We start from the raw sequence: 70,690 nt of genomic DNA, 5'->3' as shown, positions 1-70,690 counted from the left end.
CGGGCATCGGGCGTCCGGTAACATTGTTGCCAGGGGAAAACCAATTCCATGTCGGGCGAGGGTGTGGCGGTGCGCGTCCTATCACCCGGTCATGCACCCGGACCAACTTTGATCACATTTAATTGGTGGTACCCGCGTTTAAATGGCGAACACATTGACACCGCACTCGGTGCAGCCATTTTGATTGACATTGAATGTCGGTGAAAGAGTCGCGGTCTAATGAAGGTTAATGGCGTTGAAAGGGGGGAGAGTGTAGAGATGATCCGATTCCGACCTAATCCTGCTTAATGTAGGTCACCTGTTGAAATGCTTTTTCGGGAAAAGGACCAAAAACAGCTTTTCTGATCACAGTTCGCCACAGAGCAAGATGTGGGCTTAAGACTTTGAATTAAAGACTTACGAGTTGATTTGTAAATCAAGATGTGTTAAGCAGCTGTGTCGACGCATCTTCTATCTCAATTTTGTGGCTTGTAAATGATTGTTTTATTGTATGATTGTTTTATTTTATTGCGAAAGATTTACTTACTCAATAAAGATACTTCCAATGACCAACAATTAATTTCCTTTTATCCAAGAAATTTGAAGAGTCTACCGAAAAAAACTATTCTTTGCGTCGTTTTCGTGGTATGAAATAATGTGAATCAGTTCTCATTGCCCAAATTTCTATTCAAAATGATGCTACAGTCCCATACATTAAGTATGGGACTTGCGCCTGATAGCATGTACGAACAATTTGTAGGAATGGTTCTCGTCATCAACAAAAGTTAATTTATTTTTCCCCGAAGCCTTAATTGCGATGACAAGAAGTAAGATTGTTACACTTTCATCAAGCATACTGTCAATTAGCTTCAAACAGGTCTTTTCCACGAGCGATAAGTAGTAGCGCACGGTTTAGGGCGCTGCGTGCGACATTAAGCTATCACCACAATTTATGACCCTATAAAACCCTTCAACTCTTCCAACGAAGTCATCATAACTCAATCGAACAGCACTGGTTACTGTCAGTCCGCACCAACAATCCCACAAAAACCATGAAGTCCTTCGCTTGCCTTCTCGTCGTCAGTGCCCTGATCGCCTGCACTGTGGTAAGTGTTTGACTTCCGCGCAAAAGAAGCCTTCTGGTACTGATTAGGCCCGTTAATTCGCCCGTAGGCTCTGATCACCGATGAGCAGCGAGAAGCGGCCCGCCAGCTGGCTGGCCGCTGTATCCAGCAGACTGGCGCCTCCGAGGAGGAAGTGAACCGGCTCCGTTCGGGCGATACATCCGATGCCGATCGTAGCACGCGTTGCTTCGTGCAGTGCTTCTTCCAGGGTGCCGGATTCGTCGACAGCGATGGCAATGTGCAGGCGGACGAACTGACCGAGAAGCTGGCCGGCGAGTATGGACAGGAGAAGGCCGAAGAGATGGTCAGCCGGTGCCGCAACAATGCCGGTCCCGATGCCTGCGAACGTTCGTTCCGGTTGCTGCAGTGCTACATGGAGAACCGAGCTACTTTGATGTATTGATCCGTGTGTGTGTGTGTCGCTAAGATGATGCACTGACAGACGTCACCGTCGTTCCTCGTACTACCCACTCTCTAGGGCACCCTGTTCCTCTCCAATACAAATAAAAGTCGAAGAAGATCCCGAAAAAAAAATCCCAAAAAACGGTCTTCACCCAACTGGAGCAGACGAAACAAACGGTGAAAGTCTGAGAGTCGAAGAACCGCGAACGTGCGTCTGGGATGCTGGGCGCTGACGAAGGGGCTCAGTAGGTCCGAGCTTTGGATTCCCCGATTAAATTATGATTCCGAAATATAGTCTTCCGAATTTCATTCCCCTTTTTTTGCCACTCGCCTGGTCAGTTAGAGTTTGGCCATCGAAGGGTGAATATGGCGCGGTTCGTGACGCTTCTGCTCGTGGTGATCCTGATCGCTGGTCCAGCCCTGTTGCCCGGTTGTGTAAGTTTTGCTGGACGATGAAGCTGGCCGGAAGTCATCCCACAGATACAAACAGCTTCTGCTCTTCCTTTGCTCTCCCTTGGTGATAGCTCGGACAAGATGTGATCGGAGCTTATCTGAGGTGTCGCAATGAGTTCGATATTGAGGCGACCGTATTCGATGCGGTCCGGGCCGGTGACTTCTCCGTTCGCAGTCCACTGGTTGAGGTAAGATCAGGCGTGACGTCACCCCATAGGGGGTCGTGTCCATTTAACACTTCCTCCACTCCGTCGCTCTTCCCCCCTGCAGTGTTTCGGCGAATGTTTGGTGAAGCGGGCCGGCTTCATGAACGACGATTTCACCTTCAACCGGGACACGATCATGCGCTTCACCAATCGGTTCGTCTCGAAGGAAAGCTCGGAGGAGGTGTTTAACCGATGTACCGGGAACGTCATACCAACGTACTGTACTACCGCGTTCGAGGTATACCAGTGTATCTACGAGCACGTCAACCAGAAGTGGAACGAAGGCAAGTAAGCAACGCTCAAGGAAAGTGAAAGGACCGGTGGACGGGCGGATGGATGGACGCAGAGTGACGAGATCGATCGTCAGCACCAATGTCAGCACCATGTCAAAACATACTAATAAATCTATTTATTTGCTTCCCTCGAACTTGTCAACGAGTGTGTGCGTGTGTTTTCGGGCACACACCAGGCATCAGTGGGTCAAAGATTCGGTCCAGGGGTGCGATCGAATCGATCAGTTGGTTCGGGTTTCAGGTCAAACAAGCGATCGACGGGGACCGCCGCTGCGGAAAGTGCCGTTATCTTCCCCACATTTGCACCTCGCTCGTATAAGTGATCGCGAACGCTGGAAAGAAAGCACCACGAAGAGCGGTCAGTGAGCGAGCGAGCGAGAAACCGGTAATCTGGGTCAGAGTATACAACGTTCCGAACACCCGAATGTCGGATCTTCTTGGCCTTCTGAGACGCTTCTGGGACTCGTTTGGTAGTGTCTGCGGCTGTGGAGTGAGCACGCGATCGCCGGTGGGCAGCTCTTAGCTCTCTTCCTGCGGATGGTCTGGAGTGAAAGAAAGAAAGTATCGAGTGTGCGTGAAGCGAGCGAACGAGCGAGCGACCGACGACGAGCAACCTCAATCTCATGGCGAGACCGAAGATCTTCCCGGGAGGTCGCCAGTCTGGTTTGGACCACCGCTCGTTGGACACAAGTAAACAAGCGCACAAGCGTTGGTGACGTTGGCTGGAGAGGTCAATAGTGCATAGTTAACGGACGGACACATAAACAAGTGCGCACCTAGAATCTGGTTCTAGGTTTAATTGTTTTTATCGTTTTGGAAAAGTAAGTGACGATCGCCGGACACAGAATGGCACCACCTGACAGTTGGTGTTTGGTGACAGTGTTACTGGCGGCGTTTCTAATGCTACTGACGAGTAGTGGTTGTGTAAGTGACCGGTCAGTGGTCAGTGTACTAAATGCTTCTAACATGATTCTCCCTATAACGCTTTTCCAGAACGCTCAAGACTTCAAGGGTGCGATCGATCACTGTACGAAAGACTTCGACATCGACATGGACATCGTGATCTCGCTCAAGTATGGCGATTTTACCGAGCGAGACCCGCTGATAGAGGTGCGCAGTGTAGCTACTCCTTATCCTGGATGGTCTTATTAACCTAACCTTTCTATCTCCGGGTTTTATCCTTATCCCTGTCCAGTGCTTCACCGAGTGTTTGATGAAAAAGTCCGGCTTCATGTACGACGACTATACCTACAACAAAACGCTCATCATCGGTTTCGCGGGCCGCTACCTGGAACCGGACGGGGTATGGGTATCGATCATCATCGCGAGAGGGGCCCCCTTGTCATTACTGATCGTCTGACGTCTTCTCTCATCTTCCCAGGCCCAAACAGTCTACGACAACTGTATCGATCGGTTCGGGCAGACGGTGTGCGTGACGGGCTTCGAGATGTACCAGTGCATCCACGAGACGGCCGTATCCGAGTGGGTCTCGACGAACTTCTGAGACGCTGCGTATGTGCTGTGCTATTCTGTACCCCCACCACCACCTACCGCCCTCTCTCCCTTCCCCCATTCGATAGCTTTAAGTGCAACGTGAAACCAAAAACTGAATGACTTTTGACTATTTCAACGGATCGAATCGAGAGAGAAGAAGAAGAAAAAAACGAAGAGTGGAAATAAAATGCTCGCTAGGTTAATCACAACAACCCCCTTGGTGGCTCTTTTGGAGACGGTTCCGCATATAAACATTGGCGCTGGACGCAGCAGCGGGCAAAAAAAAAACAGAACCGCGACCGCATTCGAACGTCATCGATCCGCGACGGCCACCGTCAAGCACGCGGGCTCGTCGGAGGGCCCCTTCTCGGTCCGAATGTGGCCTGAAGGTCGTCTGAAGTGGGGTCGCACGCCGCTCAAACGCCGCCTCATCATCTGGCGCAGATGCGCAGATAGTAATTATTTGGCCATCATTGAAGCGCCCACCCCACCAAAGGTCTCTCGCAGCACCCGACGAGTGGTTCGGTGGACCGGGTATATAAAGCCGGTCGCTTCTGGCAGTCGATGATGTATTAGCGTTTTGGAAAAGTTCTCGTCAAGATGCATTCGCCGGTGCCGCTGCTGTTCTGTGTAATCGTTCTGCTCGCTACCGTAACGGTTGGCCAGGTAACTATTCGCGGATATTGAGTGTTCTGAGGTCCTAAGGGTGTACTAACGCGCCGCTATCGCTTTGTTATCGCAGCCGCTCAACGATGAGCAGATGAAGAAGGCGGAAGGGTTCGCGATGGGGTGTCTGGAGCAGTTTAAGACACTGAACAAGGAGCATCTGGCGCTGCTGCGTGATGGCGATTTCTCGAAGGTGGACGGTGAAACCAAGTGTTTCCTGCGGTGCTTCCTGCAGCAGGCCAAGTTCATGGGCGCCGACGGTAAGCTGGATGCGGATTACGTGATCGAGCGGCTCTCGGTGACGCAGGAGAAGGCGAAGGTCGAGGCGCTGGTGAAGAAGTGTGGCGTCGATCCGCATCCGACCGATAGCTGCGAGACCGCTTTCCGGGCCATCGAGTGTTACCATCGCGAGAAGGCATCGTTGCTGTGATCGGGGATCGCCAAAGGGCTTCCGTTTACGCGGCTGGAAAGTGATTTTTTTTTGCGCCACGGAACAACCAACCTAACGTGAGGAATATAGAATGCCACCCTCCTAAAATCCCCCACAAGCAATGGTGTAGCATTATTTCTCATAAATCCAAAACAGCTTCCCGGTTCCGGAAGGGACACCGGCACCGACACTGCTGCTAGGTGCTGCTCCCATTCCCGGTGAATCGCCCAAGGGTGAACGGGAAATTAGTATCTCATTTTTATTGCCAAAGACATTTCCGGCATCGCTGGCACAAGATGCGCTGGCGGATGCGCAATGCTAACTTCGCTGTCTTCAGAGGATTGAAGAAGCTGCAAAGCAATGAAGCAACGGGCACAAAACAATGGCTTTGTGTTTGTGTGTGAGTGGGACATGAATTTGCATCGGTTCGCTTGAAGCGCTGGGCAGGAAACCGGCCGGCAATGAGGGACGAGGCGAACAGCAGCCCCCCCTCGGGCCGCGATCAAAGGCGATGGAAAAGCTGCAAACGGAAAATGATGAACCGAGCATAACCGCAGGCACCCGGCACATTCCCGGCTTCCGCTAAAGCTGTGTGCAATCAGTGGCGGCCGATGTTGTTGATGGTCCAGCGGCAGACCAGCATCCCGTGGTAGGTCTCGATTTCTAGTGGTAGGAGGAAAGAAAAGAAAATGAGAACAAAACAGAGTTTCGCGGCACAAGGAAGTGGCTCGGTGGCCGTTAAGTAAGTTATCAATTACCGCAAAAGTGGTTCTGTGGAATTTCTCGTTCCCTGTGGAAACTGTCTTCACTGTCGTTTGCGGCATTTTTTCCTTGCATTTTCTTCGCTGACCACAGTGCAAAATATGTTTGTCATTTTACGGCCAGCGTGGGATGAGTTTTCTTTTTCTGCAAATCTCATTTCGACCATTTTCGCGCTCGGTCCCAAGGCCACGAGTTTCCAATCCGTGGCTGTGAACGGATCAGCCGTCGGGGGGAGCCGCCTACTTTGACTGATGCGTCGTAGCATCACTTAGATGGTGGTTGCTATACTCGTGTACCGATTAGGCACCTTAGGCACCGGTTAGGCGTAGGGTCCTTGACCTGCCAAACCTAAAGGCACCACAACGAGTGTTTTTCGGTGATCCTGCTGATTCTAGTTAATTGTTTTTTGACCAAAAAGGAACCGAAATCCGTCGTTCGTGGAAAATGCTTCCATCAGTACGGGGTCGTGTTTGTGGTTTTTCGGTAAGTGGTCGCGCTCGGGGGCCTTTCTGAGGATTTTGCTGCTTGTTAGGAGAAGTTTGCTGAAGTGTTTTGGGCCGCTAATCAAATTTGGCTCGCAAGATTATCTGGAAAATTCATCTTTCTCAGATTCATAGCCGAATGCGATGGTGTATGCTTCTGGTCAGTAAAATACCGAAGCACTCGACACCAGCAGGCTATTTTGAAAGCCAACCATGGAATGAACTTTTAATAGCTAATGTTGTTCCTTGTTTCTGGTTCACCCTTCATGCAATGAGAGGTCAGCATCCCTCTAGAAGTACAACGTTTATTCATACGCTGATAGCTAAGCAAATTTAGCTGCATAATGAGCATTAAATGGTATACTTTTCAGAAACTGAAGCTGAAATATACTATTCACCGAGTGGTTTTGACAGTTTATGGGCTATTTCTAAACGAAAAAATGAAATTAGAATACCAAGTAAGTAAAATTAGTAAAATAAAATTACCAGTCTATATAACAAACCAAAAATCTATAACGATTTCATAATGATTTTTACAGCTCAAAAATGCATAAAAAGAGTCTTCATCATAAAGTGAAATTCGAAGTAAAATGTACAAAAAGGTTAATTTCTTAAACAGCTAATCCACCGCACCATGTTCCTGTTGTAAATTAAAGCTGTCTTGGAGAACCTTTATCCGTGTAGTGTAGATGTTGATAGATCGATAAAAGTCTAGAACCCCAAAAAATAAGAGATGGGAAGATTGGTCTCAAAAGCGACAAGTTATAAATCAGAATGCCATCCACCGTGGCACAGCAATAATGACAACCGAAAAAAAGACCATCTAGGTAGAAATGGCATACAGGCACCATCTCAAGGCCGAGCTTCGAGATTAGCATTACCGGATAGTTTCCGAAGACGCCGGACAGCCAGATTGCTCCCGGGTGCTTGCCTACAAAACAAAACACCGTATCGTCACCGGAGACAAATTAAACGAAGAAAAAGCCTATCATGCGATAGGACGTCCATTATAGCTCGGTTGCAGACCGGAGACATCCATCCCCGAAGGAATACAACACCGACGCACACACACACACACAGCACGAATTCACCTTCCACCATGTCCACCATATTGCACCACCTCTTCCGAGTGATTCCTGCTTTACGCGCTTGTGCCTCTAATGGCCAGCCTAGCTGCTCTGCCTCGGTTGATGTGGCCGGGGCCTGGGAAAGTAATTTCACGGTCAACGGTTTTCTAATCTATTTACACATCTTGAGCGATGCCACAGTCTTCGGTTCTTTGTCTCCCGGAGACACAAGACACTATATGGGGACCCCCGTTTTCCGGAAGCTAGTTGCACGAGCATGGTCGACGACAGATTAGTGACCGTTAATCAACGTAGTTTTCCCTTGACTCAAAGGACCTGGACTGGCCCTGGAGCCGGGCCTGTGGGTCTTTTCGATTTGGTCCTCTGCTCAGGATTGAATCCTGGCCGGTCTTTGAGAAAATGCTGCCGCCATTTTATTCCATTTTGAATCATTTAGTAGAAGCTATAAAGCAGTTGATGATGGCTTTCGGTTTGTTCGTAATCTTGTTCAGAATGGAATCATCCAAACTTCTGTACACTCCGGCAAACAGGTACGACGGCAACGGTGGTGGCACGCGAATGCAAGCCTCGTTTAAAGATTTTTTTCTTTTCTGCAAAGTTTCTGCCACGACCACGGACAGACCACTCAGCGAATGCCACATCTTCGCCGGTAAATCCGTTTTGCAACAAATCCCTTGGCCGAGCAAATCAAGTAATCTCATTCCGGTGTCACTTCTGCTTCTGCTGCTTGCTGCACCATGTTCATGAAGGATTGTGCCCGCGAGCCAGAACGGTTTCGTCGGCAGATGATGGACTGATCATCAGGAGTGATTCTCGTTTCGGTTCAGTGTTGTACTGCGTTTCGATTGCACTCGTCGTCGTCGTCGTCGTCGTCGTCGTCGTGCATTGGGAGAAACCTGCCAGCAAGATGGAGCTAAGCGAGGTAGTTCTTTATTAAATTTTGATAAACCGATTCGCGCAGATCCTGGCGCCCAAGGAAACGGTGAGCACACATCGGTCGGAATGGGTGTGTCAGTGCTTCAAATCAGATTTGCAGGATTTGTGCGAATCTCAACTGCTCACTTTCGAGCTGGGAGCTAACGATGGCGGTTGCAAGGAGCTCTCCTTTTTCTCTTCTTTGATGAAACACGTTCGAAATTGTGTCAAATCGATACGTTCGCGTAGTGAAGGGAGTAGATTTTCTGATTGTGATTTGTAGGCTGATAATGTTTGGGATTGTCTAGGAAATCATTCTTGATGCTGTATGCATGCGGCAATGCGTGCATCATTGCTTTATTGATTCTGTTTTGTTCCAATAAATTGATTTTCACACGCATATTTTCCATTTAACAGATTAACTTCGACAAACACTTAGATTTTAGATAAATTGTCTTGTTCTGTTTATTCACACATTTGATCTCGGAAATAGTTTAAACACAATCGATGTATTCCATGCGTTTGCAAAAGCACAATAAAACCAATTCGTCATTCTTGATGTTTGTAATTAACCTTTTCATTCTATTCACTCCGATGGAAATCTCACACACAATAATGGTAAACAAATATTAACTCTTGCCATGAAGTTATTGGCTTGAACTGTTAGCTGAACCAAATTTAATTGGCATTACTACAATCCACATGCTTCCTGTCCCTTTACTATGTATGAGAAACATTGTAACTATCGTCTCTGTGAGAGAATTACTCCATCAATTCCCGTTGCATTACATTAGCAACCAATTTAACGTTGTGTGCAAAAGTTTGTGTCAGCTTCGGATGAAAACATCGGATAAGCTTCAGCGACGGTTTCCAGATACTTTGAGTTTAACAAAAACATTCCCCATGATTCGTGGTGTTGTGATTTTCGGGAAATGATACTGGATGGAACTTTTGCTCCGATAAGGCAATCCGGGAATTTGCTGTTATCTGGGTGCCGGTAGCCCCCTGGCGAAAGCTCTCAAACGTAGAAGCTTCATCCATGGGGAGTAAATATTTCATTTCGCCCTTTTCTTGCTCCATCGCATTAATAATTGTTGCGTTACTTAGGTGTACAACATCCACCGGGCTGTTCCACGCGTGTGTGTGTGTCTGCTCCTCCTATGGGACGCCCAAGTTGCGACGATAAATCATTCGAACGTGAGCTCCAGGATGTCCTTCGAATCCATTGTCTGCATTGTCGCTTGGGTGAGGGAAGGAATGTTTTGGATTCCCGGAATCCAGTACGACACCCGAAAAAGGTGGAACCATTCCAAGATGGAGGGGGAAATCAGAAGTAATCGTCAACCGCAACTCCTCTCCATGACTCTCTTCCGTTAGATCCGCTACGATTCTTTTGGACAAAATCCGGGCGAAGCGAAAACAAACGTCGACGGCGTTTGGTGTTTGGTGTTTTTGTGCCACGAGACTAAGCACCTGAAAGCGTTGCCTCCATTAGAACCGAAACGGGGAACGGGGAAACGAAGTCGTACCGTGGTTCCGGTACGCTTGTAAGCGGCTCCCGTGCACCAGACGACCACATCCGACCGACAGACCGACCGACAGCCCTATACCCAGGAGCTGTCATTTATCTTAAATTGTGCACAAAATTAGTTGCTCTTTCACTTTCGCCCCGTGGTACCCCGGAAGGAGGGTCGGTGGCGTGGCCGTAAGGATTGGAGTTATGTGAGTGCGTCGTGAGGGCTGCGAAAATAGAGCACAAGCACCGTGACGCGATGAAGGCGAAATCAATTTACTTTATGAACCACAACACAAACGCGAGCGAACGGTGTACGACCACGTCCACAAGGGGCCACGACGTCGTTCGAGATCAGCGAGTTCATTTGTCGTACTTTTCAATCACTTAACCGGCTGGAAGCAGGCTTGATGGATGAAACCTCTTCGTTCGAAACCGCGTACCGTACGCGTACGGATCAGTCAGCGCGTTGACGAAGTTCTCCCAGAAAACAGGCTCCGTTCAATTCATCTTCAAGCCTCGTGCCTCGTTTTGGTCGGAAAAATGGTGAAAGTTTTCCCTCGAGAACGAACACCGCGCGGGGGGTCGGATCGATCGATTGCGATTGATTGTTTCGCGTACCGCGTTCGAAGCAACTGCGCCACGTGTCTGGCCAGTTTTTTGGTATCCGCATGGTCAGTGAGGTGTTTTTTGGGTGGTTTTTCGGCTTCTACCCTGGTTCTCGGAATTACGGATCGTATCGCAAATGAAGTGCCAGTCTGGGGAACGGTTTGTTTGTTGAGTTGAGGACTTCTGCAAGAGAAGCATGATCCATGATTTATGTTTGGTCCTACGACGAGAACATCATTTAAACTACGTCAAATCTTGTTTCAAGTGAAGGGTTGATACTTATAAATGGCCACAACTAGGTCACCATGGTCCAGCTCACTTCAAATTGCTGAGGATACCTATATTAAACTCTTTAAAAGAGATTGTTGGCATAGACATAACTCTGGTGCTTCCAATTTGCTTCTTAAAACCCTTTCCTCCACTACATTTACATTCTCTCGATACAAAGCTCGCAAACTCGCTAATTGATTGCTCCTCGTAATCGTGATAATGAGTGTTTCTTAAAGTTCCACCCAAGGGTTCCACCGAAAGGAGCGGTTCCTCTTTAACAAAGCCCTTCCGTCGGCGAAAGTCAACGGCTACAAAGTCAATACTGAAGCGCTCCAGATTTCTGCCCCACAAAAGGCGAAGGTTCATTTTTCATCGCGTTTCGGGCTCTCGGGTTCGACGAAAACCTCTTCAATCCTTTCGCCGGTTTCGTCTCGAGAAGGGACATAGCGTTTCGCATAACTTTCCAGACTTCCCCGCTCCACCCGGTCTCGCCTTTTTTCGCGCTCTCGTCGCCCTGTGCGGGGTGTCTGATGGAGCGGCAATTACTATTCAAAGTTCCGCCTCATCACAGAACAACATTATGATTTGTAAATTTTCGCCCGCCAGACGCCGCCCTTCAAACTGAGGCTTTTTGGCCGTCGTTGACAGGGCCGGCGAGGCAAGAGGCTAAGGAGTTCTTTGGAAAGTATTTGTAGTACTGGAGCCAGGGTAAGTCCATCGCTGCGAGCTGTTTTTCGTCCCTAATGAACCAAACCCGTCTCGGAGTGGGGAGTTTTCGTGGAGCTCGTATCGGACTGGTGCGCCTTGAAGCTAGCTTTGGAAGCAGACGGCAGCGAAAGGGAAGCACAGAATACCGGAAGGATATGCCAAGTTAATTATCAGATGATAAATTAATGAAAATATACCAGCAATGGTTGGACGGTTTGGCGAATTCGGGGGGCAGTTGAAGTATGCTCTTTATGTAGATAGCATAGTTGTTTCTTCTCGCCTCGCTTCGGTGTGTTAATTATGCGTTGGAAGCGATGGACATGCTTTGATGGATGATGGAGTGCAAATAGCTTAGCAAATGACCCCGGACAGATGTTTATCAGCTGACGCAGTGGCGAGAGACAAAAACGAGAAGTAGTTTAAAGCTGGGAACGGTAAAGCTATCTCAAAGCAATCCTATGTTTACTCTGCATCGAATGGCTGTATCGGATTTTCAAAATTTCATTATGATTGTTATAATTTTGATACACAATTTAATTTTTTTTTAAAATAATGAAGCATGAAGCAGTTCTCATGTGAAACAGCAACAATTAGTCGCGTTGAAGCATCAAATTAAGTCACTTTGGTTAAGATTCCACGGCTAAATAATAAATTATGCCGCGTATCAAACACAACGCACATCCAAATGTGCGTCTTATCAACGAAAAGGTTATCACAGGTTCTTGCGAATCGTATGTGGCGTCTTCTGAATCCGTAATACTCCCGTCAGTCTCAGTTGACTTGAAAGCGCAATGGCGATAGGACGGTTCGTTCCGGTGGTTCCGTCGATAGGACTGTTCTCCTTTGTGATCGTAGTGTCAGTTTTTGGTGCTCAGTCGGAGGTAATACATTGTTAAGACAATTGCTGCAGTACTTGCAATGTTAATTCTTCTAATCGTTGCAGCCAAAGAACCCTGTGGAGGTACAAGCGTGTAGAGATGGCACTGGTACATGTGTGTCAGTGGATATGTGCAGTGTTCCCACTTTCCGGTTGCGTACAGACCGATGTCCACTGGATTTGGTGTGTTGCCCAATAGCAACAGTTAACATTCAAGATATTCAAATCGTGACTACAACGTGGAATTCCCGCACCACTACCGAGCGAACTGAGCATCCAGTAGAGGATATAGAAGATGTTACCTCGATGGCTAACATTGATGAGTTTATTAGTGCAAAAAGTAATCAACAGCAAACTACGACTGAAAATACGATTGCTATCTATCGTCCAGCAAGGTATAATCCTACAAATGATGATCACTTTAAGCCACAGAGCTCGAATAATCATAGCCCCACCGAAAATGTTCACGCCGCTGATAACACACCAACATGGTTAGCAACAATATTCCTGATCGATAGCCGTGGAAGCGATCAACACTGTTGCAATGGAGCTCTCATAAGTCGACGCGCCGTATTGACGGCAGCTAACTGTTGGGACAGATGTCAACACCTGGCTGGCCTTTGGAGAGTGAGAATAGGCGTCCTCTCTGTACAGCACGAAGAGTTTAATGTACGCAAGAATATTATGAGCATCACGAATAATGTTGCTATTCTGGAGCTGATGAGCAATAATGGTTCCACGATGCAACCAGTAGGCCTTCCAGAGCAGAATGATTCGTTCAACGATGGCGAGGTTCGTCTTCTACTCTTTCGCTGGGATCGCCATGGCAACCTTAAAACGACAGCATTAGAGAAAATCCAGCAAAGACCTTGTGAGCAGCAGATCCCGGATTTAAGAGGGAAAAATATGTATGAATGTTGGGTATATGATATAGCCAAGGACCATGACTCGTTGTGTATCTCTGGTAGCGCGGTTCTTGCAGAAGTGCATAATGAATTTAGAGAGTCTTATTACGTCCTGTATGGTTTGGTAACTCGTTGCTATAGTTACCAGCAGCCTTCTGATCCCCTGATCGTACTCACGAAGATGGCGTACTCTAGGGAATGGATTGATGAGAATGAAACAGCTTTACGAAGATACTTTAAGATGTTAAATTAAATTAATCTTACCATAAACTGTCTAAAAATTAAGTAAAAAGGATAATAATCGTTATAATCGTCTTTATAATCGTTATAATATTCTTTCTTCATCATTATAATCGTTATAATCTTGGCACATTTGTCGTTTGTTTTGTCGCAATCAAAGAACATCCTATGCAAACACCAGTTGCTGATTAGTGCGAACGCATATCATTATTGCACTGGTAATACTTGTAGGTATTAGATGCAACTGTAAACCGACCCACTGCTAACGACACTCTCTCTTAACACGTCAACCGGATTCAATGACAGACGCAATCACTAACAACACAACAGAAGTATTATTCCCCTTTTCTAACTCTAGAGCCAATAAACGTAAATCCAGCAAATTGGCAGGCTAAAAGCATACATTTCTAGCTTGATTGCGGGTTTAGATTTCTTGGAACGTTTGGACCAAAAGCCCTTCCCAAACACCTTTAACGTATCGAGCAACCTTCAGCTACGTCACCAGCAGAGAGTCCATCAGTTGATGGAAAGAGCGTAGCAGCGGCATTGTCACCCTTCTCCGAGCGCATCTCAGCATCTTGTATGTCGTCTGCAGACACCAATATGGCGTTCGCACCCCCTCGTATAAACGCATCAGCGTCTGGTGACGCACTAGGAATGTAAATCATCATCCATGTTTGAATCCGTGAGGATGTTCTACTCCTTCTTTAGCCTTCAATTGTCTGCCTAGAGAAATAGGAACTGGAGAGCATGTCGGTACTACCACCCCAGAGATGCAACCTTCTGGTACGTTACCCCTGTTTTGGTCAGGTTTTGGGTTTCGCTTTCGCCCATTCGGGACGTGCTCTGCAAAGCGTGCCCTCGACTCCATTTGGATGCTTATATGCAGCTGAATTGCGTACCAGCGAAGAGGTTGAACCCGGAACAGCCGATCTACTTGTAATACTTGCACACGAGAAACAAAAGTGCCACCGGCCGGAGTGGGGCTCCGGATTGGTGTTCCCCCTCACTGAGGGCTTCGTGTGCTTCGTTTTATATTCCCCATTCCTTTAAAGGTTTTAATGCTTCTCACCCTTGCATTCACCCCTCGGGGGGGTTTCGAGCCTGAAGTTGATTAAAGTATGCATCTTTGATGATATTTACCGAGGCTCTCTGGACGGGGACCACGGCGCAGGTATCGCGGCGCAACATCAGCCCTACCAGTAGGTAGGTTGTTGCAACAACTTCTCAGTGCTGCTTCCTTCCTTCCTTCCCGGTCTTTTTCATTATTTTCTTTCCATTACGGCCAAGGCCATCGAGCGATTTGTTTCGCCGAAACGTAAGGCTCCGCGTTACAAGGACGCGCGTTTCCTTTCGTACCTAATGGCCACTAGCAGTACCTTCGTCAGGTGACATTTTGATGATTATTTGCCAAACATTATGGACTATGGGGTATTCCCTGCAGCCGATGCTTCGACCGACTCCATGATGAACTCAACTCGCTCGCACCTCGTACGTGCCCTGCATGCTGAATACGCTCCTTAATCCCCTGGTTTTCGGCATCCGACCAGCCACACGTGCACGTGGCCTCCGACCGAAGGGTTGCAGCATGAAAAATGAAAATTGAAGTCTCACCGAACGGCGGGACACCGAAAAATGCTTCTCAATTCTATAGTACGGTGACAAACAATGTGTAGCCGCAACACCTGCACCCACTGTCGTTCCGGGGACAATCAGCTCGTCAAATATGCATCTCGGTAACCCCTTTCGCAGTTTCGCGGACGGATTCTTGTTTGCGCGAAGTGCTCTTGAAGGGCAACGAATCCGAGTGATGCACTCGACACCGAGGATCTCAACCGGAACCACGGAATACGCTCCACGATGGCAATTGAAAGCCGTGCCAGCGTACATCCACGCAACGCAGCACGCATAAGCGATTAGCTGAGCACAAAATGGAGTCCCGTTTTTGGCTCCTGCGGTCCTCTTTGATCTTGATCCAGCACACCACTTGCACAAACCCTTGCCAGCGCGTAATGAAAGGATTGAAAATCAAGTGGGAAATATAAAAATAGAATCACGAATCATGACAGGGACCGGGGTGAGACCGTGGTGGTCGTGTGTGGCGAGCTACGATTTACCAATTAGACGCGGGGTGAGCGGATGACGCTGCAGAGCGTCTATCTCATGGGGCGTCAAATCCTTCCTTAACCGAAGCTACCACCTAGCATGAATGCAGATTTTCGGTTCTATTTAACCCTTTTCCTTGCAAGCACATTTCAAGGACGTGTGTGTGTGTGGAGGGTGTGTATTCCATGAATGCATTCGCGCATAATTAAAGCCCACGCTCCAGTGACGGGCAGGCGATTGATGCGATGATCGCAATTAGTAGGATTACAGAGCGAGCGACAGTTTGGAAACCCCTCGTTTTAGGTTCGGTTGTTCCTGTGTCTAATGAGTCTAGAGGTTGTTGCGGTACGAGGTAGATATGAATTGAATGTCACGTTCGGCTTCGCTTGGTGGAGTAAATGGCTAAAGACAGGGATTTCAAATAATTCTTTTGTAGCCTTAGCGCTGTGACTCTCAGCTTCGCGCCTCTTTTGTGTATTGTGTATTGCAGTTCTTTTTTTTTCGTTCAAATAGAATGATAAGGAGACTAATTGGCTTTCCATCTCGGGCTATAATTATTTTTTTCTTGATGAGTCACCAAACCTCTTCATTTAGGAGAAAAATCTATTTCATTTAGGAGTAAAATCTAAAAGGGGTTTAATTTAGAGGAGCAGAAAAACAGGCGGGAAATAAAAGTTTAGATGATAAATGTAATTTATAATCACAATATTTAAATAATTCCAATTAAATGAACCTCTGCTAATCATTTCTTAAATCTTACGAACTGTTTCAAAATTTTACAAAAAAATTAGAGGACACTGTTATATTAATAATAGCAATATTTTTGTTTTGGGTGATAAACTACGTACCAAACCGTATTTATTCCGGAGAGTAATGGTAACAATATTATTTAATTTTAATTACAGTATTATAATAAGTACCAATAAAGAAATAGTTCAATTTATTCCAAATTTAAGGATAATTACAGTTTCAAATCTGCTCATATGTATGAGGTCCTTTTACCTCTTTCAATAAACCGTTTCATGAATGCTAATGTATGAAGAGATTCAATGATAAAATTGTAGTAAGATAGCAATGAATACGGTTGACGCACTGTGAATAATGACGCAATGATTTGCAATCGTCCTGCCAATAAAAGATAAAACTATGTAGCATGCAGTTAAATGCAATAGCTTTTGAAGTCAAACATTTCTATTTAGATTGATACCCCTTTATGCATTAACGGTCAAACATCTCTCTCTCACGCACCAACATTGAAATTACGTTTCAAATTCCTCATGTGACTTCAATCGGACATTTGGGGTACCTAAACCATCACACTAAACCTTAACCCATTGGCATGAACCAACAAATGCTCGCTTTACGATTATTATTGTACAGGAAACACCAGCGTAACGGAATTGGTTCATTTGTCGGTTGACAGACAGGCTCGCTAACCAGCGAAAGCTTCCCCAAAAAATGCGAAATTCCTCCCAGGCCACCACACCGGGCATCAAACTCCCGGATCCGTGACCGCCTCCTCATTCAACGCAAATCCGACAAATTGCTCGTTGCGTGCGAAAGTACTACTACGGATCTCCCCTTTCAACCCCAACCACTCCGCCGCCGGCTCCTGATGCGCGAGAGATGCAACCCAAAAACCAGAACGGAAATGGACCGAGAAATAAACTGTAAAAAAAAGAAAACACAAAACGAAGAAGAAAAGGGTCTACTATTAGCGAGCATAAAAAGGAGGCTCCGCTGGGGAGGTGGGGTGGCAGACGAAAATGATGCCAAACTGATGTTTCGAGCCTTTAACGCCGGGACACGGCCTCCGGACACAAACGGGTTGTTTTACGCGCCATTTTTTGTCTCTCGAAAGATCAACGATTGCTGCGGCTGCTGCTGCTGTTCACCCGTTAACAGGCCGTGTAGCCTTCGTGAGGTCGATCGTGGTCTCAACTCGGCTCCTCGGCAGTCAAATGGCGCGTCAGCGGCATCACCATCAAGCAAAAAGGGGTCGTCACCACCACCACCGTCGCTGGTCGAGACATCAAATTTATCCAATTTATTTTTATCTCCTGCTGGCCTGATGGTCGGTCACCATCCCCATCATGTCGGTGCTTGTTGTTTTCGGGACGGGTTTGGTTTTTTTGTTTTTTGTTTTTCGGGGAGTCAGTAGGCCATTCGCGTTCGGCACCATTTCCCGCGCAACCGCCGAAGTCGATTTCAGTCGAAGCCTCCCTCGAGGGGGTGCACAAAAGGGGACGCGTGGAAGCCCGGGGTCTCGTTAAATCCGTTCCCGCTCGATGTCACACTTACACCGTCGGTGTACTTTGGCCTTTTTTTCACGCGAGGCTTTTTTTTTGTTGTTGCGAATTTTCCCCTTCGGGTTAAATGCAAACCAAAATCCGTCAAACATGATCTGCCGGTGCGTTGACTTTCGCGTCGGTTTTTGCACCGAGGCTCCGGGTGTTTGGCCCGGGTTTTCATGACCCCAAGGGTACAATCGGCCTGGTACGGTGTAACAAGTGATGCCAGCATTATGTGGCCTTCTTTTCGACCCTTCGTCTGGCCTTACGAGGCTGAGGAAAAAACATCCGGAACCGGAACATACCGTCATCTCAGCGAAAGTGCAAAAGGGGCTGGTGCGGCGAATGCCAAAGCCACGCACACACTCAAACACACACGCATACGGTCTCGGGTATGATTGGTATGATTTATGGAACCGAGAAAAGGATATGCCTTTTTGCCTTCGCTTGCGGATGCGGATTTGGAGTTACGGTGGCCACGGTCCGCCTTTTTCAGAGGCACATTCGTGCTCCTGGCTTTAGCAACGCTGGGCAGCCATTGCCTGAAAAAGGGTTACGAAAGCGAAACCATCTCGGAACCAACGGTCCGGTGTCTCGAAGGGAGAGAGAGAGCAGAAAACTGAAAATCATATTATGTCTTCATTAAAATGAATCAAAATAACGCTTCAAACGCACCCCTTTTCCGGGAGGGGCGAAGGGATGCGATTTCTTGACGCGGGGGTGAACCCCTACTTGGTGGACTTGTTACTTCATCCCCATGCTTCCTTCTCTCTCTCTCTCTCTCTATCCGTTTGCGTGTCTGATGTATCTTGCAGAGCTGCATCAATACCAGGAAGCAATAGATACGCAGTGCGAGCGCAACGGAAGGCTTTTTTCCCTCTCCCCCACACGTGGAAATTGTGATGAGACCACCCGGGATCGGTTTTCCCCGTTTCCCCTCCCGGGGTTTCGGTCGCTGCTATCGATATCGGTCACAGCCTCCAATTTAGCTAACGAAATGATTTCGTGTTTGTTATTGCGGCATAAATTGCGTTCATTTTGCTCTGCTGGCGTACCACGCACTCGGTGTGCCTCCCCATTCGCCATGGTTACTAGAAGGGGCTGGTAGTCGAATCATGGCCTGCTACTGCCTGCCGAGCGCTTGTGTTGAAATATATTTTTATTTTATTGGCCTGCTGAGCCATAAACCTGACACTCATTTTCAGCTACTGCTGCTACTGTTGCTGCTACCGAGTGTGTTCCACGCTTCTGATAAACCGCACATCGACGAGATGTGGTTTGTTATCTTCGAGGCAGCCCCAGCAATCGGTTCTACGTCAGATACCGGCTACTGGGCTACTGAGATCGGTTGGGTGTTTCACGATTTTTTAATCAAATTATGACGAAGCGAACCAACAAAAGTGATGGGAAGTTGGGAGGGTTAAATGGAGGAGGGGTGCAGAGCGATAATCTCGCCGGGATTCCGGCTTATTTTTTGTAATTTACTAATGACTCCCACCATCATTCAGACCGATCTCGATAAGCTTTGCTTTCCGTTTTGAGCGAAAGGAGATTGCAAATCTGCTTTCGGAACATTTGCTTTGCATCAAAGGGAGCAAGGATTTCATTTCATCCCCCACCCCGTGCTCCACACTGAATGGAGTGGTTTGTTTGGATTCATTGAAGGTTATTTTTCAAAAAGATTGCGATCTCGATGCCAACGAGTTCACAACCACAAGCTTCTCTGCGCCAACGGAGAAGAAGGATCAGTGGAAGTTATGAGTTATGCTTTTTTAAAAAAATCGTAATAACACGACCGACAGCGCACTTCAATTTAGTGGAAGCGAACAGGAAACTCCTAATAAAAACGCGACTTCTTTACAATGTTTGCCAGCGAACGGTCTGCACACTGAATGAGACGCAAATTACTTACCAATATTCTTTTCAACCGCTCTATACAGTACGCCATCGTACCGGAAAGATAAGCTCTGTTCTAATAGAAATTACCATAAACTTTGTACAAAATTGGCAAAAAAGGACTTACCATAACAGTGTGTACCGAGAAGGATTGGTGATCCGAGGAGCCAAGGAGGCTTTTTACGTGCAAACCATCCTTTCACGGGACTCGTTATACAATTTGTATTGAAAATTTATTCAACTAGAATGGAATAACGAGCGTGTCCACGATTCACAAATAGTTTGCGTTTCCAATACTAGAAGGGCCTTCGCCGAGCATGATTGTTAGCGAAAACCTGCCCGAGGTCGACAGATGATTACAACATTTCGGGCCACAAAGCAGCTCCACGAGCGATCGAGCATCGAGGAGAGTGTTTCCCTTGAAGTAGGGAGTAACGAGCTTCATGGCGCCATGCCACGGAACGACGCAGCGCGACGAGAAACTAATTAGCCGTGACGCCGCCACCGACGACGACGGCGACGACGACGATATTCGTTCGGCATCATCGTCAGCTGCCAGGCGTCTCCATCGTCTTAAAGAGCTGCCGCCGTTTGGGCGCTGGGCAAAAAGTAGAGTATTAAAATTCATCAGCACGCAAGAGAAGGTATTGTACAGGGGCAGGGAAAGGAACGGTATCTTCCTGATACCAGGTTTGACGTCCCACCCCGAAAGTGGGTCGCGTTGGTTTGCCTTCGATTATGGCGCCTAAAGCACTACTTCCGGAAGTCGAACCGAACGCTTCTACACATTATCAGTAAATTAATCACGCGGCCTTTGTGGTCCCCTTAAGGATACTGCTGCAGTGTTGTAGCCTCTGGTGGGGAGGCTGAGCTGACTTGCAAGCGCTGCTGGTCATAAATATTTCAAAACGCTAACCGCGTGCCATCGCCCGGTTGCGAAGATAATTAGAATCACTTAATTAAAGATAAAGATAAACGACGGAGCGTGACAGAAAGAGAGAGAAAATAGAGGATTGTCTCATAGAATGAAAGAGAATGAATGAATGAAGCCGAAGGTTTCCACCAAGAGAACAAAATTAAAGAGAAAAAACGACGAAGCTGGCTGCCCAAGGAGAGGCGCCCAAAGTTGTCACATTACAATGGTAGACCTTCCGCATCGGAAAAGGAAGACGGATGACAGAGGAAGACTGCTGCGACTGCTGGACACAGGCGGGTGTTGAGATTCCCACCATAAATCATTCCTGACTGAGCACAACCGAAGTGACAATTCGTGTCGTGAGGAATCGTGGATGGATGAGATGGATGCGCTGCGATGGGTCGGTGCACCTTCAGACACACTTCCTCCCGGGCGTGAATGCCTAGCCAGCAACCGTGGCACGTGCTGCACGTGCAGTTTTTCACGGAATCCAGCAGCTGCGTTCCACCAGTCAGGCCGCAACCAGCTACAAACCGCCATCTTAGATGCCTCACAGTCGACGAGAAACATTTTTCAAACCTGCACCATACACGGGTGCCACGGTTAGCGAGCATATTTTATGCTAATATGCGCACAGCTTGCCGCCAGTGCTGCAGTGTAATGCTCAGGGCTTCAGGGTGTTGCATCGTTTAACGCTTCGTTGCAGCAGCAACACTACTAACACACCACAAGATCGCGGTCTGTTCCTTCGACACCACGGAGAGAGAGAGATAAGGTAAGGAAAAGAGGTGCTTAAGAAAGTGTTGGAGGTACAAAGGCTTCCCATAAGCATCTGCCGGTGTGGCAAGCAAGCAAGTAACATCCAAACAACAATCCAGCTCAGCTGATGGATCGGGGCTTTCGATGGAGCAGCAGCTCGCAAACATGAAAGCGATGGAAAAAGGGCCCGGTTTACGTCACAAATCGGGCTTATGGCGTCTTATGCTTCCTTTTCTTGCCTTGTGATGCAGCGAGATGCCGCGTATTTTCTTTTCCTTGGGAGAATGTTACAAAAACATGCCACCACCAACGAGCATTACACAAAAAAACTACTGCTGCAGCACAAGAAGAGAGCTTTGAGTATGTTTACTAGCTCTTCACATGTTGTTTGATCGTTTCGATCACGCTCGAGAGTAGCTTTAATGGCGACGAATTAGCCCTTGCCCCGCCATTGCACTTTATTCATCCTGATGAATCAATAGAACACAACAAACATTCGATTCGATGCCGGTGTCCACCACAACGAGCTCATGTGAGAGAGCATACCATAATCGTAACTTATCTCATGGGAGGGAGAAAAAAGGTGAGTCCCATAAATGGTGCCAGTAGGAACGAGGGCCCGCTATGGTCCTATCCGGTCGCTGAACCAATCGGCGACGGCAAACAAAGTCATTCCGTTGTTTATACCGGCGTAAACGGTATCCGCAACTGCCACCGTACTGGAAAACAATTCAAATTTAATTCCTTCTCCTCCTGGCCATCGGCCTGGTCCGGTGGATCCGAGGCTCCCGTTGCTTCGAGGTTTCGTGGCCCCTAAAATGTGGGAAGGGACCACACGCGAGGCGGCGGTAAAACATTTTCGTGTCACATTTGCATGCGGAAAATGCGCCTTTTACCTTCCGTGCCGTTCCGTTTGTGTGTGTTTCCGTTCGGTTGGTGGTGTGTTCGCATACGCCGCGGTGGCCACTTCACCGCCACTTGTGCCCGCCCGCTCCCGCATATCGACCAAATAAAGTGTGCAACCTTGCCACTCCTGAGGTTACCATCGCGGTGAATCGTCGAATGAAATTGGTCCTGCGTGTGTGTGTGTGAGAGAGAGAGAGAGAGAGAGAGAGAGAGAGAGAGAGAGAGAGAGAGGGGTAAAAGAAGAGCGTCCGTCCCTGGGAGGGAAGATTTACTGCAGCACCGCGTCGTTGTTGTTGTTGCTGCAGCCACGGCACACAAACACACACACACACGGTCGATCCTAGTAACCCCTGCTCCAAATTGCCATCATTTGGTTTCGTTGGTTTGGGGGGCGGTGTGGAATTTATTGGTCTTCCCAATCGTGTGGCCGCCATTTTTATTTGCACATTAAAAGCCGATCGGCGTCTTTCCGGTGGGTCACTTCTCGCGATTCTCGGTTCGGGAAATGGAAATGATGGGTTCCGTTGGATCCGGTTTACCGGTTTCTTCGATGGGAGTTCGATCGGGAATGGAACGGGAACCAGAAGCCGCCGATGGTGGTGGTACCCGTGGGGGGGGGGGGGGGGGGGTGAAGAGGTGGAAGCATAAAAAATCAATTTAAGGAAATGCAGGATTCTGTCACCCTCCCATTGCGGACCTCCAGCATTCCGGCAGTGTTGACGATTTGACGAGTTTTCTTCGATTTTTTCTGTTGGTTGGTTTTCCGGGCCTCGAGTCATCGAGGGTTGATCGATGGGAGGGATTTTGGGGGTGGTGTAACCAACCGATCCGCCCTGTTTAGTAACCGATAAGTCCGGGTACGGGGAGCGACATGACACCTAGGCATTCCTGAACAAACGCAGTAACGATAGTGGTAACCCTTGCATGCGAACCACTTCCAGGGAGCAAGTACGGAATGATGTGATAAGGCAAAGATAGGAAACGAAAATTGAGATATGAGGGTCACTGTCACTGAGAACGAAGAAAAATGCTTGTTAAGAAAAGGAAATGCAAAGCGATTAAGCTAAATTCTCGTAACTTCACTCGGGATCTAGTATTCCTTTTTTTATTAGCATAAAGTTCTGTCAAAGCTGTCTGTTCGTCAGGAACAGCAGTGCTGCTTGACAGACATAGTAATATTATTATTAATTAAATTGACATAAAATCTAGAATATTTATGGATGTCCTAGTTGTTGCAGATCTAAACATATTTAATAAAGTGCTATTATTTGATAGTAGAGAGAAGCAGATGCTTAACTTAATTTAAGCTTAACAAAACCAAAACCAAGCGGTTGCTAAACTAATTTATGACATTTTTTCATAATATTTGTATAAAGATTTGACTAATAAAGAGCTAACAGAGATGATAGTATCATATGGTATTACCCAACGAGGAAAGAGAGACCGTTTTGATGCCCAATCCGCGGATTGTCTGATGCCCAAAGAGGTGCCCAATCCCAAAATATCAAGCAAATTTTCCATATATTTTTGCGTCCGTAGCACCTATTCGGCCGCAGCACAATCCGCGGATTGTCCCTCTCGATGGGCATCAATTTGGACGCTGTAGTGGGACAAATTGCGACCGGCGGAAACTATTTGGACGCTGTAGTGGGACAAATTGCGACCGGCGGACACTATTTGGACACTGTTTTAAAACCGGCTTGGAGCGTTTTTATTCTATTTTTAGATTTTATAGCCTGCTTGGATCGTTTTCACATTTTATGAAAATATTTTATAATAAATAATATATTTAATAATAAAACAAAACTACATGGGTTTTGTAGTTTTGGAGCACTTTTTTTTTTATTAATTTTCATATTATTATTTTCCAACATTGTTTAATGATCCTTCTCTCCATCCAAGCATCAAACGCCTCATTATGCCCAAAGCAATTAAATGAAGGCGATCACTTACTATTACATCTTTTACCATGTCGAACGACGGAATTCTTAGCAGTGGGGTTAGGATTCGATGGTGCAATCCATATGTCCCCAAGCGAAAACATTGGTCCGTGCGTAATGTTCCTATGAAGGGGGGAAATACCACAGTTCTGGTTTCTTCGAAATATTCTCCCGTAACGGAACAACACATACAGCCATGAGCCGAATTATAATAAGCAACACCTGAACAGTATACAAAGATTCAAAAGAGAGTATAACGTTAACTATTTTAAAATAATGTAAACAAATGGTAAAAATGTGGTACTTACGAGACTCATTCAAGCAGGAAACGGGCACATTAACAACCCTGTTTGCATCTATTAGAGATTAAAGAAGAATGAATCAGCATTAAAAACTTAATTATCACAACACAAAAATACTTACCATCTCGAATGCGCTCAAGAGTAGTTTTATATCTTCGATAAAACGTCCCCATATGTTTCTTGAACAAAACGCGTCGTTCAGCCATCGAATAAGTGTTCACCTATGAATTGTTCACCAATGAATAAGTGATTTTTCCACTTTCGATCACAACTGCGGCATTGAATCTCTCACTCTTTCTTACTCTAGCTTTCTCGTTCTCGCAAAGTGATATTTTTTGCGAGCTGGACATTTTGAGCCCGGCGGGAACTGTTTGGGCACTAAGGCCGAATAGTTCCCGATGGAAACTAAATGTCTATGTATTGCGGCTATTTAGTTTCCGCCGGTCTCAAGACGGCCGCTCGAGAGACAGCGCCGATTAAAATGTACCCTTGGGTATCCTTTACACCTGAGCTTGTGAAGTCATGTTTGAATCTTGCTTGAGTTTTCTCGAAGACCTTTTAAAAAAACAATGTAAAAACAACAAGCTGATATCCTTAGTAGCTAATTTGACGAGTAAACGAGGCAACAACTTTGAATCGAACAGAAAAATGCCAGGAATGATTGGAAAGGATTCGCTTTGTTTCGCTGCTCATCCAAGGGTTACCGTCGCAGATCCAGTCGAAGTACCTTCACCTACGCACAACTTACTTCTTACCCATGATGGGGGGCAGGGGGTCACTTTGTTGCACTCCTCCCCGCCCTTACCTACGCTTAATGCATATTTATTTGCCCATTTCACCAGCCCCGAGTTCCCTCTTCCCACTCACTCCCGGACAGTGGGCACGTCCTTCTTCTGCCGATCATTGCCACCGGGAGAGCGAAGCGCCCAACCCCCCCCCCCCCCCCCCCCCATCATCATGAACAGTACAGAGTCGAGGGACCGTATGTGGGATAGACCCAGGCAGCGGTTTTGGTGCGAGGATTTTATTTCCGTTTCCAATTCACACACACACGCGAGCACACGCGTGTGCACACGCATGTATATTTATATATATTATTTCACATTTTATTTCCCTCCGACTCCGGTTGATGATGACTATAAAATCTTGCAGTTTAATAGGCATCGGCGTTTCGTTGCTGTCGGTGGCCACCGGTCGGTAAGTACACTTCCTTCTTGTCCCCGGTGTCGGCGTATCCTGGACACAAACAAACCCTCACACACACACACATTGTACGTGTCGTTCACTACTGGTTCGTCGTAAGTGCTAACACACATATTCCTTTAGCAGGTTTCCACCGTCCCTCGTGCCGGTTGTCCTTTTGTGCTGCTCTGTGTTCCAGGGATTCGGATTTACCGTTCTTCGGCCTCCGGTGGATCTGTTTCCGTGGCCACCGTATTGTCGTATTTAGTGTCGTCCATTTTGTTTCTTTTTTTTCGTTTTTGTTCTTCATCTTCGCTTCATTGCCCCGCATTCGCTGCCCCCCCTCTCAGCAGCCAGCACAGCAGGTACAGTAATGCATGTCCTAATTCTTCGTCCCTTCGAGACCACCGCCACCACCGGTCCACCTTGCTCCCTTGCTCATCGCGCCACGTGAGATGATACTCTTACTGGCTTCATTAATATTCCAGAGCTTACTTTAGCGTACGCGAAGGAAGCCAAGCGTTTACCAGCAGATCAAACCGCATATGCGGCTTTTTGGGGCACGAGGTTGCCATGGAACCTGCAGTCCCCTTCACCAGGCCTCTGCAATGCTGTGTCCTGTCTGCTTCTGCTACGAACTTCCGTGCCACCGTCATCGAAACCCTGCCAGCTCTCTAAATGCCGTACCGAGACAAGGAAATGCTTCAATTCGCAAAACCACAAACACACACAAAGCCACACAAAACGACAATCCAACGTCACACGAACCGTAACAAACCACGGAAGCCAGCTAGAATCGCTTAGTGGAAGCTTGATTTTTGCATTTCCTCACAAACTAATGCTCCCGAGTGTGGGGAAAACTCACTCAATGACAGTTGCCCCTACATATATGTGTGTTTGTGAGTGTGTGTGTGTGTGAGAGAGAGAACATGCTACATTCATCATTGCTTTGCGATGATAGAGCGCCATTGCTAGGGATTCCATTTGGGGAAAGGCAACAGTTTGCACAAAGTGAAGTTTGCATTGCAGAGGGGCCCAAAGCAGGATAACAATGCGGTGCAACAGCAAAGTCCGGTTCGCAGAAGCAGCTCTAGCGATAGCGTTCACTGCTAGAAGGGTTCCACATGTGTACCGGTTATAACCGGTACCGTTTGGCACTGTGGTTGTTGCTCTTTTTTTTCTGTTTTGCATGAAAGTTGTGCTGCATGCAGTGCATTGCAGAGAACGGCTACGGTAAACATGGCGGCAGCACCATAATGAGTGTCATAGTAGTATGGCTGTGTGCTGCTGACGGTTTTGTTGGTTTTGGATTCGTGTTGCTGTTCACTTTTGGGGAGCAACCGATAGGCATATCCAATAACAATATGGAGTCGTTTCTAGTCATTTATCTAAGCAAACTTCTCTAGAAAAAAGAAAAACGAAGGAGATGATGTCGTGATGTTTGTCGACCCATAAGAAGGAGAATTAAATGATTCTTCTCCTTCCTTTGTACCATAAAAACTACCGAATCCGGAGTCCACGATGTACGTGTGGTGCATTGCAAGTCAACTCATCGCAATGAAGGTACAACATGGCGAGCGCGCGGGCGCACGAGTTGATTAAAGATAGATTTATATCGGAAAATCGGAAACGATAAACCCACCATCCAACAAAACATATCGTATCCATTTGGGGTGCTGACACTCTATTCGCCCCTCCCTGGAGTGGAAGTCAAACCACAGTCGAAGTTCGGAAGTCGAAGAAACCGAAACGAAAACCCAGCATTCCGTGTGTAAAAGGGAAGCGATGTGTGTGTTTTGTGGGGTTCAAAGTAGGAAGTACAACAAACAATTTCTCACCCCATTGTTCACCGCATTCCGTGGGGCGAAGGAAAGAAGGGATGGAAAATTTCGGTTGGGGAAAACTAATTTGATCACGAAATTAAATTCAATAATGAAAGCCAAATCGGGAACAACTTATCCGATCCCGACTTCGCTTTCGCTTTGATTGTACCAAAAAAAAAGAAGGCGAAGAAAATTGAAGACGGAAAGGGATGAAAAGAAAAGCCAAACGAAACATTCGCGTATGTGCTCCACACATATGCCCAGGTATGTAAGTGAAGTGAGCTAACGAGGGCGCCTCCACCAACAACAGCAACAACAACAACAACAGAACTCTCCAGCTGCTGGCTGGAGTCATCGTTCACCGATCAATCGATCGATCGAGGGGGGGGGACCTAGACGCTTGTTGGGGGACTAATTTCTATTTCATTGCAAACCGCGCACGTACATCAACCGTTTCCCCCTCCCACTTGTATTGCCCCACCCCTGGGGGGGCCAAACAAGCTTTCCGCGGCAGGACGTCGGAGCCCGGACTCCGTTGCCTGGAGAGTTGGGAGTTGTTTTTCTTTTGTTTCACGCTCCAGCTGCCTCGCGCAATGCCAGGGCCCCGGGAGCACAACTTTTGGCTTCTGATCCGCTTCGGGGTTTCATCCCTCCCTTTCCCCCTTTGGGGCTGTGAACGAGCTTCGGTCCTTTTGATAAATGAATGCTTGGCGGGTTTAACAGCGTTCGCTTTTCGCTTGCCAACGCTTTGATCTTTGCACGGGCGCACTGTAATGTGCTTCGGCACTTCAATCCCGCGCCGCAAAACAGCGAAAGCGATTGACGGGAAAAGGATGAAAAAGAAAAGGAAAAAAAGAGCCAAAAAATAACCCAAAACGGTTCCGGAAAATGGTTCAGCAGCCGATTTTGGAGCCGAGGGAAAGGAGGGAGGGTTGATTCCAGCCAGTCAGCTAGTCAGCCAACCAGTGAGCGTGAAGTAATTTTAATGAGTTTTCACGCTGACGACTTTTCCCGTTTTCTTTCCCGATACCCCAGCCGATGTCGATCGCTTTTCCGGGTATGGAAGGACATGGCAACACTACAATTGATCGATAACGAGAGAGCAGAACGCACTGGTCGGTGGAGGTGGGGGCCTTCACGAGGGTCATTGTTGAGGTCCTTTTTGATTGAACCCTCTGAAAGCTAATTTCGGGGTGCAAAAGTTCGAACGGCGGGTTGATCGTTGTTTGGGAAGAGAGTTTTACTTTTCAATCCGGCCATCGCCGGCACCGGGTTACGGGTTGTTACAGGTCATTTGGCCTTCAATTGTGATGGGTGGCGAAGCATTGATTAAGCATCTTCTTCCAGCAGGCTTTCCCTGTTGTGTTGTTGTGTCAACATTCGCCATTAATCAATCGTCAATGCTGCTTCGAAGGTCGCCAATGGCATCAATTAGACGGTGGAGCAATCAATCCAGGTTCAATGCGTTTCAACGAACCTCAAACAAGCTAATCGATCCGTGCTCCTCACTGCCATTTTCAGGTCCTGTGGTAACCCTGGAGTGTGAAATGTCGTTGAAAACTCGGAAGAAACTCTGCCGAGAAGTGGTAGAGTGACATCAAAGCTATGATTGTTGAATAAGGCCTCTGATGGTAGACCTTTACGGTGCTACAACGACACAATCGCTCGTTGATTTGAAAACTTGATCCAACAGTCGCTTCTCCCACAGAGAGAACCACATTGCCACTCGTCAGCAAGGGCGCGAGTGCATCATACGAATCCGTCGAGGGATTCACGTTTCTCCGGCGCAACCACAAAGTATAAGCATACCAGCGATCCCCCCGAGGGCGAACAGCGACTCGCACGTGAACATGAAGGTGTGTTTCTTATAAATATTTATTAAATCTGATAATCTCTGACATCCGAGGCCCTCTTCTCGGTGCCAGCGCCCAAGCACGGAACACATTAGCCAGATTCACGTGCTAGCAAACGAGCGAAGCATGGCGTAGTAGTAGTGGTGGTGGTGGTTGTGATGAAGAAAACCGCGAATCTTACGCAGATTATGTGGCTAAGGGTATCGATGGGCCGTGGTGAGCGGCGACAGACGAGAGATTAGGTGGTTGGGAGGATCGGTTCGGTTAGCTAAACAAGCTGTGCTTCGTGTTCTCTAAGGGGAGGAAGAGCCTTGTATCGTTCGCTGTGTTGTGTTCCTGTGAGGGGGTTGGTTTGTATTTTCTTCGGTTATTTTTTAGAATTCAAACGATAGTTTATCCTGCAATAAGTTGGAAGGTTGTTTGTTGACATAAAGTGGTTCCTTTTATTATAAGCTTCACAGGCATATGCATATGTAACCTTTTTGTGTTTAAAATGTTTTAATCTTTTTTCATCGAGTCTTTTTATCTTTTATTTCAGTATTTGGCTTCAATTAACAATTCTAGAAATTTTTCTCGCTTTAAAGAGCCGATACATAAATGCAACTTTTACCGGTTTAGCAAGAATTGTTAAAAGAAAATTAGATTGCATTTCTGTGTTCGTATATTAGTGCAGTTAATACGGGAACTGTTTCATTACACAATGATATCGTTTATTCAGTTATCTTCTTCGAAGGGAAATTCGCTTGAAACTGGCGTAACTGATTAGCCGTGGCCACACGGGGCGAAAACTCTAGCGCAAACGAAAAAAATAATGTCAAAACGGTTTCGCTTAACCCTTACACGCTGTCAAACTTTTATACGTCCGCGGACTTTTTCGCTGAACCCTTGACGCTATCGAACGCTTTATTTACGAAAATGTAGGTTCTTTTCGTATTGTTTTTGCATTTTTAATATAAATATAACAGCAACAGCAACAAAATCGTTAAAAACTGCAAAATTTATTCGGAAATCAACTTCAGCGGCCAAAACACAGATTTAAACAATACGTTTGACATTTCGGCATAAATTTTCGGGTTTTTACCCCTGCCACACGAAGCGAAAACATTTTGGCATTAATGTGCAAATTTGCGCGCAAATTTTCGCCCCGTGTGGCCACGGCTATTATCAAAATCGTTGGTCAAATATTTCATAATCATGCTGTTTTCGTGAAAACCCGAAATTTGGATTACAAGGCGCCAGATGCCAATAAGCGCAATGCAAATGACAGTTTATCACAAGTGAAAATTTCTACCGTATACTGGAACCTTTAAAATTTATTACAAATATCCTTCAAACCTTTCATTTCAGTTCACAATTTACCGAATGGCGTTTTCCAACCGATACTTTCCGACTCACCTACCACAGGTGAACGCACTTTTAACGCATAGACTCCCCGGAGGGGTAAGGCTGGCGACAAACATGGCCACACGCCCTCTCCATTATACGCAGCCTCTGTTGCTGCTGCGGCATCTGTGTTGTTTAACTTGCACAACGATCCAAGGGGGGGTCTCCGTACGAGACAATCGTATGTCTCGAGCACCGGAGATTTTCCGCTTTTCCGCACACACACACGCGCACATTGAAGTCCATTTGGCTAACCTGAGTTGCCACACTAGGGAGGGTAAGCGAACGTACAACGTACTCCTCCCGGTGTAACATTATGTTCATTATGCTTTTATGCGGATCCGTACGGATCCATACGGTGGTCCCCTCCGATTTCCATTAAGAAATATTTTCTCCATTTTTCCGGCTCTCGTCCCCCTGCTCCTCCTCCTCGCGAAGTTAAGGACACGTTTCATGCTCCGGAGGGGAAGCTCATCCAACAACCCCGGGGACTTTCGCGATGTTTGTTACGAAATTCCGACAGACCCGAGGTGCAGCTTGAAAATATATACGGGAGAGGAAATGTATGTTGTTGTGTTGTGTCCCACAAGTCAAACGCTATGCCATTGGAATGTGCAACATTACGAATACGACTGCCGAGCATGTCCTGGCCCCCTTCGCGATTCCGATTGTCCCATTTACCGAGGAAAAGTTGAAGTTGAAGGAAGCGTTAAGTGCACTCCCGGTCCCCCATCTTCCCAAGGCAAACCAAACGGGAAGTAGCTGCTCCAATACCAACCAGAAACCGTGGAGGAAACCACTCCACCAGTGTGGCAATGTCGCAAGTCAAAATGGCAAACCTACCAGCCGCCAGTGCCGGTGGCTTCCTCTGCTCCCATTTTCGCTTGAGGACGCGCACCACTCGGCAATTCCACTTGGACGGTAATCTGCTTCCGGCTACATAATTAAGTGCAAGTAGTTCCGGCTTTTCACCACTCCACATCACTCTGTCCAGGCCTGCTGCGTCGGCGCCCCCGGCTTGAGGCGATGAAAAATGGGACAAATCTGTCAGAATCTCCCCTTCCCGACCTGAAATATGGAATGAAGAGCGTAGAGAGCGAACGGGCATCACTTCAGGCAAAATGCTGTGCTCCCGGAGTCGGATGTCTTCTGCAACTGCTAAGCGCAGTCAGCATTACTGTTGCCATTGCTGGTTGCCATGGTAACGTAGCTAGATCCGGGGCAGGAAATTAGATTAAAGAAGAACATCGCAAAGCATAACTATGTTTCGTTAAACATCAAATTTTGTCTCTTGTCCCTCGCACTCGCACTCAAATCTTCAACGTCTCAATGTTTGATGCAGCTGTTGCGAATAACACCAAATGCGGTGCAATGCTCCGTCCATATCGTTTCCATTCCAAAAGGATGGATCACTCAGCAAGGGATGAATCAATAAACCCGCAACCCCCGGGGCAGCGGAAGCAATTCCACTTATGATCGCTCACCCGAACCCGGACTCTCGGTGGCGCTGATCGAGGATTACAGCTTACGGGGGCCAGCGATGCGCTGGCGGCCGTGTTCCCGGTTGCAAAGATTAGCAAACGAATCACCAGCATCGTCGTCAACCGGAACCGGATAGCCAGCCAGCCACCCACGGGGCAAATCTCCTTCAAGCGGATGATGGATTTATGGTCTCAATCCCCGTCCAGCCAGGAAGTCAGTCAGTGGGCGCTCTGGTGCCCATGGTGCACTCTTGCTGCTGCTGCTGCTGCTGCTGCTGCTGCTGCTGCTGCTTCTTGCAGTCACCAGCTCTTCGCGGTTGCTTCGCGGAACCACTACGTTCGTCCGTAAGCTCTACATCTCGACTTACACCATGAACGCATCCGTACCGCTTCCGGTCATCCGTGCCAAAATGGAGTCACTGGGATTGGATTTCTTTCTCCGGTAAGTGCAGTTCTCTTCCGTCCGTCTGTTCGTCTGCCGGATTCCATTGCAAGCTGGCAAGCAAGCAAGTGAGCGTCTTGTTCTCGCTATTCGCCGTAACGAGTGCACACGTCAGGGGAGGGCGGGATTGGGGTGCGAGCTCAGAATTTATGGAGCTGCAACCCGTAATCAATAACACACTTTGCGTTATTAGAAAAATCGCTCGATAGACGAACGAATCAGAGACCATTCCTTCACCATATCTTAGATAATCTTGGACAGGGGAAGTTGGTGGCCCGGAGAAGCGACAGAGTACCATTTTGTAATTTCATTTTTGAATTCATATTTGAATACAGTATGTCTGGCGGTAGTTTGGCATGCTGCCGACAGGCGCAGGGTCTGGGGAGGTTGCTTTTCAAATCATGATTCAATCGAACGTGAATTATGATCAGCGTTCTGAGTAGCGGAAAAGGCGAGACTGTTTTTTTTATTTTAATCCTGTTAAAAAGTATTCAGAATTTAACAAAAACTTCTTAGTTGGTTTCATATGGATAATTTGCAATAGTTCAATGATATTCTGCTAAAATTAAATGTTCTAGAATGTATTATTTGATTGATTTAGTTGTGCATAATCGAGTTCCTTTCTTCGAATGTAATATTTTGAGAATGTAAGGTATAACTGAAAAGAAAACACAAAATTGTCGCTGAGAAATTCTGAGAAAAAATTGGAGCACATCTGTTGATTTTCTTTTGGGTTGATATTTCAATCAAACGAATAGTGTTTATTCTCAATACCAAAATACTAAATAGAATACCAAACCACCCAACCAAACCCATATTTTTGTACAATTTCAACGTATTTCCTTAACGATTACAAACCCGTTTTTAATTATTATTTAGTATTATTACAACGATTTCAATCTCAACTCTGAGAAAATTGTTTAAACCTGTGACAACCAAGGATTAATGGACAGAAACTCGTATTCTTTCATTCAAGCGTGCATTATTAATTTGATAATATTGCCATTTATTTAAAAGTTGACAGCACATCATGCAAACGGAGGCAACTTTACATGAAGGTTTCCTTCTCTGATATATTGTTTGTTTATGTATCTCATCATAAAAATGAAAAGAGCTAACTGATGCTAGATAATGTCTCATACCTAAGCTAATATCTTGACGTCCCCACAGTCACGTTGACAGTTTATCAATTGATCAAACCATTTGCAAACATCCGAGCACTATACCCAAGCAGAATTCTTGATAAGGTACCGTAAAGCATGAGGTATGAGCTTGTAACAAAACTACTCCGTAAAACTAGCATAAATGGCGTTTCCATAAAGACCGGTACGAGCCGGATTCTCTCATTATCCTTATCTCGTATCGCTAGCTCCCCAACGTCAACAAGCTTCCTTTGACGGCAATTTCCATTTTCTAACCATTCCATTATAGTTTTGGTTCATTCTGGGCTCCTGAAAAGTTAAATCAAGTCTCCGGTGTTCTTTCTCTCTCTCTCTTTCTGCCTTTCACATATCCTACCACACTCCACCCGGGGGTACGAAATATGGACGCAGCAAGATTGCATCGGTCAGCAGGGCTCGCCATGGAGGCCGCCCGGGCTCTGCCTCTAATTTGGCACCAAAAGCATCATCATCGGTTGGGTCACCATAGAGCGTCCTTGCTCGTCCTATTACGACAACGTGTTGCCTATTCAGCAATCTGCGAGCACGCCGGTGACGTTGCTTTGCCTGAACGTGTCAGCTCAAACACAGATTGGACACATTTATGCTCGCTTGCTAACTCTTTGCTTCTGCACACGCACACACACACACCTTTTACGCCTTGTTCCAGACATTCTTCACTCACTGCCTTCGCTTTGTGTGCCCGGCTGTGTGTGTTAGATTGGTTTTTCTCGGCTCATTTTCCGTCTGATTCAGAGGCAAGGCAGCGCGTGGCAAGGCAAAGTTAATCAGCAGAGCTTGTGGCCGCCGTCACGGTGCTGAGATATTCATTCCAGATAGGAATCAGTCCGTCACCCGCCGAAGGCATTCGGCGAGCCCCAGTACCGAGTGGGGTGGTTATGAGATTTTTCTTATCACAACCAATAACAGTGTGGCCGATGCTGACGTTGCAGCACCGACCGACATTCATTGGATATGCTCGCTCCACACATCGAAGTTTTGGACCGGATGTTTTGGACAAGATGATGACACCGAACGGTGTCCACAGTAACCGTGACAGCTCGGAAGCAGGAACTTAAACAGAAGCGAGGTTGGTGAGATGATACATTATTCCCATGTTAGGAGACGCTCTACTCCACCGCCACCCGGATGCAATCGTCGAAGAAGCAGTATTAGTGAAGAAAAGATGCTTCTAATCTACCGCGATGAAGTTGTTCTTTAACTAAGCATGCTGCTGGAACCTGGTGTTCCACGAAAGGCGTCTTAATGCTGGTGAGAATATGTGTCACCTTAAATCCTCTACTAACAGACTGCTTCAAACTCCGGGCACCGTTCAATATGCGCGAAGCAACCTCGTACGGTTTGAATTGGATTAACGAAGCGGGTTGAGGTGATAAGCGCCATCGAAAACGATGCTTCATGCTGCTTCACCGTCGTCGGCACGCAGCAGGGACATAAAAAATGATTACATCATTAGCGAGGCAGTGAAATGTTGGCAGAGTTTGGCCAATGCCTTCCTTCGAGTCGGGTATGCAAGCACCGCAAACCATCCGCCATCGAAATATGCTTCGAACTCATCGAACTCACCTCACGGTCGGGCACCAGGGGGGTTTGTCTTGGCTGCAGCATAAAAAACCGAGACAGAACACATGCGGAAGCAAAAGCTGCGTTGCTTCATCGTGCCCTAATGGAACGCAGCAAGAGATTGCCGCGCGATTATGCTCCATGATGATGTTGATGATGATGAAGATGATGATTGAGCTGATTATGATCGGGTGTGGATTACGTGACGGTGCTGCTGATGACAGAAGGTTGGTTGGCGAAGAGCATACAAGTACGTTACGTAGCATAATATTGGAAATGTGTTTTTTGGGGGGGGTTTGAATGGAGTAAGTGTGCAGGAGTTCACCGAACGCTTGACAAACACACTTCGGACGACTTTAGAGAAGATGTCTTTTTTTTTTTTGGTGCAAAGCTGATGATGGAAAGAAGTTCGTACAACATGGAGCGTTAGATTGCTATTGCTAACTTCTCTGATCGTAATATATTTCATACTAGCTGCCCCGACAGACTTCGTACTGTCTTTGATGGGTCGTGGGTTTATCGTAAACAGAAACTTGAAAATTTCAGTAGATATTATTTTATTTATTCCATCATTTGGTCGTATTCGATTTATCAATGAACCAAATCAATAGTTAGGTCTGTTAGTGATGTTGGAAATAGAGATGCGACGTGATTGTAAATATGAACTGGAAAGTTAAAATGATGCTTGAGTTTAAAGGCTTTGCCTTTCGGGCTAAGTGATGTCATTTGGGACCACGAATTATATTTTCCCAAGTTTTTTTTTATAAAATACTTTGACTTTAGTGTTCTGTTTGCGCATAGCTCGTTAAGTTCAAATGGTGGTATGGGTCAACAACATTGCAATACGACACATTTGATCCATTTTTCCGGTATTCAGCCTACGATGATTTACATAGTCACATGGTAGATCATAACTAAAAGCACCGCACTTCAAATTTATTCAAACGTCAATCGATCAGATCGAGGGTCTTTCTTCTCTCTCGGACATTCTCGGTGATCATTTCAATCGCAAGCCGTTCCTGATAGATATGTTGGTATTGTTTTCTATTACTATTCGGTTACTGCTCCTTTATATGTTTGTGCATGCAATTCCGATCGTTTACCATTCATAACCCGCTACGTTGAAAATCGCCAATGATAAGAGGCACGTAAATCAATAATCAAAAATTAATATAGTTCTTGATCAATTCAAATATTTCACAACTGAATGAGTTTTTATAATTGTTTCATGTAAATTGACTTGTGAAACTTAAAGCAACTTCTTGATTAACTAATGACTTGATTGAACTTAAGAAATTGTTAAGAAAATTAAAACCAACAGTAGACACACCAATAAAAAATGGTAACGATTTCTGCAGCACTTGCATCAACAATTGTGCAAGTTTCAATGGTATTCGGTTCATAACTTGCGGAGTAATGAATGTTTTTAACAATCAAGTGTTAGGGAAGGGCATGAAGGAAGGTAGCGGGGGGTTTCTAACCATGCCTATAGCACTCACCGGCCCCAAAAACCCCCACATACCAAATTTGGACTCAATCGGTCCAGTAGTTTCGGAGTCTATACCGGACATCCGGACAGACACATTCATTTTTATATATATAGATTTGAAGGTTTAAACATTGGCTAAGAATTTCTATCCCATGCTCAAGAATCATTCAGCGATAATCCAAGTGGGAACATCTAAAAAAGGAATTGATCGTTCATGGGGCTTGATCGAGTTTTTAAAGATTAAAGAATTTCCAATTTTTATTGTAAAATGCGTATGAATCGCAAATGTAGTTAAATTAAGATTCCACGGGCTCCATTAGTCCTTAAGCCGCGTATTAATCGCAGCTATAATCCACATGTGCGTCTTATCAACGAAGAGGTTATCACTGGTTTTTGCGAATCGTTTGTGGCGTCTTCTGAATCCGGAATACTCCCGTCACTCTCAGTTGACTTGGAAGCGCAATGGCGATAGGACGGTTCGTTCCGGTGGTTCCGTCGATAGGTTTGTTCTCCTTAGTGATCGTAGTGTCAATTCTTGGTGCTCAGTCGGAGGTAATAAATAGTTAACACATTTGCTGCAGTACTTACATTGTTAATTATTCTAATCGTTGCAGCCAAAGAACCCTTTGGAGGTACAAGCGTGTAGAGATGGTGCAGGTGGATGTGTAGCATCTACGAGCTGCAATGTTCCCACTTTCCGGTTGCGTGATGATGGGTGTCCATCCGATCTGGTGTGCTGTCCTTTGCCAACAATTACCCATGGAAATTTAAAAATTGTATCTCCAGCAAAAAACTATCAAACGACTACCGAGGAGCCAGAACACTCTGATCCGGATGAGGAAACAGTAACTGAGAGTATCTACGACGATGTTGTCAGTGAGAGGCAGCATCAACATTCTCTGGCTGCAGCTGTCCATACTAGGATTCAAATACCCTCCAGTGTTGCCTCTACGTACACTAGAAATGGAATAGAATCTCCAGATGAAACAGAAAGGGCTGATAGTTATATGATGCCTTGGATGGCATTAATATTCTCTACGCACCATTGTTGCAATCGAGCCCTCATCAGCAGCAACGGAGTGCTGACCATTAATGGTTGCTGGGAAAAATGTAAAGGGAGAGCCACAAACTGGACCGTTCGCCTTGGTAGACGGTATTCAACCACAACTGAAAAGTACATAGACCAGTCTGTGTTAAACATACGCAGATCTTTAAGGCATATAGATGAACAATCAGTTAGAGAGCATCATTTTGCACTACTTCTGCTGGAAGGTGCTGTTGAGATTAACCAGCGCATTCATCCAATAGGGTTACCACTGGCTACTGACGCTTTTAACAGTGAAACTGTAAACATTATGTACACTGGAAGGGGAAGTCTCACAAACCAAAACAACAAAACTGCCATCAAGACGATTCAGCTGGAAATGTTTGAAAAGAATCAATGTCAGGAAGAATATGTGTGTGTAATACCCAAGGATCGTGAGGATGCTGCATGGTTGAGTAGGAGCAAACTCGGTTCTCCAGTAGTGATTGAGTTAGTCACCACTAGTGACAGCAGCCGTCATTACATACTTCTAGGTTTGATTGCAAAGAAAACAGGCCACACTGGGCGTGTGATGCTGTCAAAAGTGTCTCACTTTCAACCGTGGATAAATAGCGCTTTGCAGCGCACGGTGGGCCTCAGTAACGTTCAACTTAAGCATAAGTTAGTAGACTTAAACTTAAGTGTAGTTAGTCGGTAGCATAAACATTTTTACTACATTTGAATAAAAATTGTGTATTTCGTTGAAGATATGCATTGCGTACAACATTTCTAGATCTAAACTCGATTATTCCTATTTTTAAAAAGCGTGCCAATAGTTATCAGTAGTTTGACTCTAAGGCCATTACCGCGTGATTACAACAAACAATTTTCAGAAGGCGAACCATACTCATTGTCGAGGGTTTGCTACAGTTGGTGTATTGGGTACGGTTTATGGCATCACGTTTAATCACGGCAGATGTTTCACCGATGAATCAATGTCAAGCCATTGATAAGACCACCGACCGCTCGCGCAGAACACGCGGCACGAGACAGCCGTCAGAGGTCAGGGAGTGGCTCCAAGTTGTTGATCATGCTCTACAGGAAGCGACACAGACGGCACCTAGTTCGCTATACAGTGCGTTTTTTTTTGGGGGGGCAATAAAATGCTAAAGCAAACATTGCTAGCATTGCCATTCGTATGATACACCCAAATAAACAAACAAACTCCACAACATAGCGAGCGTTCATGACAAAGATATTGAAATAAGGTGTTCCCTTCTCAATGATAAGCGTCGTGAATCGAAGCGGGGAGTTAGTTGATATCGTGGCACCATGCCAATCGGGTGTTTTAAAATGTTGGTCGCACTGGCAGTACTCTTTTCGGTCCTCGTCGTTACGTCAGCGATTGAGAGTGAAAGCGTTCAAGTGGAGAGCTTAAGCAGAACAGGATTACTAGATGGTGCAGAACCGCGCATCGCCAAGACTCCTTGGATGGCAACGATTTTTGTGCTCTCGAACGGGACCAGTCGCCATTGTTGCAATGGAGCCGTCATCAGCGAGCAGACCGTACTGACGACAGCGAGCTGTCTGCTGCACTGTGGTAACGCGACGGAGCGTTGGCGAGTTCGGTTAGGTGTGTGGGATCATGACATCCCGGTGTCCGAACATCAACCAGAGATCTATCGAGTGCGTCAATTCCGACCGCACAAAGATTTTCAACCGTACACGCGGTTAATGAACATAGCCGTGCTGGAGGTGGACGGAGTAGTTCTGAGTGGTCCGAACATTCAGCACGCCTGCCTGCCGGAGGAAGAGGACTCGATGGGTACGCGTCGACGCAATATGCTTTACACCGGCTGGGGTGCAAGCTTCGTGGCGGAACGGCCCAGTTGTGCCGAGAACATCCTGAAGTCGACTCAACTGCAGCCCATTACCAAGCGATCCTGTGCGGAGCGGCTGAAAGCGGTCCAAGCGGATGTTACGCTGCATCGTGGGGTCGCCTGTGTTGTGGCCGAGGATCATGATTGGTTGTGCCGAGGGAAAGCTGGTGCTCCGGTCGTCGCAGAGCTGCCCGGTGATGCCGGTTGCCGGTACATCCTGTACGGGTTGGTCTCGCGGAATTACGGTTGCCTGGAACTGGATGCTCCCACAGTGCTCACGAAGGTTTCGCACTTTCGCCGGTGGATTGATGTTACGCTGGCGCGTATGATTGCCCGGAATCGGCGAAATTTTCGCCGAAAAAATCAAAGCCTTATGCGTAAACGAGTTTGAACAGCGTGCGGTTTGGGGACTGTCTGACTGGCAGTGGAGGTGCGTCAGATAATCAAAAGGGAGCGCAGCGAGTGTATCACTCGCGGTTTGGTGCAAGCGAGATTGGAAAATGAACGTTGATGGACAGTGACGCAACAGTGACTTGCTCGGTTACAAGTGTGTTATCTATAGGAATTGACCACATAAATCGTTTCTGGAGACTGTCGTTGGTTGCAAAACTGGCTCACGATAAGCTAGTCGAGTGGCGAAGAAATCGGTATCGATAGGCTTTGGTTCATTGGTTTAAGACTCGAAGTACAAAGTAATCTAAAGTAAATGAAAAATCGATCAAAAAGTTTTTATGTTTTTGTAAGCAACTAGTGGCACGGGCTTGAATTATGGTTTAAAAACAGTTGCATTTATGATCTTCGCAGCAGATAATCGACTTCGGAGATTATTTACCGAGAAACTACCGAGTTTATTGAGTAGTTGCGTCGAAAACACATTCTTTTTAATGTTAAGGTTTCTTTATGGAAGGGAAATTTATATAAGAAAAAGCTTGCATGTTATATTAAGGTAAATACAGTTTCTGGTGTGCTTTACCAGCATAAACACTGGATTATTATTCTTTAACACTAGTTATTTTGTAGTATTAATACGTTGAGCCAAGCAAACTGGCCAATGCTGCGATCGATGTTCATGTGTTCGTCCGTTTGTTCCACTAGGAATTGAGCATTCGGCTCAAACAACATTACCTGCCCGAAACATGTGACACAGAACAGGCGATCGAATGAAACGAAGGACCACCGGGAGATCAATGACATTTCAATTTCTCATCGAACATCAACAGCGGTCGGCGGAAACTGTCGCTATAATTCGGTCAACCAGGGCGTGAGCTAACGAGCAGCCCAAAAAACATTATCTATTTATTATTGGCCAATTGGTGGGCCATCAATTATCCCGCCTGTGTTCCGGGTTTGTGGACCGCGAACTCGAACCGACATTACACAGTACGACTCTGCAGCGGTTTGGCCATTTGGTCAACCGAAAGTGTCTAGTTCGACCGTACATCCGCGACATGCTCGCTCCACCGTGAAAAGTGGCCACTATTAATTATGGAAAACCTAATACCCAAATACGTCCCAAAGGCACGCTGATCGATAAAGCATTTGAAGCATAAAATTGTCGTTTAGAATCGGTGTGGATGTTGGACTTTTAATGAAGTGGCAAGCGACGTTATAAATGAGCTAAATGTGTATCGCTACCTCTGAAAATCATAAGCTACTTTGGTCGTGTGTTAGTTACCTATTCCAGAAAAGCGATCCATATTTACCCTACCAGTACAGTAGAATGGCTACGGATTGAGCAAATTCTAACATGAAATAGGCATTAGGAAAGGGCATTAGCGAGCGCATAATGCCCCTGCCAAGTGAATAGATACCATTTAATTTTTGTCTCCATAGCCCGATGCTCCATAATTTCCGTTTTCCCCTTCCCTTTGCTTGGCCATTGAAATGTAAATTAAATGACCATGCCACCATGCTCCGGTCCTCGTCGTAACCTCTCGATCTCTTTCTCTCACGTCGGCATAAAGTTTAATAAGCTGCTAATAATCTGCATGCGAGCCGATTTCGGGAAAACTCATAAAACCATGGAGCCCCGTAGAAACATCGGGTACAAATGTGTCACCTCGTAAGCTGTGTGTGAGTGTGTGTGTGCACACAACGTTTGGACCGTTACACTGCTGGAGTACGGTCGAGTTAGGACCCTCAGAATAGGTACCTATTCTCATTATGGTAACTTTATGGAAGCACCGGGTACGTACGGGAAGCTGCTCGGCACCAAAAGGTGAACCAGGTTCCGTCCTTAACCTCACCAACCACTCAGCTGGTCCGGTCCGGTCCGTTCTACCTTGTCCACCGATTACAAGGCGATTAAAAATTTCTCTTTTAATTGTTTTTCCCGCGTGTAAGTGGTTTCGCGCGATGACCCGTAAAACCGGCCGCAGTGTTGGTGCAAGGATCCTGACGAAGGAAATTACATCCTTACCGGGACCACCACCAGCAGTTCGTTTCAGGGGGTCGGAAGATTTTCGCTGGGATTTGCTACAAGCGCCGCGGGGGTTTTATGTTGTCGCAAAGTGGCCGCGACGGGAAAATATGATGCGCACCACAAAATCCCCATTTTGCAAAAGACAAACAAACCTCACTCGGTGGAGGGAGGAAGGGATGAAAAGCTGCTGCTCCGGGAGGTGGGAAAGTAAGGGGAAACCGGGAAACCCCACCACGGGATGCTCGTCAAACGGTGGCCGGAAATTGGAATCTTTTATTTCGCTTTTAATTAGCAATGAATGGCAGGCGGAGGTAAAAGGCGCATAAGTGGCGTTTGCGGGGGGCATTGGGAGCCTCCACCGGGGGCCAGTCCTGTCATCCGTGTCAGCGATAAGGATGGAGAAGTGGTTGGGCTTTCGTTGTGAGTTTTTCCGGATGCCTGATCTCGCATTTTTGTGTTCATCTTCTTCGCAATGGAGCGAATCGGTCATTTGGGAAAGATTCCTGGGTCACTAGAGTGAAGAAAAGTGTAGGATTTCCTTGGTTTTCCCTTGATTTTGTATGAGTTTTTGGAATTTCTTAAATAGGCTTCATATACCTATTCATAGAAAATAAAAACTGTTATGAGGGTTAGAAGATAGCCAAGGGTTTAGGGAATACAACCCTTGTGAGAATACAACCCTTAGAATACATGCAAGAATACATCGCTTAGAGAAAGTAGACTATCTCAGTAACCATAGACGGAAAAAGACGTGTGGTTTTTAGGTGTGCGAATATCAGTGAAATAAAGAAGAGTAAAACAACCGACTTTATTCACAATCATAAAAAAACAATTATTTCTAATGCCTCCAATAAATTTTACTATTCGTTTCCATTTCTTTACACAACAGTTCTATGATTCGCCTTAATTTCTTTACTATTCTTTACTCTTTCTCATTAAAAACCCCAAAAAACAATCTGCATGGAACCCTCGATTTGATCCAGATTGTCCGAAGAGAAGGCAGCAAGGTAATGTCGATTAAAAATGCATTACCGGTTCCACCGCCGTCGAGTACGTCCTTGAGTTGCGAGCAGATTTGACGAAACGGAAACGAAACCTAACGCCAAACGCGAGTCCACCATCTTCCTCCCTTCAAGCCGACTTCAAGCTGTATTTGATGTGGAAAACGAGCGAGTGAAGGGAAGCCATCGCGGAAAATCGCGCGCCCCCAACAGGAAATGGACACGGAAGATGAATAATGATAATGAAGAGGGAACACTTAGCTTAACGAGAGCACGAACGAAGGACGGCTCTGGTGACCTGGAGAGGGTTACTGGTTCCGAGAATCGAGAAATGAAAAAGTAGGTTAAGAAGACTCTTGGCCGAATTCTCATGTTCGTTGGAGAAATTAAAAGCGACTCGCGATCGATCGCAGAGCAGAGAAAACGTTCGAGATCGATTCTCGATTGGAATCGTCAATTCAGCGAATGATTCGAATAGGATCATACCGGAGCAGCGTATTTGCATAGCAGAAGTTGTGTTGCTATGGTAACCGATCCAGTGAACTAGTTTCGTGTTCCACAATAACACTCCAGCAAACAATGTAACCTTCATGCTACGCGGACCACGAACAAATGATGATTTTATTGAAAAATAGTTTCCCAAAAAAAAAAAAGATCCTCAACTACCCTCTGCTCTGGAGTATCCTGTTCCTCGTGGAAACCGTTGATCAGTTACCTTTCAATCCGGATAGTTTAATTCATTTTCAACCGAATACATACCATACACTACGGTTACGGACATGCTGCTTGGATGAACACAATAACCACCGACCGAGAATTATGTAATGCAGTGTGGAACAAACGAAGGATCCGGATGATTGCCGTACCGTAGGCTTCGATGTGAGCCTTTGTGTTGGTGTGTGTGTGTGTATGTATGTGCCCCACTCCCTTTTGTTTCTGTAGAGGCAAGCGAACCCCAGCCGGGCCTGGCCAGTGTATTCAACAATTTATTTTAATTGAAAAAGTTAACTTTTATCGTCAATTTTTAGTGCCAACCGCACCGTCAGCCCTCCACGGCCGTTTTGTACCGTCCGGTACATCCGGCAAGGGTGCGCTTACGGGGCGAAGCCCGACCAATGCAGGACCTCCAATCTGCATATACGTTTTAGCATGAGCCTTAGTGCCCGTGTGGTCCCTGGTGGTGTGTTGGTTCGCTGGCCTTTTCGCTGTTCGCTCCACCACGTGTCCTTCAAACCGTTCCGGAAAGGAGGCAAGGAAAGGAGGAGCTAAACTTTTCACATCTCGCTTGCTGTCTCTCTCCCTCGCTTTCTCTCTCATGGGAGGAATTCATTTTAATGGACTATTTCTCGTCCTGGGAAACGCGATGCAATTTAGCTCATATTTTGTCCTACTCCAGCCCGAAGCCCTGGCGTGTAACGGTTGGCGCAGCGAGGCCTATGGTCGGAATCGGAGCTCCAAACCACCCCCGGGTACCAACGGATCACAACCCCTAGCCCCATGGGTTTCACTTTTCCGTTCGCGTCTTAATCTCTCGGCGAATGGGGCTCATCGTCGTTCGGATCATTAAAAATTATGTTGGCCATTTTGCGCGCGATATCCTTTCGGTGTTCGACGTGCGAAAACGACACGAAACGAAAGTGTTGGTTTGAAGAGTGTTTAATGTGTCTCATCATTTTGCAATGAGCTGCAATGAGCTGGTCTGCAGTCGTGGCCGCAGAGTTTACAGCAGAAAAGGAGATGTTGCACTCGGTGCGGTTGCATCAGCCTTCGGATCTGTGTCGAATTGAATGTAGTGTTAATGTTCCACCATTTAACAGCTAGCCGTCATCGGGATTTCGCTCGCTACTTAATGTGCTGCAATTGCCGGCCATTCGGTTTCATTAGAACAGTATTGTAGTGGAATTGATATGAAAATGGTAGCCTCGGCGCCTTTACTCTGAAGCGATAAAAACCGATTACTGAATGAGATGTGCTCGTCACTACAATACATTTCACATCTCGTTTCATTACAATTGAGCTGAAATCTGTGCCGTTCAGAACCGACCGAATAGTCAGTAATGGTATGGAGTGCATATAATGTTATGATTTAAGTAGATTTTATGAGTTCTATTCAGTCACTAGCGTGGTTTCTATTTTGTTTCCAGCCCACAGTTTTTTCACAGGAATAAAAACGAATAATGCCCTGACTCTCTGGGTTATGTTTATTGCTAGCTGAGAAACTAAAGCTGTTTTCGATGAGCTTCTTCGCTTCAACTGGAATTAAACTTCATTTTTACATTCAATTCATTGTTTAGTATTTTAATACGAGAAGCTGAAATAATCTCTGAATCATTTGAAGTAAGGAAATGAATGTGAACAGACTACGACCTATTTAAAGCATAGCACCGGTTTACACAATAGTTAAGGACGAAAAACTTCCTGTTAGACAGCAAAGGTGTGACTCTTAAAACAAGACCTCACTTATTGCGATAACCTCCAGGTTTCTTTGATTTATCCGCAAATTGCACCGCAACTGCTCTATTAGACAATAAACATACTGATAACAGTTGAACTATCATGTTCGGCATCCTCTGTTCTACCCTCAAACAGCTCACAACCAGTCTTCTGGTGTTGTCCAACTGATGGTCGCATGGTGCAACCAACATGTCTAAATCCACAAGGAGAAACCAATCGGTCAATAGGCAAATATGCAACAGAGAGCCATAAACGTAACACCCCTCGGGGCTGATGCAGACGCCGGTTATGCTTCCACCTTTGGCCACGTTAATGGCTTCTTCTCTCTGTCTCTCTCTCTCTCCTGAACATTCCGATCCGAGAGTGTTTGTAAAATGTGTTTCTCATGTAGTTCCACATGTTGCAACACATGGAACGTTTGCAAAAAGTACGAGCAATTGACTGCACCCAATCACTGCACCTCGAACGATTGGCCATCTGCTCCGGTTGCTGCAGCATCCTCCCTTGCCAATAATCTCTCTTACCCCCTCTCGGTAGTATGTGTGCACATAGAGCAATATCGATCACCATCCGAGCCTCCCCAGTTCAATTCGCAATTAACACTATCTAATTAGCCCAGCTCGATTGTCGGTTTCCGGTATGCTCTCGTATGTGAGGCTCACACCGGGCACCTGGACACGATAAGACCCCCGCCCCTGGTGGACTTTCGAGACGATTATCGTTCTATCGATTGCTAACGCTTTGTGTGTGTGAGTGTGTTTCTGGTTGTTGTTTTCTTGACTCGATTTGCGATTGCCCGGTTCGTACGTTCCTAAGTCCCAATCCTAAGGGGATTTCTGCCATCGTTATCGGCAGTCAAGAGCCACTTCTAAGACCATTCTCTTGGTATAACACTGTGTTTCTGTTCGTATGTATGCGCCAGCTCTAAGCAATGCTCACCCAATACCCAACATATAATGAGTCGAACACTCAAGGAAAACTCCCCTGGCAAGTGGTAAGCCAGGCCAGGGAAGGAATGATAAAGATCCCAATACAATGTCTTCATGTTGGATTCCTCACACCCTTCCCTTAAGACGCCGGAATCGGTCGGTCGGCAGGTCGTATTGGTGGTAGCATCGCAAGCTTTCTTCCCATCCCGTAAAACTCGGAATGTATAAAGTTAATAATCGCCAGCATTAACAGTTTGCTCGGGCCCGGAATCCTCCGGAATTGTCTCTCTGGCACCTTGTGATCAGATCGAATGAAGGTGCCCGGGCTCCATCTCCTGTCCACCAATGTGGCACTATCAATAATCGAAATCTTTTGAATACCTCCCTGCCGCTGCTGCTGCTGCTGCTGCTAACAGTTGGGACACATGTTTGCAAAAGTTGGACTGCAAACGCTGGACGCTCGAGAACTTTCGCACATCGCAAGGGGATTGCCGAAGGAAAGATAAGATTTTCATTCCCGTGGTTCTCGGTCGTCGGTTGGAACGATCGATTGGAAATGGGATGCTAAAAGTCATCCATGGCTTGCTATGCTACGGGATATTGGTTGACTATCTTGGCAGGATGTTATAAGTGCCCAGCGCCAGGAAAGGGCAGATTAATTTTCGATAAATTTCGATTTCTTCTCCCAACTTCGGCCCGTTGCTCCTGTTGCCAGTTCCAGCGTTGGATGACAGAACCATATGTGTGCGTCCGTGCCCAGTGTCCAGATGGTTGAACTGTCCGTGTCCTTGCGATGCGTGTCACTGAAGCCCAAGGACACTAAATCCCGTAAACCAATGGAGGGAAGGACGCCGATTGTGGTAGGTGATTGCAATTAACAGCAATTACACATGTGCGTTTATTTATGGCTTTCGGCGCTTCGGATAAACAAACGGATTTTCCCTCGCCCACTTGCCAATGGCCAACCTATAGCCGCTTTCGCTTCTGCTGCTCATCTCACTCCCCTCTCTTTCTGGGACTGGAACGAGGGTCAGTAGAGCGGACACTATCGTCGTCGTCGTCGTCGTCGTCGTCGTCGTCGTCGTCGTCGTCGTTAGAAATGGGTCTGCGACAACACATTCATCGACGAAGATACCGGAGGGTTAGAGGCCCGGCCAGAGCAGGAAATTAATCGAATCGTATTAGATGCCAGGCGGCCAAACGGGACACCGACATTCGCCAGCGGTCGGTCGGTTGATGGTGTTCCCTTCAGCATGTCCCTTTTTGCTGCCACGCCAAATGGTGGAAAAGTTCGAAAAGGATACTCGACCCTTTGGACGAGTCACATGCGAACATGTGTCGACGCAGTGTCTGTGTGTGTGTCACTGGCTAGCTGGCTGGCTGGCTGGATGATACGCATCAATTAAGGGGTCGTAATGGGTCGTTCGTCGTAATCGTAGGTTTGTGTCCGTATTTGCAGTAGCAGGTTAAACCCCCGGGGAGGCTGACCTGTGAATTAATGGTATGGAAATGGTCGGTACACCTCGATCGATGGCGTCTGCTGTGGCACAGGAAACGCACAATTGAATCCCGAGCGCCCGAAGTGGCTACCGATTATGAGAGTGAATTATGATTTTTTTTTGCCGGGGCGTCAATCGAGCGTATCCTTCACTAAAGTGCATCGAGGCCCAGTCGAGGCGCTCGACCGTGGAACGGGAGTCAACAATAAACGGTGTAAGGCGAGACGATAGCTGGTTTCGCTACCTTTATTACAGGCCAACGGGTACTTAAGAATATTAATCGATCCGTGCGTAGCGCTGACGACAAATTGTTTATTAGCATTTGCGCTTCAGTGAGCTCTTCGATTCGAGCGTAAATTATGAATCGTCGCTCGTATTATGAGGCTGCAGTGGAGGATGTTCGACCGCGCATGGTAATGTGTCTGTCAATCAGGATATATGACATAAATAAAATTAATTTTGCGAGCGATCCATTAGCGAAAGGGGAATTTTTAATGCTTATTTTTAATGCAAATCTTCAATTAGAGGAATTACAGTATTCACAATAGGCCAACGAAGAAGAGAAGCCAATGGAATTAATCTAATTCAGGGTAAGTGTATCCTTTTATAGAACGCAGCATAATTTACATATTAGTGTTATTAGTGGTCCAAAATTATTCAATAAATTTTAATTAACCAATTAACTGACCGAACTATTCCGAAATGTTTTCCTAATACAAATTTGGATTCACTGCATGAGTTTGTAAAATATGCCTTCAAAATCCTTATTTTTAACATCAAGTGACCTAACTCTCTAACTACTGCAATTTGTTTGATTGAACACTATTCATCAGTTGTATCATAAAACAATCCATTTTTATTGCTTATGATTCGACCTGCTTTTCCCTTTTGCCCTTTTTTTAAGAAGGCTTTTTCACACCAAGTCAGCACAGTTCCCTTGTATCGGTTTTATTTGTTCAGATAAGCCAAACCGACGTTACAGGTGTAGGTATTTGCTTATCTGCCTTTTATTCAACTTGGTTACCTGAGCATATCAGAATTATCGGAGGCGCCAGCAGTGTGTTTGCTGTGTATAAGATGAGCATATGGTATCTTCTTACAACAAAACGCCTGTTATCCACCTCAAGTCCCCGTTGCCCGGTAATCTTAAGGGAGAAGAACATCAAAGAAAAGAAGAGGGAAAAAAACGTCAAAACATCGATTGAGAAGCACCACCATCTGTAGAAACAATCCATTAATGTATGCTGCATCAGCATGCAAAAGCAGGACGAACATCTGCGCAAACAAACGCACGGACTGCTTTGTCTTAAGCATGCTTACACGAAAGATGAATGTACCGTCTGGCCAGGGGGAGGGTTGGCCTTACTCATAATCTCCCATCCACCCAACGACGAATGTTATGCCAACCTCGCCTTCGCCTCGTCTTGCATAGACCAACATAGTGGCCGGGGCCAAAAGCCAATTCCCTGTCGTGTTCTGTGTTCTATGCTACCACCACGAGTGATGCCAACCGGCACCAGCCGGAAGTCAAAAGCCGAAACGACAATTTAAAATAATGCAAACTTGCATTCAGCATCAGCAAGATCCATGCTACCATCAGGCGGTGGCCTCTTCCCCCAAAAACCGAGCGTGCGTTATGCTTCATCTTCGATTCATGCTCCAAGTCGATTCCGGTTCTAACGACTTCCGGTCACAGGCGCCAGAGCCGAGCCTCCTTACTGCCACCGACTGGGGCTGGGTGTTACATAAAAATGGCGAAACAACAGACGGTCACACACACACACACACTACGGCCGGGTGCCACATGGTTTTCATCGGTTTCATCTTTGGTAGCAGTCGGTTTTTGGGGATTTCTTTTTGGTTTTTTGATAAATTTCTGTCTCGCCAGCGACTAGAAAACGGAAGCCGAAATCCGGATTTCTTGCAATCTTCCTCCGTCCGGCGTCCCAGCATTCAATCGGTGGAACGAGCGTCACGTGCTACCGGCCCCACCGAACCCACGTTCGTTCGGTCTGCGCCAGTTCTGTGGTGGTCTATCGTCTGTCTGGTGGTGCAGCAATACAACCAGACGACCGGAGATGACCGACCGGAGAGTGAGTGAGAGCATATTTTATTTATCGGTCTCATATGCTGCTGCTTCAGCCAGCCAGCATCCTGGCACGGCCTGGAACCACTAGAAAACTTCATTTCTAAGCATTTTCCGGTGCCGCAGCAGCCTCCGGGGGTAACAGATCGGTTTCACGTGCTCGCCACCACGTGCTGCGGAGACGTTTTCACGGGACGTTTTCGTTTTCCTCCGCTCGCCTTGTTTTTTTATGGACCCCGCTATTTACGACCCCGCAGGAGCACGCGAACAGCAGCAGCAGCAGCAGCACCATCCATTTGTCCATCGATTGGTTTGGTATCGGCTGTCTGTCTGGCGAAGGAGGCTCGGTCTTTATCGTCTTCACCTTGTGTGTATTTTGTCCTGAACATTGCTTCTTCCGGCTAAACATGCGCCCTGGGGGCCTGAAGAAGGAAAAAAACTATGAATTTTGGTTTTTTGATAAAAAATTTCCTTTTTTTAAGAGAGGAACATTGCCTACATTCGGGGGTATTATGAGATGCGCTGAGATGTTGACTTAACCCTTGTGGTGCGCATTGGTTTGGGTTTCGTTCGCTAGGGGTCCGAATGGTTGGAAATGGTTTTTATTGGTTTTGTAAATGAAACAGTAAATGTCCTTTAAAACACCAGCGAAGCTTTTTCTAAAAGATAAAATGCAAGAATTTTTATTGTAATTGAACTGTAAGAAGTTTTTTAAATTAGTATTTTCAGCGGGTACTTTGATGGTTTCTTCTCCATGTTCTATACTCATCTTATATTTATAAGCTAAATGTCTTACTGATCCTCATATAACTGGCCATACCAGCAACAATCTAACATGATTGTATTTTTCAGTAACTCGAACTAACAACATGCGGTAATAGTAAATATTTTCTTAATCTTTATAATGTTTATTATTTTCATTATTGCTTCTATTCCTTGGTAAACTATTGCGAGAATGAAATATTTATTATATTTAAAGTTTCCTAATTGTTCTCTACAGCAACTACCTACTTTTTACTTTCTGTTCTTCTCTTTTAGCTTTCGGATAATCATTCTTTAAGGATTACATATATTATTTCTATACCAATCGGTACCCTATGTCCGGGCTGCCTCGCGAACACGTACCAAGGTTTACGCAACCGGTAACCTATTCGTGGTATGGGGAGCTACCAGCTTACTCCCCACACACTATCTATTTGCCCAGCAAAACGGTTTGGATGTAAACTACATTTGGCCTCCGAAACGATGCTTCCATTTTTGTTTTCGAGCTTCCGATTTCCGATTTCCAAGCCACGCCAATCCAGGGTCCTCCGTGAGGCGCACTGCGGGTTCACTGGTTTTATTGTTATTTGCTTCCCGTGTCTGACGCGGCATTTGCATAGCCTCCCCAGTCGACGGTGTACTTGTAACCAAGGTATTGCATTTGTGGGTTGATCTAACAGTTACCATGACGGAGGACTGTGTTTACTCCAAGCAAAAGGAATGCCAGTAAGGGACTGCGATTGTTAAGGATTCAAAGGATTCCCTTCGCAACAAACCGATTAAACATTGTTTTTGTGCTTCGCTAAAATGTCGACCAAATGTTTAAGGAACTCACAGGCGCAACGTACCACACATTGTTAATCCATCGAATTGTTTCCCCCTTCTGGAACTCCAGGATGGCGCAACAACGTCCTCCGCTTGACCTGCTTCCTCTTGCCAGTAAACTCCTCCCCTCCTCATCATGCCGTTGCTATTTTTCCCATTTTAATATTTATTAGTTCATTTGTTGTACATATTTTATTGCACCGGTGTGTGTCTCTGTATGCCTGTGTGTGTGTGTTTGTGTAGTTTTTATTTATTTATCGAACCCAACCACCGTGGCCAAATGGTGGAGCGTTGCCCGCGTTCCGATCCAATTGAACGATGTTCGATTATACATCGTCCGCCCCTTCACCGTCCACTGGCATTTATTTTCCATTTTCCCTTCGTGTCGCTCGGCATTCGGGCATTCCCTCTGTTTTCATCGGAAGTGGCACCTCATCCTACTCCCAAACGCACACGCGGAAAGGACACGCTCCTGACGCATATGGTCGGCGGATGTTCGCTTCTGTCCAAAAAAAAAAAACGAACATAAAAAAGTGGGAGTGAAAAAATGATAAAATACGATGTCCAGGTGAAAAATCCGGTTCAACCAGATAAGGTGACCAGCTCAGCTGCCACCTCACTCATCCGGGGAAAATCCGCAAAAAAAAAACCGCCCAACCCGGCCAAAGCCTGGACAACGCGCAACCTCGAATCGATAATTCACTTGTCGTTGTCGCTGTTGCTTCTGTTGATGGTGGTGGATGCACTCTGGGCAGTCGCAGTGCATCCGTCCCGGCGGATATCTGGTTCACCGCTTCAGACCGCCCAGGTACACGTGTTGCATAAGCCGGATGGCGGATCACGGCAGCATCTCGGGATTGCGAGGACGCTTCCGCACCTTCATGGCAGCGGGCTGCATGTTTTATGAGATCTCTACCATACCATCCGCGTGGAGTGGCCAAGAACGGAACGGAAGCCACGGTCACTGCTTCAACTCGATGCTCAAACATCGCGACCGTCCGTGAGCGATTGGTGCTCAGCTTTATGCCGGAAATTCCCGGGAAGCGGATTTTGGGGGGAAAGTTTTCGCGAGATTACCGCACGCTCCAACCGCTGGCCGATGGATACTACGGAGCAACACTGTTGTCGCACGCGGTGCTGCACCTTTCGATGGGTCAACGAGTTACATTTCCTTTTCCTGTGTGCCGAGGCTTTACGGAGTTTACTGGAGCTTGGGTCGGGGTTTAGAATGGATTCCATATTTGATCCGAAATCGTGCAACCTGCGCCTCTAGTAGGCTGATGGATTTCCGAGCGGGGATTTCGGGGATTAGCGAGCGGATCGCCTGGAGGTCCGTGTAGAAAGCCGGATGATCGATATGACCGGCATGAGCTGCAACATTTTATATGTTGAGGGATGTTGTTGTTGGAGGAATCCATATTTTTACCCACACCATTATTTCATCCGCGTTCTGTTCGAGTGGCAGTTTCTGGCAGTTTGATGCACTTGTTGCAGGGCCCTCGATTCTTTGGGGGGCTTTGTAGGTTATGTTTTGTGGATTATGCTTCCTAGTTTTACAAATCCTATCGATGGTCTACCATCAGTGGCATGTGAGGGATTTTCATTTGAGATTATAGCATGGCACTGGCACTTTATTCGTTTGTTGATCCACAAACGAATAAGTTAGTTTGACTTTCACCGATAAATCAATTAGGCTCGAGGTTAGGTTGGTTGCAAATTAAGAAAAATGAATTTTTAGAGAGTACTTAGAGGCGTTAGTCAACACCTATTCCAAGCTAAATGTTAAATGTTATGCTAGCTCTTGAGAGTCGTCTTTCAATCACTTTGTATTAAAACAAAAAGGTATTAGCAATTAATGTACACATACACTTCAGTTGCTTCAGTTGTGGACACTCTATTACGTAACATATTGCATCATTTATGATCAATTATGATGTATCTTCTAACTAGTGGATTTAATTTAGTATTTTCTTCAATAAAACTATACAAGAGAGTTTATTGGAACAGCAGTATCGATTGCTGCTTCCTCAGAATTGATCATTCCTTAAGAGGCTTAAGACCATCAAAAAAACCTTCAAAACCTACACTACAGATCGCTCCAAGCAGCATTAAACGCTCAATGATGCAACTCGCTAATCTGTTACATTAAGAATACCCAACACTACGTAGATGAACTACTCCGGATGCTAAAGCTGTTGCGGATCCAAAATCAAAACGCCAGCACCTCACGATTTTATGGACCGTAAAAAATGCATTAACCAGCCCTTGGTCCCGGACACCATTAAAAAGAGATTCCATAACCCAAATCCAAATCAATGCCTTCATTTCATTACTGCGCCGATCCGCTCCCCACCATCCGCAAAACCGATCATCCGGAGACGCAGCAACCACCGGGGCACACACACATTAACAGGGGCATCTCCAACAACGAGCGAGGGATTGTCGCCTGGAACGCAATGCTACTGCTACTGCTGCTGGTGCTGCTGGTGGTGCTGCTCCATAAATAAAGCATAATCACGTAATCTTAAATTATCATTATCGCTAACCACCACCAAACGGTTTACCGCAAGCCGCATGCAACAGTATGGGAAACGGGGAGTAGAAGAAGCAGAAGACAGTGCAGACTCAATGCCTCTCTTCCACTCTTATCGGTAACGAGCGATCTAGCGTCTTGTATCTGCAGACCGCTTGCTGCTTGCTTTGCGCATTTTTTTCCTGTTTCATCTTCACCTCCACAACAGCAGAGGATGTCCCAGAGAAAAAGAGAGAGAGAGAAAGAGAGAGAGAAGAAGGAGAGATGAGTAGAGATAAAAAAAAGCAATACAGAATACCATTCCACCCGCGCGCACTTAGCCTCCCACGGTACCAGGCACGTTCGCTTTAATTAGATCCGATTCGAAACGTTAATTTATCGACCTTCGATGTACATTCGAACCGTTTTTTCCTCTCCCTAGCAGGCACGAGATTAGATTGCGGCGACCGGAGCGGCGCAACGATCGACGATCGATCGCTCCAAATCCGGATATCCTTTCCGGCGGGTGGCTTCCGCTGATTCAATCCGGCCGAAGCTCGGGGAACCAAGGAAGAGCTCGGAAGTACATCACTCCCGGATCTACATCCCGGAGTGCCCACAAAACGAGCCATTCACCGGCCAGCCGCCCGAGGAAATTGAACAAATAAAAGGAAATTTATTAAAGCCATCGGTTTGAAAAAGGGGATTGACCATACCTCGGTTCCGGGGTCCTTAATTTTAACGGTCAATTATTCGATCGAAGCCGCCGGTAGCGGTGTGTTGTTGTGGTGTCGGTGTGTGTCACCAGGACTGGCATTCACACGCACACACAGGGGAAACGGAGGAATTCGTTCGATTGCGTAACCATCAGGATCATGGGATCTGGAACATAAAGGGAGCTCGGGGCCTTCGGCCTTCTGGCCACTCGATCCCGAATCGGAACATTTCTCATAATTATGTATTTTATGTCAATTGTTGTGCGTGTGTGCTGCTGCTGCTGCTCCTGGAGTTGCAGAAGCCCCCGAGCCAGGACATCGAGACAGTGTCCCTGCTGTGCGTTCGCCTTCCCGGCAGCATTCCCACAGAAGCGATGCTCGCACTCACTCAATTGTGTGTTGCCGATGCTCGATGATAATGATGCAGAGAAGAAGGACCCTCCTGATGTGCTCGTGTGTGTGCGAGTGAGTGTCTGGTTCATGTTTTCTTTTTATCTCGCTCCTCTTGAGGAGTCAGTGGAATGTCCTTTCCCCGTCGTCTTCGCCGGTTCGTTCGGGGTCGGTTCCATTTCATCTTTTGCTGCTCTAAATCATGAACCTCGCTTTCAAATGGACCGCTGCAGCGCGCACATGTGGAAGGAATGATATGGGATGGAAGGACAATTTGTCGCTGCGCTTGAATGGCCGCAACAGCAGCAGCATCGAAGAAGCGAAGGAGACATTCCCGGCAATTCGATCTCTCTTTGACGAAGAGCAAAAAGGAGACAGTAGAGATGAAGGCGAAGGCGAAGGAGAACGTTGTGCTAAAGAAGATCCACGCAATGTACTGTTCGTTGGAGTGATGTGAAGCGTTTGGTTTGCTCTGCTGCGCTCTGGAAGAACTCTATCAACGGATACTCGAACCTCTTTCCACTGGGGAGGAAGGAAACGGAGCAGCAACGAGTCAAGATGCATTCAATGTACGCCCGTGTTCGTGTGTGTGTGTGTGCGTAGCCGGTAGCCTGCGGTTTCGGCGGAGGAAAATTGGATGCGCATGACCACGGCCAAACCGAAGCCGGTACGACACAATGGCGAAACAATTAGTCCGAGCCGGCCACCGGATGGAAAGCCCCGGCAAACCTATTTGTCGTAGCGACTCAAAGCGACCGAACGAACGAAGCATGATCGGGCTGATCGGTTGACTTTCCATTTTATTTTTCCCCATTTCTTGCACCGTTTCTCCGAAATCGGCCGGCAGTCTCTCAAGAGGGCGGAACCTTCTGACGCTACCGCCGCTCGCTTTTCTCTCTAGTGTCACCGCTGCCGCCGCTGCCGCCGCTGCCGCTGCCGACAAAGCAACCATTGCGCCAGAAGCAAATCCTTTTGGTTTGGCGGTAAAGGTCGATTCATCTTCTTCGGCCGGGTTGCCATGGTCGGATCGTCGGATGACAGTGCGCGGACAACGGTGTATACGGGATAATGCGGCCGGTACACAGTATGGCACCGGTATCCGTTTCACCTTCCACTCGGTGTCAATATTTGGTTGAGTGGCATCGTTGCTGAGCCTGCGTGACGAATTAATTCCGTTTTTGGTCAAAACAATGACAGCATGACGGGCACCAGAGCCTGGAAGCTCGGGAGAAGCGGAGTTTTCGAAGAAGAATAGAGCTGGGGACGGTGTTTCTATTTGATGTCTTGTCGATAACAAAGCCGTAAAGGGATGGGACAATTTGATTGACGTTGATTCTGTCGATGGATCCAGGATGTCGGTCAACTAAAAGTGCAGTTTAAGATTAGCAAGAATCTGACTAATAATGCTAGGATCTGAGAGGAAAAGAAACACTCTTAACAGCAAAGAAATAAATGATTTATAGCAATGAAATTGATAACTAAGAGGTGTAGGAAGTTGTCAAGAAATATTAGAAAACAATTTAAAACAGAACACATTGAAGCAAAATATTGTAAATAACACAAAATAAGTAAAATAATAAAATACCTTGCTTTATATAGCTTTATTGAATTAATTACATATAAAAACAAATTTTTGAATATTAAAATAGTAGGCAAGCAAACAAAGCAATCCACAAAGACTACAACAAAAAGCAAACTAACCTAAAACTAGCAGATGATGAAATAGAAATGAATGAAACACTAACGAAAGTTTGTAAACAAAAATGCTTTAAAAGGATACAACACATATGATAATAAAGATGATAAATGAGAGATCAATAAAATTCGAAAAATATTTTTTTTTTTAATGTAGCATTATTCAACAATTTGAAAAATAGACAAATGGATTGGTAAATTGGTAAATAAAATCATGAAAAATGCTATGCAAATCAAGTAGATCCATCATACGTTTCTATTCCCGGGTCCAGAACCCCCGACAGTTCAGAACGCGTGAGAGCACGAAGCTGAAGAACGGTCCAGCATATGGTTAACCAATCGATAGCTCATCACCACACCCTCCCAAAAAAAGAAGAAAAAAAACAGACTGCTCCCACTACCGAACGAACGGATCATCGCTGATTAATCAATCCCGCGTTCGGTATCCCGTGGCGTCACCATCATCGACAGCTGGTCTTCGATCAAGACATCGGAATGACACCTTACCAGATGGCGAGAAGGTATCGATGGCCGCGCAACAGAAACATCTTCGTACACCTTCCACAATCATCCACGTCGCGCTTCCGTTTAGCTTCCGAGCGTTGCTTGGGAACCGCGGCGCGTTGCTTGGGTACCTTGGATTGTGTCACACAAGCTGGGGAACACCGTTCGTTCGGGTTCGGGACCCCGGGATTCGGGATAATCGCTCGATCATCAGCACGGGACGGGGGTCCATGGATTCGGATGGTAATTACATCTTTTCGGCGCGCGATTGGTAGCTCAATCAAGGTTCGCTGCTTGAGAATCGGTTCACCCGTTGGCGATGTAGAACGATCATAATCGGTCACCATGAGTTGCCGGCACATTCCGTGGGCCCTCACGGTGGCAGTTCTCGCGCCCGCCGGTCAACGGCCACACTGCCCAGGTCAGCGCAGGACGGTGGCCAAGAGCGACGCCAAGAGTGCGCGCGTATAAATCACACGCAGCCGAGCATATTTCATCTCCGTCCGCTCAGCCGCCACAGCGGGCGAACCATTTCCCTACGATTATTCCAAATAAATAATCATCCCGATGACAGCGCAAGCGACCAAGCAAGCAACCGAAGGCGCACTAGGCGGTTTGTGCCAGTGCCAGAGGTGCGTGCAGACCTTGGATCATGCGAAATCAGCAAGCAGTCGTCGTCGTCGTCGTCGTCGTCGTGGTCATGGCGGACGAATTGAAGTTGGTGCCAAGAATGATTGTTGTCGGCGTATAGTGGAGCGATGGGTGCGATGGTCAGTGGGCTGCGTAACAGAAGTACTGGAAAGGAAAGATGTGCTTGAATTTAGGAATTTTACTCAACTTTACAATCGTTTTTTAAATTATTAATATATTTTTAAATTATAATATATCTACGTCTAAGTTTGTCTTTTTCTTATGTTTTTTCAAGACATCTGCAGGGAAGTTGATACAACTTCTTAATATAAATACTCATAATGCTTAGGGATTTCGAACGTTTAAAGAGTTTTAGTGTTTTAGCTTTTAAAGAGTTTGGGTTTTTTCCCAACAGGAAACAATATTAATCCATTTAATAAAACTATTTAATTTAACTCAACTGCACTGTTCTATGTGCATGGGTTTAACGAAAAGAATCAAATATCATATTGGTAAAAAATAAGAAAAAGCACGTAACAAAACAACATAATTGGTTAAGTAAAACAAATCAGAAAAAATGAAAAAGAAAACGAAAATCAAAACAATAATCGCAAATGATTTAAAATAGTAAACACTTTCCTTATGAAGCAAAATATTTTTCCTATATTCCTATTTGAATATGACCATTAAACTTGATAATGAAAAGGTAAAATGTAGATTTAACAAACTAACACAGTTGAAAAATTAAGTAGCATGTAGTTTTTGCAACGAAAGGTAGAAAAAGTAACTAAAACTCGATAAAATGCACACCATTACACCACGCGGCACAAACCATCCAGCACGATGCTCCCCTAACCCATTCGTTCCATTCATACCCACGGAATTGCGCGGCTTCAATGACGATGTCGATGCGAACACGGTGCGAGCGGAACACGCGGAAAGCGCAAGAACTCACGGCGCAACCAGAACGGCGCTCGACGGGGGATGACCGAATGGTCGATCAGGTTAGAGTCGAAAGGCCGCTGAAAGGCCTCCCTCTCTCACTCTCTCACTCTCTTTCTCTTCCACAGCTCCTTCCTCTCCTGGAGTAATATCTAAATTTGAAATTCTTTCAAAACATCCATAAAACGGCAGGATACAAATTGATTAATTTAAATTCCTGCATCACCAAAGGGGCACGGGGGGCTGGTCAACCCCTTTTGAGGCCGAAACCTTTTGTTGCCCACGAGAACCTCAACGTTCTTCTCATCGACGTTCTAGACACCGGCAGGCGGGCGGGAGTGACGCAGGTGAGACGGACGGACTGCCAGACTGACTGACTGACTGACGAGCGACCACGACCACGGGAGCAGGAAGCCGTAGACCTCCTGGAGTGCCATTACTGGGGTGCACTGGGGAACCGAACTACCGGACCAGATGACAATGCACAGATGCTGTTGCTGCTGCTGGTGTTGGTGCTGTTGATGGCGACCACCAGTCATTACAGTCTCAGTCTCCTGTTTGTCTCGGAATCTAATCGAACCGAACCGGACCGGACCGGGGCCTTCGCCTTGCATAGTATCATCTGCATTACAATCCTTTTCCTTGCGCTCGCTGGTACGTAATTGGATTAGACACACATACACAGCGGGCGGCCAGTCACTAGTAGCCAGTCCAGTTGCAGTGCAAGTGCCGTGACGCGCTCTACCCTAGAACGCCTCCTGCGATAATTAATCAAAGTGCTGCACTCCCCCCACTCAAGGGGATGCCTGACTCGATCGAAGCAACCCATGGTCTTCCCTCGGTGCTCGGATGCTTCGAAGCGATTACGATGGTCGGCCAGCAGCCAGTTATGACAGTTACACGACCAACCGAACACACACATTGTCGCGCTCATTGCTCTGTAATGCGCCGTGCGTTAAAATATTGTCTAACGAAAGGACGACCATCCTGCAGTTCCTTTCTTTTATGCTCCCTTTCAAGCTCACCGAGAGCCAACGTTATCTCCGATCCCGATCCGGGAATGCATTCGAATGCCGGAAAAGAGTCCTGCAACGCATGCTAGAGTGTCCTTTGCTGCTGCGCTGCTCGATGTTTTTCGTATGTTTTCTCGAGGCCTTTATGGGTCCGGGAGCGCTCCGGTTGTTCGTAGAGCAGTTAATTATCCCTTTTTCCTGGGCCACCGGGAAACCCGCCCCTCGGGCGAAAAAGGGGTTTCCATTCTGTGGCATCATAACCGTAAACTACGAAACCGCTGACCGACCCTCCTGCAACCGGGCAGTGAATAGGACTCGTTGCGACCAAAGGAGTGACCGAAACCGAGCGAACCCGTTCCAATCGACCGAACGAGCGGATCAGGAGCGGTTAATTAATATGGCGGCATAGTTTTTTTTTAATTAATACAAGCCAGGGTCTACCGCATCGACGGAAGCGACAACAAGCTACACGAGGACGACGACGAAAGGACACCCTCGATCCTTAATGTGGGGTCGTTTGGTGTTGAGTTTTGAAACTCGTTGGCTAATAAAAATGTTAGCGAGTGCGCGATGAATGATGTTCTTTTTTTTCGACGAAGGAACAAACGCCTGTTTGAGCTGCGGCCTTCGATGTAGGGACGAATGGAGCTACACACTGGACACGTTACGCGTCATGTAGCACGTCGCATGCATCGGGTGGCGGCCAGAAGCATTCGCTGACATTCGGTCAATGCTTTGGCTTAATTGTCACGACCGGACAACGCCGGGAATGGGTTCCATTTTCTCCACGGAAACGGCACTCGGAGCGAGGTCCGATGCCCGTGACCTCCGGGTCCACGCCATTTGAATAATGGGAAAAAGCCGCTGTCACTCGGACGTCTCTCGACATGGCCAGCTGGCCGGTCGGTCGGTTGTCCAGTCGGGCTTTTATTATTATGCACCACGCGGCACAGCGGGATGTTGCAGCGCACCGCGATTCGCAAGATTCGTTCGCAGATTCGCTCCAGAGCAAACCGCGCATTCCGAACGCCGGCCCGGTCCTGGCTGGCTGACCGATCAGCGCCAGGTTGTTCCATGTTGCAGCAGCGTTGGTCTCAACGGCACAGCGGGACATCGGCGAATGAACGAAGGGAACCGCGTCGTCGCGACCGCGAATGGTGAAATGGTATTTCGCGTGGCCCCGAACGGAGAAGGAGGAGGTGAACTGATTGCAGATCTGCTACCGGGTTGCATCGTTAATTATACGATTATGCTATTAAGCGCAGCGCATTCATAAAGGATTAATTAAGGAGAGTTCTCAAGCATCATAATTGAGGGAGAGTCTGCCGCATGGTTGGTTGCTTTTGTTGTCCCGTGAGCGTGCTACGCGCCTTTCTCGGGAGGGAGAAGTGGACTGCACATACACCTCCTGCAGCGTTCTGGGCGCTCTGGATTGTTGGAACCACTTTGTGCAGTTCTTAAAGATTGTTTTTTTTTTGTTACAATATAATATGGAACATAAATACTAATAACGGGCATAAACCCGATTTATGACAAGATAAATAGTTTATTAGGTAATTCTTGTTACAAAATATACATCTTTATCTAATGAAAGGTGTGTTTTCAGACCATTCTAATGTTATTTCCTTTTTTTTTAGATCCTACTGTTTGGATAATCTTTGAAATTAACAACAACCAATGGATGGAACTCCTGTTCGAATGCATTCACAAGAAATGTACCTAAAATTATGAGGGAATATTTGTTACACGGCTACATAATCAAAAATATTTAAAAAAGAATACGTCTCCAATGTCGTATACTTCCAGACTAATCAATTGAAAGCATATATTAGATTTAAATATGAAAAAACCAAAGGTTAATAAAATAACAACCTGGTTAATAATCTGATAACAAATCTTTCCTTTTCTACAGAAACCTTTAAAAAATTTTAGAGGAAAAAAGAACGAATTCCCAATAATAAACTGATAGATAAATAGAGAGATAGAGAGATAGATTAAAGATAGATTCAACCACTGATTTGTACAAATAAAATTTGACAAAAAAGTCTAAGACGAAAAATGACAAAACCAACTATTTTAACAGATTGGTAAAGGACATATCAATAGTCATATAATACGCATACATTGACTCAAACGAACATTAAAAGAAAATTCATTAATCAAACACGCTTTACACACGGCTCACAAACGACAATGCACCTACGGAAAAAATACCTTTAATTTAAAAAACCTCATTAAAAATGAAGCGAAAGTTGGTCGAAAAGTTGCTAATAAATGCTTTAAATACACGATAAAACGAAGCATTTCTCGGCAATGCTAGCACCACGCACCAACGCTACTGTTTCATTACATTTCTCTCCTGCCCAGTCCAGCCCAGAGCCCAGCGGAAATAATGCGTGCCGCTGGGGACCCCTTCCGAACCACTCTGCACCAGTTGCGCCGCACACAAACACACACAAACACAAATGGCCGTCCCAGTAGCCGGCCAGTGCAATCTCGAGTTGGCTCGAATCACAGACCGGCAGGACTTGGGGCCCCGATAGCCCATTCAACTGTGCTCCCGGCTGTAGTCATCGCGTTGATAAGTGTCCTGCCATTTGTTTTTCGAAGGTCCGCGCGAAATGCGCGTCCACGCGAACTGCAATAAAAAGCTGCATTCGCGGTGGAGTGCACCAACCGGAAGCACTTTCACCTCCCCCCCCCCTCTCTCTTTCTCTCTCTTTTGCTCTTTCTCTCCAGCGCACTCGAATGCACACACTATCAGAAGTGGGCAACCGGAGAGTGCCATCGATTACTGCAAGTGCACCGGGATGGGGTGGCGCGAAAAAGGGGGCGAAAAGAATTCATCCCCCACCCCCAATGACGCCCTAGCGTCATTTGCCCGGCCTGCGGTTCCGGGGTCTGCGTTTGCAGTGAGTGAAAGCAATTTCATTTAATTTAATTACATCATGCACATTAATTTTCATATTAAATTAGTTACATTATTTAAACCATTTATTTGTTCGCGACAATAGAGGGTGACGCGGTTAGGGGGTAGGTATCCCAGGGTGATCCCCTGGACCAGGCCAGGGTCGGTATTAGAACTAATCTCGTTCACGCTCTCTCTCTCTCTCTACGTCACGGTGACCGAGGTTTTAGCAGAACAAACACACGGCGATGAGGTTTGCGGAGGGGGGTTGAGGGTCCTTTGAGGGTCCGCACCCTCGAGTGTTCATGAATAATTGGCAAACGTTTGCACACCGGCCGAAACCGATCTGTTACCGAGTCGTGGCTCTAGTGGCCCGCAGGTGTCCCCACACAGTCCCACGCCCCAGGCGGGGAAATGTTTACTTATTCATCTTTTATGCCAAGGACCCTCGGCCTGGTGGTGGTTCCGGTGCTCCGGTGGTTTGATAAACGGAAAAAATTAAAAATTGGCCAAAATGGACGGTCAAGGGATGCAGACCAGACCACACGAGAGGGACACACACACTAACAGGTCACTCGAAAACCATTCGGAATGTTTTATGAATCGTAACGGGTCGTAAAAAGGGTTTCCGGGGATCCCGGAAGGACCCCAAAAGGGAGGGTAATGGTGGTGGTGTGTGGTTTCGTTACAGATTGGTTGCCCACCGAGCAGGATCAAACGCGTTTATGCAAACCGGAAATGGTGCTGGGCTCTCGAGCCCCAAGAGAACTCCCTTCCCTTCGCACAAGTGTTTTACATAAAACCAAACGAAACAAAACGCTTGCTGGCCACCGAACGGTTTGTAAACGTCATCGAGAGCATTCCGTGCCATCTGCATCTTACATCTGCACATTTTGCACCGGTTATTAATGCCGGTTAAGCGCACTCGGGGGGGAACTCGCTTTTGGGAAGAAATTAATCTGCCGCCGGCGGGGCACAACCCAAACCGAACCGAATTGTCAAATGCAGCTCTCAAACCCTCGGTGTGTCTCCGGCCATTTTGCGCGTCGTCGTTGAGGACGATGCGCACGGCGCGCCAACTGTCAAACGCAGCACTGCTGCAGTCCCGGGTTGGAACCACCATTTTAATGATTTCGAGGCAGGATGCTGTTGATAATGGTGGGGTGTGTGTGTGTGTGTGTTTATGAGGTTTTACATGCAACAGTGCACCGAACAGTGCATTCAATGCTGTGTGCACCGTGCTCTCGGGCTGGAAGAAAACTTTTGGAAGCGAAGGGGCGACCAAAATGGATGTTGTTGATTGTTGTATCGTCCCCTATTTATGAGGGGGTTTTCCGGACTCCGGGTGAAGGTCTGTTTGATCGAAAAGTTGGCGGTTGAAACAATGAACACGAAACAATATTCGTATGCACCGTGCAGCAGAATGTCACTCAATCCGTAGTAGGCGCTGTTTCTACTTTTGGCTTTTTGTGAGGTTATGATACTAAATGTTTGTATTTCTTTCATTCCAAACACAAATTTCGTTTGTCCCTTTCCCGGAATAATGCAAGAAGTTCCAACTATCAACATCACTCGCACTAGAAATTCCAATAAATTCGAAATGAAGACCAAATCCAAGCATCAAAGGACTGCCTTACACAGAATTAACGAACGAACCACACAGTATCACCACCAAAGGGTGTCCTGCGCCGGCTACCTACCAGATTGCTCGCAAACGGGCCGAATGCGTGCAGCGGACATGTGTGTGTGTGTGTGTGCAATGTTGTGCGAAAATGTTATTATGCTGCAGCATTCTCGCCCGCTCTCTAGACCCACTATATTTGCGGCGCATCAATTTGTTCGTTGCAGCGAGGGGGTGTCTCGGCCACTGTCCCTGCCCAATCTGTCTCTGGCGTTGTTTGATTTGCAGCAGAAAAAGCAGTAACACCAGCAGCAGCCAAGGCAGGACGAGCAGTATTCCTCCCCTCTAGTGCACATAAAGCATAAAGATACGATCCACCCCTAAAAGTGGAGAAACGTGAAACTAACCACTCCGGACGGTGGGTGCGACGCTCGTAAGTCACCAGCTGCCGGCCAGCTTACAAATGCCGGGGACATGTGTTTATGATTTGTAAATGACTCCCTCACCGGCACCAACCGACCGACCGACCCAATATAACGCTCTCCGGTTTGGATTCTCTCGATGCCCACCGCAAGGATAGCGAATCGGAGATAGCCCCAGAGCACCGTAGCCTACCGGAGCAACGGGGTCAGTTTTTCCTCGTCGTTTCCGAGGAACGTGTAACCACAAACCAAAGGTTTTCGTTAGCAGGAGGCGCATTGCGGGAACTGGATGAATCACAAACCGAGACGCAAATGATTGCGCAACGGCGCAACGGACCGTGTCCAGGGACCGGTGACATTTTCCGGGAAACGTCCGTGGCATGGCCGTGGTCGTGGCGTGCGGTGCGCATTACATGTGACGAGTTATGCAAAGACTGGAAAACGGTCACGGGATGTAGAATGCATACCACAGACGGCGAGGCAAGGGAGGGTCAATAAGGTGAAGCCTATTGGATTTGTGTGCATTTCCGAGAGGCCACTGGATACCGGATTTGAGCACAAAATGGTCAGAAGTTGATTGAAAATTTAGGAGTAGCAGCAGCAGCAGCAGCAGCAGCAGAAGCAGGATAATACTGAGAATCTTCAGTTGATACTCTTCCCGGGTCCTGGTGCTCCTGGATTCGGGTTCCAGTAATCAGAGATTATCGTTTACCTTGGCAGCAGGTGCAGCTGCAGCAGTAACCGATTGTGTTGCTGGAACGGAACCAGATTGTTGTACAGAATCATATGAATAATCGCATATTGTGCCTATCTGGAAGGCATTGGGTATTATCGTTAAGTTCTGCAACCACTACAGGTATTAGCCGGAACCGATTATTGCTGGAGCCACAGCACAACGCAGAACGGTTGCATCATCATCGTGTACGAGATTGCAGGATGGGGGTCTGCGTGAGGTGATCATTTCTACTAATCTTTGATGAAAGTTCAAGTGGTGGCAATATGGATTTAGCTTTCCTCGACACAATTCTATTGAGTGTGGTTAGGGGTTTTGAGCCCTTTGTGAGCTCAATTACACTCGAACAATCGTTCTGGTGTACACGGAACAGTTGGAAGAGAAGTACTCGATGTGCTAATATGGACAATGTTTTGATTGTTATGAAATTTGGGAAAACTGAATATAATTCATTTTTCATGGAAATGTTTTCCACAGCTGGAAGTCTCTCTTCGGCAATTTTGTTGAGATTGCTTTCCGATCAATACACAATCCTTGTCAAGAGCAAAACCAAAGAGATTTGCTGTAAATTGTTGCTCTCATTTAAATGCGTATGGGAACCTTACCACGATGCGATTTCTATGAATTTTACTTAATGATTTTTAAGTTGATTTTCTGGTTTCAGTCGTGATTAGCCAATAAGCTGTTAGTAGACGTCAAGTCGGTTTGTAATTAAATATTACCGGTGCTACAGTGGTTGAACAAACATATGTTTAGTTTATATAAAATTGTAAGCTCGTTAGTGAGTCGTTACTTAAATTGCTTATTTATATTTTATAGCATCATTTCACTAGCTGTTATATATTTTGCGGAATAGCACAACGAGCATTTAAAAAAAATAAGAGTAAGGGCTAGCTGGTATACGCGATTGATGTTCCAGCAGCTAAACTAACACATTACGATGGGCGTTATTAGTCTCTTATATTTTTAAAATACAAATAAGATAATAAAAGTTTGTTGATGTTTCAACAAAAACCTATTCGTACTTGAAGAGCTGTTGAATTATTCTTAAATAACGATTCTGAAATTATCAGACACATGGACCAGCGAAGCTGTTAAAAAGCTAAGTAAAATCACAGCTTATTTATTAATCGTTTCTGGCTTTAGCACATGCTTACTGTAAAATGTCTAACATTTACACCAGCTTTCAATAATAAACTAAGACGATACGATAAGTTTAATTAGTTGTGCTCTAAAATACGATAAAATTTAGAAGTCTATTTGATATATCCTTTTCAAACCTTATCAACATCTCATCCGAAGCCGATCAAAATATCCTCTGTGCGATGCGGTACCCCGATGAGCATAACAATCTACACTCAACCATCAAAGGTCAACGGTATTAACGGTTAGATCACATTACAGCAACACCCGGTGTCCTCTAGATTAGGTGCTTGATCCGGAGTCACCGCTCGTTGGCTCTGCCAACCTTAAGAACGCAATCGAGTGGAAAAGAGCGTGACTACCGAGTGAAAATGTACCCTTCTGCACTTTGGCATACGTGCTGTATTAGCTACGCTCCGGTCGCTATGGCTCCGGTCTCGTCATGGTTTGCTACCGATAACACCGATCCCAGTCCCGACTAAACCACTAATCCGTACATCCTCGAATGAAATATCTAAAAACCCCGGGACCGAAGGCGACGAGGTACTTTTGCATTCGAGAATCACGATCACACTACACACCGCCAGCGGGATGATAAAAGACAAAGCGCAGTGACGCGCGTGATGCGCGTGAGGGACGAGATATCCTCCCTCCAAATGATAGTCAGATAGCCAGCGAAACCACTTCCGTTACCAACGCAATTTGTTCGCCAAAAAAAATCGAGGAAAACGACGACGCCGACGCCTGCGGCTGTGGTGATTGACCGGCACTGCCTCATTTGTCACGGGGGTGGGTTCCGGCGCACCAGATTAACGCGGGTGCAAGTCCCATGCAATCTCGGTTGCAAGGCGTTTAATAGCTGACGGTGCGTACCACACGGTGGGTGCACCCTCATCTCAGTATCTCCTGTTGCCGTCGTCGTTGTCGTCGTCATCACGGTCGTCGGTCACGTGACGCAACCGGCCACACTTCCATCACGCTGAGCGCTGACCTCTAATTTATTCCTAACGTGACGTAGCGCCGGCGTGCTGGTTCCTTGGAAGGTGCTGTGCCTGTGCTGCTACATGCCAGATAACAACAGACGACCAACGGGCCTGCAGGATAATTGGTCCTCTCTCTCTGGTGCTCTCTGATAAGGATCTCGAGTCGCCAGGCCGCCGGGAGTTTGCTTTGATTTTCCAGCGAAAAGTCACGTCCTAGCCATTTGTCTAATTTAGCTACTTCGTCCTTTTCTCCTCCTTGTTGTTTTATCCATGGCATGGTGACGTACACGGGCGCGCACGTGTGTGTGTGTGTGTTTTGAAGTAAAATGAGATAAAAACCCTTCTCGAGTTCAAAACGTTAGCAAGATCGAAGCACTGGAGGGCGTCAAAGCAGGATTCTTTAACAACTAATTAGCTTCAACAGGCGGCGACGGCGATGGCGGCTCGAGTGCTCCGTCGCAGTAGACTGTGAGTCCTGGGAAAAAGGGTGTCACAGGACCTGTACGGTGCAAACAACCGACAGTACTCGGTTTCCGTGGCCTGCGCTTACGTCCAGATGAAAACCAGACATGACACCATGCGCTGCGATCCTTTTTCGGAACGCGGGAAATTTGTGTTAATTATTTTCCCTCCATCATCCCACTCTAGTGTGTCTGGTGTGTGTGTGTTTGGAGCGATAAATTATGATCGAACAGGTCACTGGCACACTAACATGGAACACACATGGAAGGACTGATCTTTGATGGCGCTTCGGTTCCCCTTCTCTCTTCTCCTCTCCTCTAGTGCTCGTAAATTATGCTGTCATCGAACGGACCAAATCAACGGCATCGCCAGGTACACACACACCAGTTTGGAAAGGGGTTGAAAAGGGGTTCAGGTGGTGGTTTGGTGACAATTTATGGTCACCCATTAATTCTGACTTTGAATCCCGCCTTTTCCCCACACATACCACCACCGGACGGATACCTCGATTCGATTTCTCCCCCCCTCCGTTCATGCTGATGCGATTTATATCTTTCTTATCGAAAGCTCATACCCTGGATCCTGGATGCCATTTTGTTGTTGTTTATGCTGGGAAGGATTCGCTGTTCCGGTTTTATCAAATTTTGCAGTGAGTAATGGGCCAGCGGTCCATGTCGATGTCCATTCATAAATAACGGATTTTCCAATTGTTTTTTTCTTTTGTTTGTTTTCAAATTAAATTCTCTCTCCACCAAACTACCCTCCCGGAATTTAAGGTCCCGAAGGTCCATTCATAGCTTCCGGGTTACTTCCGGTGATAGGGGATCCAGCACCAGCACCAATACACACACACACGCCCTGACTATTGACTTTCTGTCCAGTCAATCTGACGCAGCAGATGAATGTCTTCGCCGTTTAGTGACAACGCCAGGTATGACAACGTCTGGCAAATACCTACACCATTGGAATACGGCAGGAGTATCCCTCCTGGTCCTCTATAGTCGTTTCTATCTTTTCTGCTACCGTGGGGTTTATGGCTATTGCCCCTTTACCAGAAGGTAACTATACATTCGTGTACCTCGAGAATATCCTTCGCTCTTTCTCTCTCTCGGTCACGTCAAGTCAAACGTCGTCAAACGGAGACCTTTGGGCCATTGGGTTTGGAGTTGTAAAGCAATATGGGCCCTTTCCCCGCCAGAATATTGCGCACATATTGTGGGTCCAACCATGCATCCCTCACGCATCCGCTCGATGCCTCTGGAATGCCGAACCGTCATGAAGGGGACATTTTGTGCCGACTTCTTGACACCTTTCTGTGGACTTTTATGGCAAAGAAACGGCATAGACTTGTGCGTGTGTGTCGTTTCGCTTTTTTATGCGAGTGCGAGATCATAAAAACGAAGTATCATCAGTAGTGAGGTTCAAGACGGTAGCTACCGTTCACTGTAGGAGCTGCCGAAGGTTTACCTTTCCAGTGCCTGCTACGACCGGAATGTAGTATATCATTGGGTCATAGCGCAACGGAGAACGCACATAGTCGAATGCTAATGTGCCGCTCTGCCGCGTTAAGGAACGTCACCGACAGCTTGGGTTGCTGGGATCGAACTATCGAATTTGTAAAATATGTCCAGCAGCCGTCGCCGTCGCGTTTGTGGACTACCTTTGGATGACGAGTCGATCGAAATGAATTTCAAATTCGAAACAAATACTCCGCCACTACCAAATATTTGGACCGCAAACCGCCAACGGAATGTAGCGCATCTAATTAGAAAAATGTGTGGCCGGTGGAGGGGGGGCCTGGACCACGCGCGTTCCATACGCCATCTTGCTGGAGGTGGAGACCACTCGGATCGGATTTCAAACGATTTCGCCTGCGCCCCTCCCGAGAATGCCGACCTGTGGAGAGGTCGGTGAGAACGCAGAATTGGATCAGTTTTCCCCGGGAAAAAAAGGTTGAAAATGTGTTTCCTCTCCGAACCCCCCACTGGAGCGACCCTTGAAGTGTTGATGTGTGATCGAACCGAACCCGGTGTTGGGGGCGACACTCTTTTTGCTGTTGTTTTGTTTTCTTTTGGTTTCTGATCCCCCAAAAACTGTGTTTTTCCAGCGCCTTTTTCCTTCCCTTTCACCTTTGACCGTCACATTCCTGTGAGCTGTGGGTGCTGGCGATGATGGGTTTCAGATTCAACCACCTATAATTGGAGC

General features: G+C 46.6%; 6 protein-coding genes across 6 annotated transcripts; all 6 read left to right on the top strand.

Annotated features, from left to right (window-relative positions):
• The first annotated feature begins 985 nt into the window (after window positions 1–985).
• On the top strand, window positions 986–1,651 carry LOC125957011 (general odorant-binding protein 56d-like). Its single transcript, XM_049689361.1, has 2 exons — window positions 986–1,085; window positions 1,153–1,651. Exons 1-2 carry the CDS (start codon window positions 1,032–1,034, stop codon window positions 1,504–1,506), a joined length of 408 nt encoding a protein of 135 aa, XP_049545318.1. The 5' UTR covers window positions 986–1,031; the 3' UTR covers window positions 1,507–1,651.
• A 220-nt stretch (window positions 1,652–1,871) lies between these two features.
• LOC125953322 (uncharacterized) lies at window positions 1,872–2,456 on the top strand. The gene is made up of 3 exons (XM_049682805.1): window positions 1,872–1,940; window positions 2,030–2,146; window positions 2,229–2,456. Exons 1-3 carry the CDS (start codon window positions 1,872–1,874, stop codon window positions 2,454–2,456), a joined length of 414 nt encoding a protein of 137 aa, XP_049538762.1.
• An 847-nt stretch (window positions 2,457–3,303) lies between these two features.
• LOC125953320 (uncharacterized) lies at window positions 3,304–3,961 on the top strand. Its single transcript, XM_049682802.1, has 4 exons — window positions 3,304–3,381; window positions 3,451–3,567; window positions 3,653–3,760; window positions 3,839–3,961. Exons 1-4 carry the CDS (start codon window positions 3,304–3,306, stop codon window positions 3,959–3,961), a joined length of 426 nt encoding a protein of 141 aa, XP_049538759.1.
• Window positions 3,962–4,517: 556 nt separating this feature from the next.
• LOC125957008 (general odorant-binding protein 56d-like) lies at window positions 4,518–5,141 on the top strand. Its single transcript, XM_049689359.1, has 2 exons — window positions 4,518–4,617; window positions 4,694–5,141. Exons 1-2 carry the CDS (start codon window positions 4,552–4,554, stop codon window positions 5,045–5,047), a joined length of 420 nt encoding a protein of 139 aa, XP_049545316.1. The 5' UTR covers window positions 4,518–4,551; the 3' UTR covers window positions 5,048–5,141.
• A 32,244-nt stretch (window positions 5,142–37,385) lies between these two features.
• Window positions 37,386–38,671, top strand: LOC125953318 (uncharacterized). Its single transcript, XM_049682800.1, has 2 exons — window positions 37,386–37,481; window positions 37,544–38,671. The coding sequence occupies exons 1-2, from the start codon at window positions 37,392–37,394 to the stop codon at window positions 38,669–38,671; spliced, it is 1,218 nt and encodes a 405-aa protein (XP_049538757.1). The 5' UTR covers window positions 37,386–37,391.
• A 773-nt stretch (window positions 38,672–39,444) lies between these two features.
• Window positions 39,445–40,224, top strand: LOC125953316 (phenoloxidase-activating factor 2-like). The gene has a single exon (XM_049682799.1). It carries the CDS (start codon window positions 39,445–39,447, stop codon window positions 40,222–40,224), a length of 780 nt encoding a protein of 259 aa, XP_049538756.1.
• Window positions 40,225–70,690: the final 30,466 nt, after the last annotated feature.

This window comes from Anopheles darlingi, chromosome 3 (genome assembly GCF_943734745.1).
Source record: "Anopheles darlingi chromosome 3, idAnoDarlMG_H_01, whole genome shotgun sequence".
Lineage (NCBI taxonomy): Eukaryota > Metazoa > Arthropoda > Insecta > Diptera > Culicidae > Anopheles > Anopheles darlingi.
The sequence above is the reverse complement of the archived record's forward strand: the minus strand, read 5'-3'. Positions and strand labels throughout refer to the sequence as shown.

What these genes read in the sequence shown, in the direction of transcription:
- LOC125957011 (XM_049689361.1), top strand. Translation starts at nt 1,032, where the DNA reads ATGAAGTCCTTCGCTTGCCTTCTCGTCGTCAGTGCCCTGATCGCCTGC. An exon ending in CCCTGATCGCCTGCACTGTG is followed by an intron (nt 1,086 to 1,152) that starts GTAAGTGTTTGA and finishes ATTCGCCCGTAG; the next exon opens with GCTCTGATCACCGATGAGCA.
- LOC125953322 (XM_049682805.1), top strand. Translation starts at nt 1,872, where the DNA reads ATGGCGCGGTTCGTGACGCTTCTGCTCGTGGTGATCCTGATCGCTGGT. An exon ending in CAGCCCTGTTGCCCGGTTGT is followed by an intron (nt 1,941 to 2,029) that starts GTAAGTTTTGCT and finishes CCTTGGTGATAG; the next exon opens with CTCGGACAAGATGTGATCGG. An exon ending in TTCGCAGTCCACTGGTTGAG is followed by an intron (nt 2,147 to 2,228) that starts GTAAGATCAGGC and finishes TCCCCCCTGCAG; the next exon opens with TGTTTCGGCGAATGTTTGGT.
- LOC125953320 (XM_049682802.1), top strand. Translation starts at nt 3,304, where the DNA reads ATGGCACCACCTGACAGTTGGTGTTTGGTGACAGTGTTACTGGCGGCG. An exon ending in AGCGAGACCCGCTGATAGAG is followed by an intron (nt 3,568 to 3,652) that starts GTGCGCAGTGTA and finishes ATCCCTGTCCAG; the next exon opens with TGCTTCACCGAGTGTTTGAT. An exon ending in GCTACCTGGAACCGGACGGG is followed by an intron (nt 3,761 to 3,838) that starts GTATGGGTATCG and finishes TCATCTTCCCAG; the next exon opens with GCCCAAACAGTCTACGACAA.
- LOC125957008 (XM_049689359.1), top strand. Translation starts at nt 4,552, where the DNA reads ATGCATTCGCCGGTGCCGCTGCTGTTCTGTGTAATCGTTCTGCTCGCT. An exon ending in CTACCGTAACGGTTGGCCAG is followed by an intron (nt 4,618 to 4,693) that starts GTAACTATTCGC and finishes TTGTTATCGCAG; the next exon opens with CCGCTCAACGATGAGCAGAT.
- LOC125953318 (XM_049682800.1), top strand. Translation starts at nt 37,392, where the DNA reads ATGGCGATAGGACGGTTCGTTCCGGTGGTTCCGTCGATAGGTTTGTTC. An exon ending in TTCTTGGTGCTCAGTCGGAG is followed by an intron (nt 37,482 to 37,543) that starts GTAATAAATAGT and finishes TAATCGTTGCAG; the next exon opens with CCAAAGAACCCTTTGGAGGT.
- LOC125953316 (XM_049682799.1), top strand. Translation starts at nt 39,445, where the DNA reads ATGGCAACGATTTTTGTGCTCTCGAACGGGACCAGTCGCCATTGTTGC.